We start from the raw sequence: 72,089 nt of genomic DNA on the forward strand, positions 1-72,089 counted from the left end.
ATGTACAACTCAAAGAATCCACGCACATGGGATGAGATCCTCCCCTATGTTTAGCACAGCTAAAACCGAGCTCTTCACAGCTCGACTAGCCATAGCCCTTTTCAGGTGGGCTTGGGATTCCAGCCACTATGCCCCATTGATGTGGCCATGCCACTTGCAGCTACTCACAGCTTGTCTGGATAGTAATTCTTTTACCGAGAATCTGCGAAATTTCCCCAGTTTAATCAAGTTGGAGAGATTGAAAGTTTCTTCTCAACATTTCAATTTTCAGTTTGTTTGTTTTTTCAACATTCAACTTTCAATTTGCCTATTTTTAGTGAGCATATACATTTTCGTAAAACCAAAATTACTTTGTTAATTATGTAGATATCTACAAAACAACAACTTGAGCGGTACTCTTCCTTACTGCTTATGCGATCTGAAAAACCTAAAAGAGTTGTATGTCTCCCTTTTTCTTCTGATTCTATTTAATTTTTGGCACATTTTATTAAAAAAAAATTCCACAATTTTATTCAGAATTAAACACGATCAAAGTAGTAAATATCGCAGTGTTTATTTTCACAATAAACAATAACAGTTTTAGTGGTGTAATTCCTATCCAACTTCTTAATGGTTCATTGAAATTCTGGTAACCATATCGTATTTTATATTCCTCATGTTTTGACATAAATCATTTGAGATTTCAATTTTTCTTTCCTACTTTCTATAAAAGAAATGTCATCAACAAATTAAGACAATAATCAATCCAGCTGAGATTCTCATTAATCTTATTGGAGGACGTTCATGGATAATCTTTGGTCTACTGCAATTACTGTGGAAACTCCTACTTACCTATGCATAAGGGGAAATACATTCTGCATACTACAAATAAGAACAAAGGTAAGGTTTTGTTCGGAATGACAGTAGGTGGTATTCTAATAATCGCTTCAGCGATGATAGAGTCAATTGTTGTGTATTACAACAAATTATGGAGAAAAGAACAAGGTGTTGCTGACAAAAGAAGTGAGCAGGAAATGGAACCAAGATCTTTCTTGTACCAAGGTTAATAAATACTAATAATATATATTATAATACAATAATAATGGTAGTCATCCCTGTAAATGAAATTAGCTTATATTAGCTTAGATTGATTAATTGATTGGTGGTGTTGTGATTCTCAGTAACTCTATTTTCCCTTCATTGATTACAGATTATTCGATGGTCATAGTGCCAAGTTCAACGAAATCCCAAGCCTTCACTCTGGATGAGATGATAGCAGGCACATAGATCTTTAATCAAGAGATCGGGGGAGGGGGATTTGGATCGGTGTTTTTGGGTAAATTGCCCCAAGGAAAATACATAGCCGTCAAAGTGCTCTCACGGTCCTCCCAACAAGGAGTTAAATAGTTCTTAAATGAGGTGATTTTCAGATATATCTTCAATCATGTAATATGGTTCAATTTGGATTTAAAGAAAAAATTGTTGAAGATAATGGAGAATATCCTAGAATAGGTAGAGTTGGTTCACGTAACCTCAGGATAAGAATTAGTTTCTATTTCTTACGATGTTGTTCTAACTTCCCTAAAACCATGTTTTCTATTTAATTTGTAATGTGCATGAACAATGTAGAGCGTTCTGTAGAGCCAGACTCTCTTGGTTTAGACTCTCTTTGGTTTTAGTTTATTAATACAAACATTGCCATTTTTATCATGGTATCGGAGTGTCAAGGCTAAGGAACCTGTATGTTGTCTGGTGGGTGTGACTAAACCGAAATCATCGTAGGTTAAACAGTGGATAAGCGTGATGATAGCACTACTACACTCCTCGCACATTTTATTTTTCAACTATCGTAGGTTTTCAGTGTAATCTGCGACAATCTCAGATATTAGGTGCGTTATCACTCAGATTTTCCTTAGAAGTTATCCAAAAGAAATAAAGGATCCAAGGTAACTACAAACCAATCTTTTAGACTCGGGTTCTAGCCAACCCAAGTCCAGAGAGGGCTCTCTCTTTATGATTTAGCATTTTTTGTTGGGATATTAGACTAGTTGCGTGTGTGTGTATCAATACTTGAAAAAATTAAATTATTAATAAATATTATCTATTTACAATATGTTTCATTAATTAAGTATTATTTTTATTTATTGTTCTCTCTAACTTCTTGTCACCTTACAATTTCTCCTTAAATTTTGATGTAATATTATTTTTAATAGTGTGGGTGGTTATTCTCCCAACTTAGTTTCATTTATAATATGACATCAAAACTCATAATGACTTTTGTTTTGTAATGACTAAGTAGTCTATAATGCCTACATATCTTATGTAGATTATACTTATGATATAGATGTGTGCAATTTTTTTTATCAATACTTTATAAAATTTAATTATTAATAAACATTATCTATTTACAATATATTTCATTAATTAGGTATTATGATTGGCTTTATTCGTAAAGTTAGATATTTTAATATAATATTGCAATGATCATGATGTACTAATTCTTATCCAAAATAAAATATCTTCTAAATATTATAATACTTCCTCCATTTACTAATTTTTGATACAGAAATCAGATTCTTCTTAATACCAAGAACATACCACACATTAGTTTTATTCCTGATCTTTCCATTAGGCAGAGTAACAAGGACATCTCCATGTCCCTTTATCTTGTATCCTCTATTATCTCCAAGGTATACTTTTACTCCAGTGTTGGATTCTCTAAAATTTCTGAACCATTGTTTTTTACCTGTCATATGTGAGGAGGCTCTAGAATCTACGAACCAAATATCTGATTCATCCTCCTCAGTGGCTAAAGAAGTCTAAGCTTCAACCATAAACAATCTGACATCCTGATTCTGATCTACATCTACATCAGCCAAATGACCTGCATGTCTTCTCTACTTGTACCTCTCCCCATCTGCCTTTTTCTTATGGAAAAATTCAGCAATATGGCCTATCTTACCACAATAAAAGCATTTAGGAGCAGATTCATGTTTATGCGAGGTCATACCTTGTGGTATCATTTTTCTTGATCGCTTCATCTCCTGTGATCAGCCACTGCTTTCCCTTTTGGCTTGAACTTTGTCATCAATGCAAGATCTAGATTTTGAGGTTTGAGAGACAACCTCCTTTCCTCTTCTTGTAGCAAAATCCCAGTGAGCTCTTCAAAGCTTGGAGGCATTTCCCTTGCATTCAATCTAGTTATAAACATATGATAATCATTCGTCATGCCGTTCATAGTAATCATCACCCGATCATCATTTGCCACGGTCTGACCGATATCAGTTAGTTTATCTTTAACTTCCTTTATCTGGGATATGAATGAAGAAATAGACTCACTCTCCATCTTGATTGAGAGAATCTTCTTCGTGAGGTACAAGGTTCGACTGGTGTTCTTGATCTCGTACATCTCTTTGAGAATCGTCCAGATGTCATTCGTTGTCTTGCAATCCTGAATGTGAGGGATGATGCAATATATGACTGATAACTTAAGTAGCACCTTTGCTTTCATCTCCCTTTTCTCCCAGTCTTGAATTGTTGTATTCGATCCACCAGTTGTAGTAGTCGGCTTGACTTCATCACCGGTGCCAATGTTATAAGCATTTTATCCCTCAAGCAGAGTCTAGAGCTTAAATTTCCAATTTGTGTAATTGGAACCATCAACCTTATTACTCTCATTGAGATAAGCTTCAGCGATTTTATTATTCATCTTGAATGATTAAAATCTTCAAACAATTTAACATCCCTTGAATGTTAAAAAAAATACCCTCATCACTGAGAATTTCCTTCACAAAAAAATAGCCCTGAATAATACTAATTCCTCAAATTGCAATTCTAGATCCTTCTTTTTTAAAGATCACTCCAAATTATCATAAGAAATACACACCCCCTTTCTTTTTAAAATAAAATAAGGAGCCCTCCAAAAAATCCACAGAATTTTCCTTTTTAAATTAAAGCTTTGGAAAACTTCAATTAAAAAAATTTAATTGTCTAAGGGATGATTATTTCTTCACCACCGTGGGAAGGAGGAAAAACAGGCCTCTCACTCAATACTGCCAAAATCACTGAGTTTCCCTCAATCAATAAACTTCCTCTGCGCAAACGGCAGAGCACCCACAGTCTGCACGCGCAGCCCCTTCAACGTAGCAACTATCTGAACGATAGGTCTAGCGCATGCATCAATGCTGGGAAAAATCCTCTCTGTCTCACGACCTTCCAATTAAACTCAGGTCCAGCTACTCCACTGCTTCCACACAGGATCCAATGCCTTCCACGACGCAGACTCCTTCTTGACACAGACCTCCTACAAGCTAGTGCGAGGTCCTTTCACCCTGGCAGACTACACAACAAGCAATTTTTTTTGTTTAATCACACTTCTCTTAAGCGATCAACCATAAGTCGTCTCGGCTAGCTTCTTCACGTGGAAAAGCTGGGGTGATCTCCCCCTTCTACAGGCAGCCTCCTCAAAAGAAAACGTAGTCCTAAAAAAACGCAGCACAATCGTCACACCTATTTACCTCGCATCCGCGACTAGTCACCAAGGTACACCAAAATCTTGCGATGATCCGTCGCCAAGGTACACCAAAATGCTATGACGATGCAACAAAATAAAAATGGGTGAAGTCCTCAAGAGTATCATCGCTGATTACTCTTCAGCTCCCTGCGACGACGTCATGTTCCTCAACTCAGCTTACAGGCCTCTCCTTCCTGCAGCTCTGATACCATGTCCACAGTTGCATATGGAAGACATGAATTGGCAAACAACACTAGAGGAGCTCACAGGTGTGGATCACCAAGAGCTCCTACAAGAAAATACGCCGCATAGGCTTCACATTAAACTCCCATAATAAATAGATACACTTAGTTAGGGATAGTAAATCAAATCCTTGAATGATAGGAACTGAATGTCCAAGAAAATCACAATCCCAACTATGTAACAATAATTACCTATTCTCCATTAATTCTAACAAAGTCTAGTGGATGTTCTCAAGGAGGTGATGCAAAAGGGATGGATTTTGTTAAATCTGAAGGAAGTTAGAACATTCGCGTTAAAATAAATAGATAAACCCCCATGGCAAGAGACAAGATGATGTTTGGGCCATAATAAAAGGATGCGCATCCATAGCATACATGGATTCCATGGGAGCTAGTTTGATGGGCATGCAAGGACGTGATAGTAGATGTTATCTACTTGAAATGGTTATCAGAAGGAGGACCAAGTGGATATGTAAGTATAATAGCATTGATCACACTTCCATGAATGTCGGCCCTATTGTGGCAAGGACCATATGTGACTGGGTGATGACCTGCCAAAGTAGCGTAGTGAGGAATGAAAGATTGACACTTTTCTACTTTAGGAAATAGTGACCTTGTGCATTTGATTATCTATATGATTTTTGACATCAATATGAAATGAAAATTGTTGCAAATCAATGTATAAATTACACAGGATCAAGGGTTGAACATCACGGTAGGAACAACAAATTCATTGCTCAGGTACAATAAAGGGGTATGGTTGAATACATAAACGGTGAGTAATGTGGTAATGTCTGATAGAGTGGAAATGAGAAGACTAGGCAAAGGCAATGTTAATGTCAAGGATGTTCACGCAGTTTTGGATGAAGTGCTTTAATGAGATGATGGTTTTATTGGTCATATGTAATCATGGGTCATGTTCAGGAGAGAGGGCAGATGGGATGGACTAAGCGAAATTGTGTTGGAAAAGGTAGATTCATGTATGGATTGTGCAAGATAAAGAAGCAGAGTGTTGTCATATGGATCACCCAAAGAAAATAATGGTGGAGATGGGGTGAATGGTGCTAATGTTTAGTCAAGGAGGCCGTGTGTGATGTATCAATGTTTTAAAGGTTTTGGTTCAAGTTGTGAAATATTGTTATAAACAGGTGTATTATCATAGGAAGTCGTAAGGCCTAATGTAGGCACACATGTTATGTGGGAGCACATATTATTCTAAGGCATGAACGATTTTCTCAAGCATATATATAGTGCAGTGGCACATGGAGTCATCAAACTATGGAATTGCCCACTTGAAGAGGTACTGGGTGACAAGTGTATTTGTAATCTAGCTTGATGGGGGGAATGTGAGAACTAAGATAAGATGGGTAATGAATGGGACCAGGTCAATCTTTGGGAGTCAAGATTAAGGGGGATTGTTAGGGTGGTTTAGTTAAACTTGACTTAGTCAAGTTACTGGTGGTATTCCAACTCCAAGTACATGTCACCCATTATTTTTCCCATGGTATTCTTGTTTAATGTAGCCTATTTAAAGGCTCAAAGCTCCATGGTAAGTCATCCTGCTAGCTAGTGCGTTTAAGCAACCATGTCTTTAGATACCACCACTTCCCTCTATGCTTTATAATCCATAACACACCACAAATCTATCCCTCACCATAAATTCTCACGAGGAAACTTGACGCTGAACTATACTATTACAATCTAGAAAAATGCCAGCAAATTTCATCGATTTTGTTCATACTTACAAACCAAAGAACACAAAAATTATCAATGAAGATGTTGTACCGGCCTAAGGATTCTGAAAAATGTTGGACAAGTTTTTTTGAGAATGGGGACTTTGTAAAGCTTGAGATAGTAGGTAGGTGGTCAACAAGTTTTTTGAGAATGGGGACTTTATAAAGCTTGAGGTAGTAGGTAGGTGGTTGGAAAAATAGTGGAGTGGAACTGAATGAGAAAATTGAGGGCATCGTCTAAGAATTCTGTGAGGATTTTATTCTGTGAGGATTTTATTCCGGGTGTGTCATGGGCTCAGAGGTCGATGCGAAAAGAGGAGGTTTGAACCTGGGATGCCCTAATCAAGATGCTTCTTCACAATCTCATAATCTGAATTGACATATGTTTAGTAGGTGTAGAAAAGGGGCTTGAGCTTATAAGGCCTTTTCTCCTTAAATATGTACTGAATAGGTATAATAATATTGAATCTTCTTGCACACCCCCTTTGACAAGGAGTCATATAAATTATTCTTTCTCAAGAATGCAAATAGTCTCGCAGTTGTTCACGATGAATGTGATCACTACATTGTTGACATAGATTGTCATTTATGTCAATATGGAAATATTCGAGGAGCCAAAGGGAACAAACAGAGCCATCGAAAGAAGCAAACAGAGAAAACGAAGCAAACAGAGCTATCAGAGCATAGATAAGAGTGGAAAGGCAGAGTTTATATATATGTTCGCAATATACACTATCGGAGGCAAAGTGTACATGTACATCAGAATACACTATCGGAGGTTGAATTCACATATATGCCACAAAATGCACTGTCAGGAGCCATCGGGAGCAAGATAGTGTTTATGCAAGAAAATTCACTATCGTAGGAAAAAGACTTAGATATATAGGCAAATACACTATCATAGGCCAAAACTCACATATATATATATGTATTTACACTATCGAGGGCGGAAATTATAGTTGCATTGGAATACACTATCAGAGCGGGCATATATATCTATATCTATATCTATATCTATATCTATATCTATATCTATATCTATATATATATATATATATCTATATATATATATATATATATATATATATATATATATATATATATATATATATCGGCGATAGTGAAATCGGCGGTTCGGCTATGTGCCATCACCCCAAACCCCCGACAGCGACATACATATATATATATATATATATATATATATATATATATATATATATATATATATATATATATATATATATATATATATATATATATATATATATTGGCGATATGATAATCGGCGGATCGGCTATGTGCCATCACCCCAAAACCCCGATTGACGTTGCGGACCCGATGACAACATTATGGAAGGATTAATGTTATATCGCATCCGCAGGAGGATCAGTAGTCGGCCATCGATGATGCCATGGGCTCAATGTATAAAGGATCCTCGGAAGCCACGATTGTCGATTGCGACTACACATCCGGACTCGATGGGTTTTATATACCCAATTGTATAAGGTTTGAGTTCCACGCATAAGGGATTTTTAGTGTATTGGCGGGTTTCGGTGTAAAGACCGAAATACAAATGAAAAGCCCGAGGCGATAAAGATCGGACCCGAAGTAGTTATAGATGCGGGTAAAATGTTTTTGAAGTCTGCCCTTTAGAGTTTTAAGTCTGTTTTTTTCATATTCCTGTATATTCGAATTTATGCATTACGCGGGGTTTTATGGCCAAAGATGCATATAAAACACACTCGATAGTTCAGAAGGCCTGAACGATAGTTCAGTGAGCTGAATCATGGCGATTGAGACTGCGATTGGGATGTGACATCTCCGTTGAATTGTAAAATCATTTCTATGTCCATTATGATTAAAAAAATGATGAGCACTGTTACAGTGTAACATGAAACATGATTTCTCTATGCATTGTTGGACCTCTCTTATGAATCTACATGTCCCCAAAGAGTTTGTGAACTCGCATAGTGCAGAGGAAGCCACAGCGACCAAGGAGGGAAGTCGAAGGATAAAGCGAGGCAGAGGAAACTACAGCAACTGAGGAGGAAGCCAAAGAGGCGGTGGTAAGCGGAAACGGATTGTCAGAGGCATCAGGGATACAAAAAGCACAAGAAACAAGGAAATGGTATTGGATAATCAGAGAGACTGGAAGCCGAAGGACAGGCAAGAGGCAGGAGAGGCCAGAGAAGCAAGAGAACAGGAGAAAAGCAGAAGCTTAGCAGGCTTGGGAGCAGATAACTGCAGCAAAACAGTTTATACCAGGTTTGAGTTGGAGCCTCAGAACTCAACAGAATTGAAATCCTTGGGAGTTGGTGCTCCTAAGTACAGAACTATTGCAAAACAGAGTTGGTTCTCTCGAGGTTGGAGCCTCACTGAAGTCCAAGTTGGAGGTTGGAAATTAATTGTAACCAGTTATATATATATATATATATATATATATATATTGTGTTTATTTTATTGCACTGTTTGTGTTAATAGAAGCATTAATTGCAGCTATATATTTATGTGTTCCATATATATGTGTGTGTGTGTGTGTGTGTGTGTTTTGGTAATAACAAGAACAATTAAAAAGAAACACTGATTCACCCCCCCTAGTATTTCCAACAGTTGGTATCAGAGCGGGCTTCTTCATATTAGCCTAACAGCTTGAAGAAGGATTCATAGCCATGATGATAAATCACGAAGCATCAGGAAGACCTCCTCTATTCAATGGCGCTAATTTTGGTTTTGGAAAAAGAGAATGACCTACTACTTAATGTCCCTTGGACCTAAAGTCTAGCATTTCGTTCAAAATGAGTACCAAATTCCTCCCACTTTTCGAACAGGTCAAGACAAGAGGAAAGCCTATATTGCAAATGCAAAAGCCTTGAATTCCATCACTAGTGGAATCACTGATTCCAAGTTCACAAAATTCATGAATTGTAACTCTGCGAAAGAAATGTGGGATAAGCTAGTTGGCTTATGCGATGGAGACTCTAAAGTCAAGAAGGCAAAGCTTCAAACTCATAGAAGGAAATTTAAAAGTCTGAAGATGGAAGATGAAGAAGATATTTCATCATACTTCCTCTGAGTAGCTGAAGTGGTCAACTCCCTTAAAGGATTGGACGAAAAGAATGAAGAAAGTACCATTGTTCAAAAGGTATTAATATCTCTTCCAGACCGATTTGACTCAAAAATAAGCGCCATAGAAGAAGCAAAGGATCTAGATACTCTCAAGATGGATGAACTCCATGGAATTCTCACTGCCTATGAGATGAGGAAAGGTGGCCCAAGCTCCAAAGATGCAGCATTCAAGGCTTCAAAATCAAAGAAGGGGAAAGAAAGGAATGACTGTAGTGATGACTCCGATGTGGAATCTGAATTGGCTCAATTTGTACGAAAGATGAAGAGAGGATCTAAGCTAAATGGTAAGTACCCTCTTATCTATTTCAAATGTGGAAAAATAGGTCATTATGCTGCAAAATGTCCTCATAAACATGATAGTGATGATGAAGGAAATTCTAAAAGAATAGCACACAAAAATAAAGGGTTCAATAAGAAGAACTTCTTCTCTGAGCAAGATGAGTCTGATGAGGATGAATTTGTAGTCATCAAAAGGAAATCAGATGAGGAAAGTGACCATGATGAAAGCCAATTTCATGGAATTCACAAATGAAGATGACTTAGGGCTAGAAGGAAATGTAGATGAACTGTTAATAAGTGCCATTGAAGAAAACAAGAAATTACAGAATAAAATAATTTCTCTCAAGGTAGAAAATGAGGAAACAAGAATAGAAGATCTCTTGGAAACAAAGCTAAAAGAAAAAGAAGAGACTTGAAAAGAACGTGAAGCAAAAATAATATCTCTGAGGAAGGAATTGGAGCAAGTAAAAAAGGGTTGGAAAAGCTCTCAAATACTTGAGACTATCCTAAAAAGTCAAAAACCTCAACGTGACAAGTCTAGAATAGGCTTTAAAGGAGAATCATCAAGCACTAAGAACAATGTGAAAAGCTATGCCGTTGCACTTTCCAACAACACAAAAGAAGAAAAAATATGTCATCAAAGGCGCATCCCAGATCCAAATAATGAAGAAAGAATAACACCAAAGAATAATGTGGATTTGAATCATGGATACTACAGCAAATACAAACCAGTATTCCATCAAAGGCCTATCTCAAATCCAAAGAATGAAGCGGGAGTAATTCCAAGGAAGGAAATTGACTCAAACAGTGGCTACTACAACAGGTACAAAACTATCTTTCTTGGACGTTGTTTTCACTCTAAAAACTTTGGTCATCAAGCCAGACATTGCATGGCTCGCAGAAGTGAAACACCAAAGCTAATGGATCAAATAATCAAACCATATACCCCCAAAAGGCAAGGACAAATCAAAACCTTCAATTCGTTTGATCCCTTGACCAAATTTGATCTGATTTGCTCATAATGCTACAATAATGGACACTTTGAAAAAAACTGCCCACTCAAAGGAAGAAAAGCGGGTAGTGAGAAACCCAACATGGATAAATGCAGACTGGCTCTATATGCTCAAAATAATGAAAATCATTGGTTTGTGGATAATGGGTGCTCCAGACACATGATAGGGGACAAAAGGAAGTTTGTCTCATTGAGAAAAAATGAAGGAAATGTGTCCTTTGGAAGTGGATCTGGTAGAATTGCAGGAAAAGGAACTGTTACTCTTATCAATGGAGAAGGAAAAGCTCAAGATGGTCTGCTAGTAGACGGGCTCAAACACAACCTCCTAAGTGTTAGCTAAATCTGTGATCAAGGACATAAGGTTGTCTTCAGCACCAAAGATTGTGAAATAAGGAACTCTTCTTCAGGGGAACTTGTGGAAAAAGGGGTTAGAACACCAGACAACATTTACATTCTGAACAAGATTCAAGAAAATAAATGCTACCCGAGTGAGAGAGATGAAAGTTGGCTGTAGCACAAGCGACTTGGACATACAAGCTTCAAAAATCTAATCAATAGCAGCAAGATTAGAGTTGTATGAGACATCCCAAGGCTATTCAAACTAAATCAAGGAGTATGTGGTCCAAGTCAACTTGAAAAGCAAACCAGAACCAGCCACAAGACAAAGGAGCTCTCTACATCAAAGCCCTTGGAGATCATCCATGTTGATTTGTGTGGACCAACTAGAAATCAGGCACTCCAACGAGAAAGGAACTTTGTTTTATTTGTTGATGACTATACTAGAATGATGTGGATATATTTTATAAAATATAAATCTGAAACTTTTGAGTGTTTTAAAAATCTAAAAGCTCTTGTAGAAAATGAAAAAGACTCAAAAATTAAGTGTCTCAAAACAAACAGAGGGGGAGAATTCACATCAAAATAGTTTAATGAGTTCTGTAATATTCATGGAATTAAAAGGGAATTCTCAGCTGCCAGAACACACTAGAAAAATGGGGTAGTTGAAAGAAGAAACCGAACAGTTCTAGAAATGGCAAGAACAATGTTATTAGCAGCAAACTTGCAGCCAAAATTTTGGAGAGAAGCAGTTAGGACAGCTGTCTATACCTTGAATCGAACTCAATTAAGACCAAATTGTGCAAAAACTCCTTATGAATTATGGAAAGGAAGACCTGCTTTAGTAAAGTACTTCAAGATATTTGGAAGCAAGTGCTTCATAAAAATCAATGATGGCTCACTAGGAAAGTTTGATTCTCGGGTTGATGAAGGGATATTTCTTGGATACTCTACACGAAGCAAAGCCTACAAGTGCTACAATTTTCGACAAAAGAAAAAAGTGGAAAGCATTGATGTAAAGATTGATGAAGACCTTCCAGAAAAAGAAATTGAAGAACATGAAGATGATATTCTCATTGAAGAAGAAGAACCTAAAGAAGAAGAAATAGATCTGGAAGAAGAAGAAGAGGAAAAAGAACCACCTCATACCCCTTCAAAGATGAAGTTTCTCTAGAAATATAATCCAGAAGAGCAGATTATTGGCAATAGAGATGAAGGGATGCAAACCCGAAGAAGGATGATAATTACACCAAATAGAAACGTTATTGCTCTTCTATCCATGACAGAACCAGAAACATTTGCACAAGCAAGGATCCTCATTGGGTAAAGGCCATGGAAGAAGAAATGTCCCAAATTGAGAAGAACAAGACATGGGAACTGGTACCTCGTCCAAAGGACAAAAACATAATAGGAACCAAGTGGGTATTCCAAAATAAAATGAATGAAGATGGACAAGTTATCAGAAACAAGGAAAGGCTTGTTTGCAAAGGCTATTCACAAATTGAAGGAATTGAGTTTGAAGAAAGATTTGCACCTATAGCTCATATGGAAGCTATCAGGATGTTCTTGGCATTTTCTTGCTTAAAAGGATTCAAAATCTATCAAATGGACGTAAAATCAGCATTTCCTCAAAGAAGAATTCTACATGGAGCAACCAGAAGGGTTTGGTCTAACAGAAGAAAGGGACTTAGTCTGTAACTTGAAGAAGGATTTATATGGGTTGAAAAAGGGAGTTGTTGGAAGTAATCTATACAAAGATAGATGAAGGTAAGTTACTAGTTACCCTCATTTATATTAATGATCTGATTTTTGCGAGCAATAATGATGAAAAGAGCCATGGATTTTCTCAAAACATGTCAAAAGAGTTCGAGATGTCAATGATAGGAGAGCTATCTCACTTCATTGGACTTCATGTATCTCAAACCAGAGTAAGATTGTGTATATCTCAAGCCAAATATCTAAAAGACATGCTTAAAAGATATGGAATGGAAGACTGTGCACGCATGAGCACACCTATGACAACAAACTGCAAATTGAGCAAAGATGATGACTCCCCTTTAGTAGATGCAACTCATCACAGGTCAATAATTGGAGCCCTTCTGTACTTAACTACTACAAGACCTGACATAATGCAGGCAGTAGGAATGGTGGGAAGGTTTCAAAATGCCCCTAAACAATCCCATTTGTTAGCTTTAAAAAGAATTCTCAGATATCTGAAAGGAACTTTTGATTTCGGTCTTTGGTACCCTAAGAGCTCAACACTGATTGTAACTGCATACACCGATGCTGATTGGGCCAGAAGTGTAGATGATCGGAAAAGTACTAGTGGAAACGCATTCTTCCTCGGAGACTGTTTAGTATCCTGGCTCAACAAAAGACAATCATCCATATCATTATCCACAACCGAAGTTGAGTATATAGCTGCAGCAGACTGTTGTACTCAAATACTATGGATGAAGGAAGCTCTAAAATATGTCAACATAGGTACAGATCAACTAATTACCATCTATTGTGACAACACAAGTGCTATCAGTCTCATCAAAAGTCCAGTGATGCACTCAAAGACCAAACACATACCAATCAAATATCTTTTCCTTCGTGAACAAGTAGCTGAACAAAACATCGTCTTGGAATATATCAGTACTAAGGTGCAGATGGCTGATATTTTCACAAAACCTCTTCCTTGAGAGGCATTTGAACATCTGCGTCAAAAGATGGGGGTTATCTCTTTAGCATCACTCAAGTTCATTCATAAAGAGGTTGTAGGACAGGGGGAGCAGTTTGACCGCTGGAGTCTATGTGCATTCCTTTGCCATTGATGTCAAAGGGGGAGAGCATAAGAATATTGCCATCAATAACAAAGGGAGAGATTGTTGACATAGATTGTCATTGACGTCAATATGGCAATATTTGAGGAGCCAGAGGGAGCAAATAGAGCCATCAGAGGAAGCAAACAAAGCCAAAGGAAGCAAACAGAGCAAATAGAGGAGCAAACAGAGCTATCAGAGCATAGAGAAGAGTGGAAAGGCAAAGTTTAAATATATGTGCGCAATATACACTATCGGAGGCAGAGTGTACATATACATCATAATACACTATCAGAGGCTGAATTCACATATATATGTATTTACACTATCGGGGGCGGAAATTATAGTTGCATTGAAATACACTATCAGAGCGGGCATATATATATATATATATATATATATATATATATATATATATATATATATATATATATATATATATATATCGACGACAGTGAAATCGGCGGTTCGGCTATGTGCCATCACCCGAAACCCCCGATTGATGTTGCGGACTTGACGACAACATTATGGAAAGATTAATGTTATTGCGAGTACACAGCAGGACCCGATGGGTTTTATATGCCCAACTTTATAAGGTTTGAGTTCCGCGCATAAGGGATTTTCAGTGTATTGGCGGGTTTCAGTGTAAAGACCAAAATACAAAGGAAAAGCCCGAGGCGATAAAGACCAGACCCGAAGCAGTTATAGATGTGGGTAGAATGTTTTTTAAGTCCGCCCTTTAGAGTTTTAAGCCTTTTTTTTTCATATTCATGTATATTTGAATTTATGCTTTACGCAGGGTTTTACGGCCAAAGATGCATATAAAACGCACCCGATAGTTCAGAAGGCCTAAACGATAGTTTAGTGCGCTGAATCATGGAAATTAAGACTGCGATTGGGATGTGACTTCTCCGTTAAAATTGTAAAATCCTGTGTATGTCCATTATGATTAAAAAAATTATGAGTGATGTTACAGTGTAACGTGAAACATGATTTCTCTGTTCATTGTTGGACCTCTCTTATGAATCTACGTGTCCCCAGAGAGTTGGTGAATTCGCACAGCACAGAAGAAGCCATAGCAACCGAGGAGGAAAGCTGAAGGATCAAGCAAGGCAGAGGAAACTAAAGCAACCGAGGAGGAAGCCAAAGAGGTGGTGGTAAGCGGAAACGAACTGTTAGAGGCATATGGATACAAAAGCAGAAGAAACAAGGAAACGGTATTGGATAATCAGAAAGAGTGGAAGCCGAAGGACAGGAAAGAGGCAGGAGAGACCGGAGAAGCAAGAGAACAAAAGAAAAGCAGAAGCTCAGCAGGGTTGGGAGCAGAGAACTGCAACAAAACAGTTTATACCAGGTTTGGGTTGGAGCCCAAGAGGTTGGAGGTTAGAACTGAATATGATTGAAATCCTTGGGAGTTGGTGCTCCTAAATGCAGAACTATTGCAAGATAGAGTTGGCGTTCTCGAAGTTGGAGCCTCACTGAAGTCCAAGTTGGAGCTTGGCAACTAATTGTATATATATATATATATATATATATATATATATATATATATATATATATATTATTTATTTTATTTCACTATTTGTGTTAATAAAAGCATTAATTCCAGCTATATATTTCCATGTTCCATATATATATATATATATATTTGTAATAACAAGAACAATTAAAAAAAATATTGATTCACCGGGTATTAAAAGCATATTGTAATCCTTTATTTCTTGATATCAATTAGTTCTCCAAATGAATTAAAGGCATACTGCAATCCTTTATTTCAAATGCACGTCATGTTCGACTGTTTTTTTGTAAAATTAGTGATGGAAGAACAAAGCATGATTACTAACATGCCAAACATATTGTAAACTACCAAGGATAAGGATGGTGATCACAAATACTTGAAAGGATGGTGATCACAAATACTTGAAGAACATCCGCAAGTGTAAAATAATAGAAGTCATGTGTTTAAATATAACCTAGTCACTGCTTGAATATGGTGTGTAACAAAATTACAATGGTGCAGTTTAATTAATATAGTGTGTAACAAAAATTCAACTGTGGAATTTAATTAAGGGATGGAATGACATTTTTCATAAGATTTAGATAATTATCTTATCTTCCCACATTAGAAATGTTGCAGCTGTCATCACTCCACTCCATTCCTTCGCCTCCACTGGAATCCACCTGACCGGCCAACAAGTTCTCAAGTTTTATGGCCTCTTTCAGCTCTGCCACTACTTCACTCATGCTAGGTCTACAGGAGCGTCCAGCCTGAACACATCTCATCGCTACTTTGGCAACACAAGTCATGGATTTCATGTAGTAACTTTCGCCCAACATCTTGTCTATGATTTCTGTTAATGTGCCACCATTTTCATCTATTTCTACTAGATACGGTGTTGCCTGTAAGTATGCCAATAATTATTGTTAGTGTCTATCCGGACATGCACTACTAAACATTCTCTTGTCAATGCCGCCAAATATTCTTATTTTGGAATGATTGATGATACGAATCCTTACCCAGTGAATGATGTTTACTTCATCTTCAGCTAGTTTTGGATCTATGGGCGGTCTACCCGATATGATTTCCAGCAGAACCACTCCGAAACTATAAACATCACTCTTTTCCGTCAACATTTGAGTGTTGTAGTACCTGTGAAAGTAACCCCTGCTAAATTGATATTTACTTTATTTTATATATATATATATATATATATATAAAATAAATTAAATAAATAAATAAATTCTGTCCTCTTAATATTTAATTGAAAGCTGGGCGCAACCAAAAATTTAAAGAAAGCTTCTCAAGCATCATTGAAAATTTGGCAGTATTCGAACTTAATTTGTTAAACATAAATAATAAAATTGGGCAGTACTCGAATTGAATTTGTTGAACATAAAGAATATTGCAAAAAACGTTAAGTACTCGAGATCGAGGTATCCGAATGTTCCTTTCACTACAGTGCTAACATGAGTAGCCTCCCCATCATTTGTTATCCTGGAAAGACCGAAATCAGCTACTTTTCCATTAAAATTTGAGGGGAATTTCTGGTTATTCCAAACAGAATACAGTGGAAAAATCCTCTGTTTCCACTGTTCAGAATTTTCTGATAAATTCCGAAACAACAAAAATATGAACAGAGAGTAATACTCTGTTTTCTGATAATTCAAAAACACAAAACCGAGCATAAAATAATGCTCTACTTTGCCTCAGGATCACAAACTGATCAAAATAACATTCTAGTTTTGACACAGGAAAATACTCTGTTTTTAACTCAAAAAAAACAGAAAAATTCGTTTGCTGGAAACGGTGTTTCAGCAACACTGTTTTTTTTTTCAGTTGCTGAAACAGGTGTTTCAGCAACACAGTTTTTTTCAGTTGTTGAAACAGGTGTTTCAGCAACGGTGTTTCAGCAACAAGAAATTTTGACGTAAAGAATTTTTTGAGTTACGAGCTGTTTCAACAACTAAAAATTTTGACGAAATAACTTTTGGTGAAACAGAAACGCACAGAAAGGAATTTCAATTTATGAAAATAAACCAACACATAAAACTAAGTCTTCCTCACGTAGAGGGATCTTCCTAACAGATTACAACAGGAACACTTCAGCTCCAGAAAACATTTATCTCAGAAAATTTCAGCACTGCTGTGCAATACAAAAAAAACTTACAAATCTGCACTTCTGTGCATTTCACTGTTCTTGAAAATATTTTTCTTCACGCTGCTGCGTGCTCTCATCCGCTCTCAATCTTTCTCATATATATTTTAATTCTGTTTTTGTTTCTATTTATAGTGCGGAAAGGGTTCTTCACCGCCTTAACTTGCTGATGAAATATCTGCTGTTCATAATTAACAGATTTGATTTCTTGCTGTATTTCTTGAGTCGGTTGTGCTGAAACCCAAGACTGATAAATGCTGTTACGGCTCGAGGCTGGTTCTTATCTCTTTCAGCCGTCTGCTCATTAATACGCTTGCTGAAAAGTAACGGTGTGGCGCTGGATCTGATCTTCTTCATTCAGGCAACACAAAATTAATTAAAGAGTGAAAAGATGGTAATAGCGGTGATTTAATAGATCGAAAAAAAAGGTGGGGCGCCGGATAAAGACAAATGAATAAAGTAAAACAGCTGTTGCTGCACAGCAGTTGGAATTAATATTCCAACACTCCCCTTTTAATTTCAACTGCTGGGTTATCAGTCATACCCAGAAGTTTCCTTAAAAACTCAAAACTTTTCTGATCCAATGGCTTTGTTAGAATATCTGCAACCTGTTCCTGAGTCCTGCAATGTTGTAAAATGATTTCTCCATTGTTCACCAATTCTCTGATGTAGTGAAACTTTGTGTCTATTTGTTTTGTTCTCTTGTGAAATACAGAGTTCTTGGATAATGCAATAGCTGAGCTATTGTCACAAAAAATAACTGTTGCTGTTGCCTGCTCCTGGCATAGACTTCTCAACATTCTCCTCATCCAAACCGCTTGACATGCTGCTGCTGTAGCTGCCACATACTCTGCTTCTGCTGTAGATAATGCCACAATTGGCTGTTTCTTCGAAGCCCATGAAATGGCTCCTGAACCTATGTGAAAAATGTAACCAGATGTGCTTTTCCGGTCATCTACACTTCCAGCCCAATCACTATCTGTATATCCAACTAAATCTGAACATTCTGAAACAGTATAAAATATGCCATACCTTTTTGTACCTTTAACATACCTCAGAATTCTCTTTGCTGCCTGCCAATGTGTTTCTTTTGGCTTCTCCATGAATCTGGAAATTAAACTAACAGCATACATTATGTCTGGCCTAGTTGCAGTCAAATACATGAGGCTGCCAACTATGCTCTTGTACACACTAGGGTCAAAATCTTTGCTGTTGTCCTCTTTGCTGAGTTTTAATCCCATCACTGTGGGAGTGATTGCTGCCTTGCTGTCCTGCATGTTAAATCTGCTCAAAACTTCATTTACATATTTTGCCTGTGAAATAAAAATTCCATTTTTATTTTGATCTACTTCTATTCCTAAGAAGTATCTCAGCAAACCCATGTCAGTCATCTCAAATTCTTCTTTCATAACTGATTTGAAATTTTCAATGAGGTAGTCATCATTTCCTGTAAAAATCACATCATCAACATATAACACAACAATTAAAATTTTACAATCTTTTTCTTTGATGTAAACAGTGGGTTCTCCCTCACACTTCTCAAATCCATTCTCCAGTAGATAGGAATCTATCCTACTGTACCACGCTCTTGGTGCTTGCTTCAGCCCATAAAGAGCTTTCTTCAATCTGCAGACTTTGTGCTCTTGGCCTTTCTTCTCATAGCCTAGAGGTTGCTCAATGTAGACCTCTTCCTTTAATACTCCATTCAAGAACGCTGACTTCACGTCCATTTGGTAAACTTTCCATTTGTTTTGTGCTGCTATGGACAGCACTGTTCTTACTGTTTCCATTCTTGCAACTGGTGCAAAAGTCTCCTCATAATCTCTCCCATATTGCTGCTTGTATCCCTTGACAACAAGTCTTGCCTTATGCCTTTCTATCTTGCCTTCAGCATTACTCTTGGTCTTGTAGACCCATTTAACTCCAATGACTTCTTTACCTTTTGGTAGCTCAACTAAATCCCATGTCTTATTTCTTTCTATGGCATTCATCTCCTCATTCATAGCTTCTATCCATTTCTTATCTTTAATTGCATCTTCGAAATGAACAGGGTCATCAATATGACAATACAAAGCAAACAAAGAATTCATTCCTTCTTCATAAATATCACTTAAACTTCTGAATTTCTTACCTCTTTCATTCGGTGTGCAAGTGCTTGTAGATGCACTTGAATTTCCTCCTTGTGGTGTGCTTGGAGAAGCACTCTCATTTCTCCTCAAGGGTGTCTCTTGCTGTTCTGTTGTTGGCGCTGCTGTTTGGGGATGTGTTTCAGCCAACTCTTCATCATCATCATCATGAGACAAACAGTTTTTAACATTAACTGTTTTCTCTATGCTTCCATCCCAAGCTTCCTCTTCAATAAATTGAACATCTCTGCTCACAAAAAACTTCTTGGTGGATGGGATATACAACCTGTAAGCTTTGGATTCTTCACTGTATCCAATGAAAATACATTTATCCCCTTTGCTGTCCAATTTCTTCTTTAGCTGATCTGGAATGTGTGCATAAGCCACACAACCAAAAACTTTCATGTGGGTGACTCCTTGCTTTCTCCCACTCCATGCTTCTTCTGGCACTTTGTTCATCACTGCTTTTGTAGGACATCTATTTAAAATATATACTGCACAGTGTACAGCTTCAGCCTAATAATCATTTGGCAAATGCTTTGCCTTCAACATGCTCCTCGCCATATCCATGATTGTTTTGTTTTTCCTTTCAGCAACTCCATTTTGCTGCGGGGTGTACCTTGCTGTAAATTGCTTATGAATTCCATTTTCCCTGCAAAAATGTAAAAATTCTTTGGAAATATACTCACCTCCTCTGTCAGTTCTCAAAACCTTGATACGCAGCCCACTTTGATTTTCTACAAGTGCTTTGAAATTTTGAAATTTTTCAAACACTTCACTCTTATTCTTCAGAAAATAAACCCAAGTCTTTCTGGTAAAGTCATCAATAAATGTTAGAAAATATTGGCTGCCTGCAAGTGATGGAGCTTGCATCGGTCCACGTAAATCTGAGTGGACAATTTCTAAAGGTGCTTTTGTTCTTATGCTTTTTCCTGTTGGAAAACTTTTTCTGTGTTGTTTTCCCAATATACAACCTTCACAAAGGCTATCTGGCTTTTCTATCAGTGGTAATCCTCTTACCATTCCTTTTCTACTCAACAAATTAAGACCTCCAAAGTTAAGATGTCCAAACCTCAAATGCCACAACCAATTTTCATCCTTTGGTACGCTTTGGAGAGCCTCTTGTGTCACTGCTGCAACTACTTCTTTATTTTTTAGATCTGCCCTTATTCTGAGAGGGAACATCCTGTTCCTTGTCATCTTCACTTCAGCAATACAACGTTTGCTGGGTAATCTGTCCATGATAGTGCATACATCATTCTCAAAGAAAACATTGTAACCCTTCTGAATAAGCTGTCCAATACTCAAGAGATTACACTTCATTCCAGGAACATAATAAACATCTGCTATGGTTTTCTTTTCACCTTTCTTTGTAAATATTTTAACTTCACCTTTTCCCATAACAGAAATTTTACTATCAGTCCCAAGTGTGACTTGTGACTGCACATTCTCATCTAAAGCAGAAAACAAGGCTATGTTTCTTGTCATATGGTTGCTGCAACCAGAATCTAGAAACCATATATCCTCACTGTTTGTTTCAGCCATATTACAAATTAACAACACATTATCTTGACTGATATTTTCTCTAGTGATATTTGCACTAGATCTATTACTCATATCATGCTGCTTTTTCCTACATTCATTTGCATAGTGCCCATATTTTTTACAATAATAACATTGGACATTGGATTTTTCATACCTTTGTCCTTGAGCATGATGTTGTCCACTTTGATGGCTGCTGCCATGGCCTTGGTTCTGATTTGGGTTGCTGCCTCTTCCTTGAACGTTTGCTGGACTGTTTCTTCCGCCTCTGTATTGGCTTCTGCCTCTTCCTCTCTTGTTTCCTCTGCCTTGACCTCTTCCTCTTCCAAATGACATCTGGGTTTTGAAGGCTTGCTCTAGAGATGAGTTTTCATTTCTACTCAACCTCTGCTCATGAGTTATCAGTGATGCATGAAGTTCATCAACTGAAAATTTTGAAAGATCCTTTGTCTCTTCTATGGTGGTGACAATCACATCAAACTTTGAGGGTAGACACCTCAATAGTTTCTCTACAATCCTCCTCTCTTCAAGAGTTTCTCCATGAGACCTTATCTGTGTGACCAAACCAATTGCTTGTGTGAAGAATGAGTCAATATTGTCTGACTCCTTCATACGCAGGTTCCCAAAATCTTTTCTCAGCAACTGTAGTTTTGTTGTCTTCACTTTCTCCATGCCTTGATAGGCTGTCTTGAGAGTTTGCCATGCTTCTCTGGATGTCTTGGCTGCTGCTATCCTCGGAAACACACTCTCATGCACTGCTTGATATAAGAATACAAGGGCTTTTGAGTCCTTCTTCTTATTGCTCTTCAACAACTCTTTCTCTGCCTGAGTTAATCCAATAAACTCTTCTTCATTTGCTGGTTCTTCAAATCCATATTCAACAAGTTCCCATAAATCATGTGAAACAAACACGGCTTTCATGGTTATTGCCCAGTAGTCATAATTTTTCCCATTGAACTGTGGGAGCTGGGTATTAAACATACCCACGCTGGTACTGGCCATTCTTGCAATACTTGACTGTAAAAAAAATCACTTAATTGTCTTCAGCAGCTACTCAAAAAAAAATAATCTGAAAAATACCTTGACAGCGTTTTCACTCTGCTGGATAATTTGTTGCAGCAACAAATTTTCTTTCAGCTTCTTTTATGTCTTCAAAGAGCCTGAACAAGCTCTGATACCATGACGGGAATTTCTGGTTATTCCAAACAGAATACAGTGGAAAAATCCTCTGTTTCCACTGTTCAGAATTTTCTGATAAATTCCGAAACAACAAAAATATGAACAGAGAGTAATACTCTGTTTTCTGATAATTCAAAAACACAAAACCGAGCATAAAATAATGCTCTACTTTGCCTCAGGATCACAAACTGATCAAAATAACATTCTAGTTTTGACACAGGAAAATACTCTGTTTTTAACTCAAAAAAAACAGAAAAATTCGTTTGCTGGAAACGGTGTTTCAGCAACACTGTTTTTTTTTTCAGTTGCTGAAACAGGTGTTTCAGCAACGGTGTTTCAGCAACACAGTTTTTTTCAGTTGCTGAAACAGGTGTTTCAGCAATGGTGTTTCAGCAACAAGAAATTTTGACGTAAAGTATTTTTTGAGTTACGAGCTGTTTCAACAACTAAAAATTTTGACGAAATAACTTTTGGTGAAACAGAAACGCACAGAAAGGAATTTCAATTTATGAAAATAAACCAACACATAAAACTAAGTCTTCCTCACGTAGAGGGATCTTCCTAACATATTACAACAGGAACACTTCAGCTCCAGAAAACATTTATCTCAGAAAATTTCAGCACTGCTGTGCAATACAAAAAAAACTTACAAATCTGCACTTCTGTGCATTTCACTGTTCTGGAAAATATTTTTCTTCACGCTGCTGCGTGCTCTCATCCGCTCTCAATCTTTCTCATATATATTTTAATTCTGTTTCTATTTCTATTTGTAGTGCGGAAAAGGTTCTTCACCGCCTTAACTTGCTGATGAAATATCTGCTGTTCATAATTAACAGATTTGATTTCTTGCTGTATTTCTTGAGTCGGTTGTGCTGAAACCCAAGACTGATAAATGATGTTAAGGCTCGAGGCTGGTTCTTATCTCTTTCAGCCGTCTGCTCATTAATACGCTTGCTGAAAAATAACGGTGTGGCGTTGGATCTGATCTTCTTCATTCAGGCAACACAAAATTAATTAAAGAGTGAAAAGATGGTAATAGCGGTGATTTAATAGATCGAAAAAAAAGGTGGGGCGCCGGATAAAGACAAATGAATAAACTAAAACAGCTGTTGCTGCACAGCAATTGGAATTAATATTCCAACAAAATTGTTGTCTAAAAGGATGTTGGCGGTCTTTATATCCCTGTGAATCACTTTTTGGGCACAACCTACGTGCAGGTATTCCAATCCTTTGAATAGAGACCCACATGTGGATAGCGTCAGATATGTGGTTAAGTATTATTTGTCCACTAAGCAATACTTAATAACTGGCGTTCAGATCATAAAAATGTCCTGAGCATTAAAGTAATTAAGAGAAATAGCTACCTTGCGCTGCATCTAAAGCTATTTTGAGCCTGGTTCTCCAATTTAGATTGGAATGTCGTGTGCTGGGACCTGGTAAAGAAAATAACATAACTAAATGCGTGTTGGTTACCTCGTCTATTCTAACGACTCAAGCAAGCATATCTGTCAGTTGAAGTATTTACCGTAAAGGTGATCCCTTAGGGAACCTCCCGGCATGTACTCGTAGACAAGCATAACTTCTTTGGATTTGTTACAATAACCCAGTAGAGATACCAAGTTCCTATGATGAATTCTGGAAAGAAGATCAACCTGCATTCATAGAGTAAAATAAATGCATGAATTATAAATACATATACTACCAAAACTGTGTGGTTAGACATTGTTACATAATCCAAATTACACCGTATTATATAATTAAAGAAATAAAGAAATATACGAGAATCACCTCATTCATGAACTCCTGAAATCCCTGTTGGGAGAACTGCGAGAGCACCTTTACTGCTATGTTTCTTCCTCGGGGTAATTCGCCTAAGAACACCGGTCCAAATCCCCCTAAAGCTTTGTGTGGCCGCTATCATCTCTTCCAGAGTGAAGACACTGAGCTTTGTTGAATTTGGCACCATACCCATTGAGTAATCTGCACTACATTCAAAGCACAAAAATCCTTCTAAACTACAGGTACGTTTCATATTATTTTAAAATTATATCTAATATTGCTAGCATTTCCTAACCTCCGGCCGCTAAAGATCTTCCTTCCTCTTCCAGCACAGTTCCCTGTTCTTTTCTCCCCAATTTATTGTGGTACATAATAATAGATACTATCAACGCTAAAGCGATGATGGGAATTCCGGTGAGGGTTGTTCCGAGGACAACCTTCAATTTATTCTCCTTTGTATTATGTAGAATGCATCCCCACTTAGGGATCTGTAAGTAGGCGTTTCCACAGTAACTGTAACATACCAAAAATAGAGATATTTTACGAAAGTCTTCCATTTAGATTAATTACAATCTAAGCTGGATTGGTTATCAATGTCTATGCCATTTTACTTCATAGAAAACAAGAAACAGAATTGAGAATTTCGAGTGCGGTTTGTGTCAAAACATAAAAGAACATAAAATAGGATATTGTTACCTGAATTTCACCGAACTATGGAAAAGTTGGGCAGGAATTACACCACTGAAATTATTATTCTCTATATTCCTGTGGAAAAAATATTGCTATATAAAAAAATTTCATTAATTTCATTTAACTTGGGGAAAATATTAATTATGAATAAAATTTAGTGATTATCTTAATTTAATTTTGAATAAGAGTTGCCAAATGATAAATAGAAAATGAAGAAAGAGGTTGACGTACAACTCTTTTAGGTTTTTCAGTTTAGATAGCCAGAATGGAAAAGTACCGCTCAACGAGTTGTTTTGTAGATATCTACACGATATAGCAATGTAAATTTGGTTTAATGAAGATACAGAGGCTCAATAATAAAACCAGATAAGCAGAAAATTAATTGTTGAAATGAAACTCACAGCTTTTCCAGCATGGTTAGACTGGAAAAATTTGGGAACGGCCCCATGAAATAATTATTGCAAAGTGACCTGCAAAATTAAATTTCATCACGAAACGGTAAGTACTGCACATCTGATATAACAATCAAACACAAACTATGACCCGAGCCTCATCAGGATTTCTTCGAAATCAAATTCTGCTTACAATTTCACTAATGCTGTCAACTGTCCAATTTCGTTTGGCACCAATCCTGTAAGATTCTTTCCTGACAAATCGCTGGCAACAATACGCTTTTCGTCAACATACAATTTCACCTATGAATCTCCTCAATTTTATAATTTCAACCCTAAACACATGAAATAATCAAACTTACATTTCCGAAATTCTTTTTGACGAAGAATTGCTTTCACAGACAATTCCTTTCCATGGGATCAAAAAGCAAGGATCGGAAATCCAATCTTTTATGCCAAACCTGCTTTTGATGGCCTCTAGAGCTTTAACTGCATTATAAAAACTACTTTGGTTAGAAATTGAATCATAATATCAACCATTCCAATCTCTAAACGTCAGTGAGGTAACTTACGATCTTGTGCATATGTTGCCGGTTCGGTGTCAACTATTGTGTAAATCTCATAAGCGTTGAGTATGGGACCAATAGTAGCATCACTCGTGTTCTCAAAGGCAAAGTAGAAGTAATCTGTTCGATTGGATATGAATGTTAGCTCCAAGGTAGAATAATTGCGCGGAATTGTAATGGCGTGAGATAGAAAATCATCATTTATGTTCACGTAAAATGATCTCAATTGAGACATATTTAGCTTCTCGATCTCTGCAAAATATAATAGCAGTAATACTTTGTGACCAGAGATCGGATCAGGGAGTGGAAACGCAGACGTTGTACTTATAACCGCTGCCGTTTGCATCACAGCAGGTGGAGGAAGTTCCTTGGTATCATTTGTTGAAATGGGCTCCTCAGTACTCACAAACTGTAGATCAATAGAATTAGTCGTAGACAGAAATTGGTCCCAGATCCGGTCGAACTCGTCCCGAGGATAGCTGTTTTATAAACCATGCAAAGCCATTCAACTCAGTCATTAGAAAAAAAATATAACTAGTGCTCACATATCATATTTCATTTAGTCATGTGGTACTGCCATGGAAAGATCTAAATTTATTAACTGGCCGTAGGAAAATGGCTTACAATGAATATCAACGAGACCAGCTGGTTAATTGTGACTCTTAGATTTCCATAATTAAACAACAACAAAACAAATAAATTAATAGAGAAAATAAAAAAAAAACACAAAGATATACAAATTAAAGAGGGTCAAAAAAATTATTGCCACTGAATGGTTGATTATTACGCTTAGATTTCCATAAGTAAATGCATACAGCCCAAAATATTTACCTAATCTGATCAAGCTGATTGCCACCAACATTGTCTCTGTATGGTGACATTAACATTGTCCCTGGCTTAGCCTGTCCGTACATGCCTGGTTTGAGCTTCCTCAGTTGGATACCAGAGATAAAAGGATCATCAAGCTCCGAGGTTCTAATCAAGCAAATGTACAGCACTCGGCCAGAACTAACAAATATTGTTTCATTGTAAATTGAAATGTCTCGATCTGAGATCGATACATTTCCCCTAGCTAACATGCCTGGTGTCTCAATAGAGAAAGCGAAGCTTGGTAATCGTTTGAATCCACTGTAATTTCCAACGACAAACACTAATCTTAAGAGGTAAGGCACATCGGGGACCACAGGCAATTGATAACAAGACTTTTCAAGAGGCTTTGGGAACACCCGTAGACTGTGCACGCCATAACCGTAGGCCAAATCTTAGCGGAGCTCTGCTGTCTGACCCACGTCTATGTAGTTAGCATCACTGACCCATGTCATATTGTCTTCAACAGTTCGAACCGCTTTCCCTCCGCAACGGATACTCAAAAATCCTTCCACGAGACCAGATATCAGTTAATAAAACAGTATCTTCTCAACTAAATATAAAAGAATGATGGATGAGCCTTATAAAACAACAAGATATCAAATGACAATCCTAAAAGTTAGACAAAACAGAAACCCTGCGACTTTCTCCGTAGCAAGCAAACTTATTATTAGCCATTTCTTCCGGTTAGAGGGTAACTCAGTATATACCTGGTTGAGCATATATAAGAGACAATAAACTCAAGAGCACTCCGACTGGCGTTATGCAACTGCCCCATTTGCCATACTGAATTTTGTCCATGATTTCACCCCTATTTTAAAAAAAATTGCTCTAGAGATCTAACGATAGATTGAAAAGAAGATTTGGAACAAATGGCTCCCTATTTCTGGAGAAATGAAAAGTGTTCTTTACCAGTGCTTCCCTGGTCTTTCCCTATGTTCGACCTCTGTGTAATATATTTCTTCTCCACTGTGTGACACTCTCTTGGATAAGGGTCTCTCCAAGGGTTATAGTTGTCCACTTATCCCGATTGCAGATTCTTACCAACCGCTTACGTGGCATGTTCAGGCCAACCTCTCCGTCTCCGTTTACATAGACGGACGCTGGCGACGGGCAGGGATTACCAGAGCTATTTGTGGTCACAAAGCTTTCGCAGCCGGAAACCTAGGGAAAGCCATATTTCCTATGCTATAGGGTACTGAATGCTTTGACAGTGACCGTGACAGTGGAGGATTAAGAATGTAAATACATGAGCATGGCTTACCATAAAGGAAAGGTCATCCATCCCGCCCACTGTGCATCAGGAAGGGTCATCCATCCCGCCGCCATGTACTACAGAAGAAAGACCGCGACAGGTCATCCATCCCGCCCCCTGTGCATCAGGAAGGGTCATCCATCCCGCCGCCATGTACTACAGAAAAGGACCGCGACAGTGGAGGATTAAGAATGTAAATACATGAGCATGGCTTACCATAAAGGAAAGGTCATCCATCCCGCCCACTGTGCATCAGGAAGGGTCATCCATCCCGCCGCCATGTACTACAGAAGAAAGACCGCGACAGGTCATCCATCCCGCCCCCTGTGCATCAGGAAGGGTCATCCATCCCGCCGCCATGTACTACAGAAAAGGACCGCGACAGGTAAGGACGATTTAAACGACTCATCATTTTAAGGTAAGGACGATTTAAGTTTAGGAAGTGGGTAAACCAGTGAAACCTCTTAATCCGAACAGATAACGGACCGCTGCCACTTGCAGCACGCTTTCCAAGATTCCTGTCCACGTGCAACATTGTGGTTTGAATTGCGTGTCCAACTTGTGGAATGGAGCATACAATGTTGTTTCGTTTCAAACGCACGATAGTGACAATGACACTCTACAATAACTGTAATGTTAGGCAAACGTTATTTCCAATCCTATAGATCCATAAATAATATAGATCCATAAATAATATAAATAGCAGTTGTCTATAAAGAGACTTTTTGAAAGTCTTTTTGGCTGGTTTTTCTGGTCGAAATCCTGCAGGAATTTATTGGAATTGCAAATTTGATGGCGAGTTTCTGCACATTGAAAGCCTCCAAGGAGTTTTTCAGGGTGCTGAATCCAAATATGCAATTAAAAACTCATTTTAACTGCAACAAATCAACATTTAACCTCAATTTCTTCCGCCGGATTCCGTCACCAGAATCTCCAAAAAATCGCATTATAGACAACTCCATATAAATATAAGTCGCCCAAAATCTAAATCAAATCACATCATAGAGCTTGATATTTAATGTGCACGCCCAATCTCCATCATACATAGTAATAAGGTCTACAATACAATACTGGCAGGTCCCGAGCTGTCTACAATTAGTAATCGACAAGGATTTGGTGATGGTGGATACAGATATAGTTCCGCAAAATCCAAATCAAATCACATCATAGACGTGTATTAGTAAACAGAGATTGAAGCAACCATGTAAAACATTTGCAAAAAACAATGTAACAATGTCAATGAAATTTTGTCTCATGACTCGCTTTGCTGTGAACAATTCAGCACCCACCATGGGCTGAAACTAACCAGCGTGACAGTGGGCCACAAATGGAACATGTTCACGTTCATATGTGGCAGTATGAAATGGTAGCTGTTGTAAAATTTGAAATAAGTTGTAAAGCTATTCCATATTTCGCTCTTTTACAAATTTAGAATTTTATATGAAATGAGATGATATTTTAAAGTTTACTTAATTAAAAATAGTTTATGGGATTATTAGTTTCTTGTTTTTAGTTTTTTGCAATTCAATTTTTTTCATTTGAAACCTTAAAACAATCTCCTCACTCTAAAAACAATGCCAAGAAATCGATGCTGACATATCACATAATTTTATATTTTGAAATAAATTCTAATTTCATTAAAGTGGATGTGAATATATTAAATATAATTTTGGTATTATATGATTTCAATTAACTTATATTCAATTCGATAGTTCACCCATATGATGTTTCTTGACGACCTATTTTTCAGGTAGTGTCACACATCCACAAGTTAAAATATACATAAATAAAAAAATGTAAACTAGCACAGCCATATTTACCAAGGTAAATATGGTTGATATCGACTTATATCAAGCATATATATATCAACCACATTTTCCAATGTGGTTGATCATAGGCTTATATCAAGCACACTCATAATTATTATGGGTATTTAGGATTATTAATAACTATATAGAATTATTAATAACTACTCCAATATATTAACAACTAGATTATTTATATATATTACTGTATAAATATTATATTTTAATATTATAATAATTATATAAACTCCTAACATATATTAACTAATAATAAGAATAGCTCATAATAATACTAGATTATCATTATATTATCTAAATAATCTAATAATATAAAATTATAAATAAAAATAATAATAACAATTATATTGTATTATTATAATAATAAAATATAATAATAATATTATATTATTATAATAATATACAAATATAATTACCATATTATCATAATAATATAATCAAAATTATTATAATATATTATTATAATAAGAGCAATAAAGCCCAATTATTTATTATTTATGATAATTAATAACTATACATATAATAGTAACTATATTTTTATATAATTAAATATTTATCATTACTATATTAATATTATTATAATAATACAAACTCATATTATTATTATTATTATTAGGCTTTAGTATTTTTAATAATTATCTTAGGGTTTGTATACATAGAGTTGATTATTATTAGTATTTAGGATTATTAATAACTATATAAATATTAACAACCAGATTATTTATAGATATTTAAATATTATATTAATATTATAATAATTATATAAACTCCTAATATATATTAATTAATAATAAGAATAGCTCATAATAATATTAGATTATCATTATATTATTTTAAAATTCTAAAAATATAGAATTATAAAAAAATAATAACAATTATATTGTAATATTATTATAATAAAAAAATATAATAATATTAATATTTGATTATAATATTATAATAATATACAAATATAATTATTATTATAATAATAATATATTCATTGTTTCATTCAAAATCATTCGAAAAATATTTTGAAAAAAAGATAAGGCAAGTATATCGGAAATGAAAATATAAAAGAAATGGAGAAATATATCGGATTTTACAAAGGAAAACAAAGGAACAAGTCTTAAAACATTAACACCAGACCCGATAATATATATGCCATATTTTATAATGACGGCGGGTCTGAAACAATGTAAACTGCTTATATTACATGTATACGACTCCGCTGATTGCGATATGGGTGGGCCGGACCCGAAATAATATATACAACGTGTTTAAAAGTTTGGCGGGTCCGCTGTATTGAAAGCCCTTTATATGCATGCATATGGGTTCCGCCGATCGCGATTTGCGATGATGGACCCGAAACGATATGTATTATTGTTTTATAATTGCGGTGGGTCTGTAAGACAACATATATATATGTATATGAAATCTCCGATTGCGATGAGTGATTAAGTTCCGAACCCGATAGTTCATATACTATATTTTATATGACTCAGTGCGTTTGACTTATCGCGGGTTCAAAAGACTTTTATTGATATTCATATATATTGTGGTTTACGCTCTTTTATATGAATTTATGTTATAAAATATTATAATAAAAAGGCCAAACTTAATTCATATATGTATTATATTTTAAAGCCCCGGCCGGTCTGCAATCATCGTATAACACTTTATATATATATATATATATATATATGACATGCCGATTGCGGGCCGAATCCGATAGAGATATATATTATGTTATATAAGTCTGTCGGGTCTGCAAGGCATGCAAAAAGACAATTTTTAAGTTATAAGGCAGTTTTCGGGTGGAGCAAAAGCGATGGATGGTTTTTAACGGAATCAACCCGATTCCACTCAGTATTTAACACGTAGTAGTCACCTGGAGAGAGCAAACCGCCCATTTCGGGCAGGTATTCTTCGGGCTTATGTCCCACCCGAAAACCTTTGTAGATCGTCCGATTTGAAAGGCGTAGATCAACTATAGGGATGAATAAGCGAGAAGTATACCTTGGGACTTCTGCTGAGCCCGTATTGGAAGCAGAAAATCATGCTTTATTATATATTTTCTTTATAAAAGATATATGCATAATTCCAAATATTTTCATAGTTATTGCGGCCTTGTGCATAAGTTAAGCTTTACAGGGGTTTTAAGGCTTAAAGGCCTATATGTAATGCTTCTGATAGTATAAAAGCCCTGATAAAGTTATATGGCTCTGATTTAATGTAAGTCCACAGTTGAAAGGCTCAAGGCTGAAAGAAATGCTTCCAATAGGCTTAGTGGGCCATAACCCCCAGGCCTCAAGATCGATATTTTTTTAAGGAAAGGGATTTTGGTTAACCCCCAAGATCTCTTTTCATCAAAAACCTAAGATAAACAAAAGGGACTAATATTATAAACCTGAGGAACTAATAAACCCAATGCTTTAATATTATAAACCCAAGGAATTATTGAACCCAATGTATAAATATTAAAAACCTAAGGGATCAAGAAGTGCAAGGGATTGATATTACAAATACAAGAGATTAACAAAGATGACCATGATTGATATTATAGACCCAAGTTAATAATAAACTCAAAGGATTAATACTAAAACCCCAAGGGATTATGAACCCAATAAAATAATATTAAACCCATGGGACTAATATTATAAACCCAACATTGTTAAACCCAAATATAAACACTACAAACACTAAAATAAACATGGTTTATCTTCATGGTGACTCAATATTTGTCAAAATGTGACATTCAACCAAGAGACTAATATTTTAAAACAAACAGTGGTAAACCCAACAAATATAAATACTACAAACACTAAAATAAACATGGTTTATTTTGATGGTGAGACAATCCTTGTCACAATGCAACATTCAACCATGATTTACCATGTTTGGCTATGATTGACAATGGTTCACAATGATTGATATTATAAACCAAACACAATAATGAACCCAAGGGACTAATATTATAAACCCAAATGAAAAATAAACCTAAGGGATTAATACTAAAACCCCAATGAACAATAAACCCAAGGGATTAATACTAAAAGCCCAAGGGATTATGAACCCAATGGAATAATATTAAACCGAAGGGCCTAATACTATAGACGCAACAACATTGAAGCATGAGACTAATATTATAAACCCAACATTAGTAAACGCAAATATAAATACTAAAAACACTATAATAAACATGGTTTATTTTGATGGTGAGACAATTCTTGTCACAATGCGACATTCAACCATGATTGAGCATGTTTGGCTATGATTGGAAATGGTTTACAATGATTGATATTATAAACCAAACAGAATAATGAACCCAAGGGATTGATTCATAAACCCAAATGAATAATAAACCCAAGGGATTAATACTAAAACCCCATTGAACAATAAACCCAAGGTATTAATACTAAAAGCCCAAGGTATTATAAACCCAAGGGAATAGTAAACCCAAGGGATTGACATAATAAACACAAAGGAATAATAAACCCAAGGGATTATCATTTATTTTCATGGTGAGACAATCATTGTCACAATGTCACATTGAACCATGGTTGGCTATGATTGACAATGGTTTACCATGATCGATATTATAAACCTAAGTGAATAATAACAAGGGATTGATATTATAAACCTAAAGGAATAATAAACAAAGGGATCAATACTAAAACCCCAAGGGTTTATCAACCCAAGGAAAAATATTAAACCCATGGGACTAATATTATAAACCCAACATTGTTAAACCCAAATATAAACACTACAAACACTAAAATAAACATGGTTTATTTTCATGGTGATTCAATCTTTGTCAAAATTCGATATTCAACCAAGGGACTAATATTATAAAACCAACATTGGTAAACCCAAATATAAATACTACAAACACTAAATAAACATGGTTTATTTTGATGGTGAGACAATTCTTGTCACAATACGACATTCAACCATGGTTGACCATGTTTGGCTATGATTGACAATGGTTTACAATGACTGATATTATAAACCAAACACAATAATGAACCCAAGGGATTGATATTATAAACCCAAATGAACAATAAACCCAAGGGATTAATACTAAAACCCCAATGAACAATAAACCCAAGGGATTAATACTAAAAGCCCAAGGGATTATGAACCCAATGGAATAATATTAAACTGAAGGGCCTAATACTATAAACCCAACAACATTGAAGCATGGGACTAATATTATAAACCCAACATTGGTAAACCCAAATATAAATACTACAACCACTAAAATAAACATGTTTTATTTTGATGGTGAGACAATTCTTGTCACAATGCGACATTCAACCATGATTGACCATGTTTTGCTATGATTGGCAATGGTTTACAATGATTGATACTATAAACCAAACGTAATAATGAACCCAAGAGATTGATATTATAAACCCAAGGGATTGATACTAAAACCCCAATGAAAATTAAACCCAAGGCATTAATACTAAAATCCCAAGGGATTATAAACCCAAGCGAATAATAAACCCCAGGGATTGATATAATAAACCCAAAGGAATAATAAACCCAAGGGATTATTATTTATTTCCATGGTGAGAGAAGCATTGTCACAATGTGACATTGAACCATGGTTGGCTATGATTGACAATGGTTTACCATGATCGATATTATAAGCCTAGGGGAATAATAAACCCAAGGGGTTGATATTATAAACCTAAAGGAATAATAAACAACGGGATCAATATTAAAACCCCAAGGGTTTATGAGCCCAAGGAAATAATATTAAACCCATGGAACTAATATTATAAACCCAACATTGTTAAACCCAAATCTAAACACTACAAACACTAAAATAAACATGGTTTATTTTCATGGTGACTCAATCTTTCTAAAAATGCGACATTCAACCAAGGGACTAATATTATAAAACCAACATTGGTAAACCCAAATATAAATACTACAAACACTAAAATAAACATGGTTTATTTTGATGGTGAGACAATTCTTGTCACAATGCGACATTCAACCATGATTGACCATGTTTGGCTATGATTGACAATGGTTTACAATGATTGATATTATAAACGAAATGCAATAATGAACCCAAGGGATTGATATTATAAACCCAAATGAACAATAAACCCAAGGGATTAATACTAAAACCCCAATGAAGAATAAACCTAAGGGATTAATACTAAAAGCCCAAGGGATTATGAACCCAATGGAATAATAGTAAACCAAAGGGCCTAATACTATAGACCCAACAACATTAATGAATGGGACTAATATTATAAACCCAACATTGGTAAACCCAAATATAAATACTACAAGCAGTAAAATAAGCATGATTTATTTTGATGGTGAGACAATTCTTATCACAATATGACATTCAACCATGATTGAGCATGTTTGGCTATGATTGGAAATGGTTTACAATGATTGATATTATAAACCAAACGGAATAGTGAACCCAAGGGATTGATATTATAAACCCAAGGGATTAATACTAAAACCCCAATGAACAATAAACCCAAGGGATTAATACTAAAAGCCTAAGGGATTATGAACCCAATGGAATAGTATTAAACCGAAGGGCTTAATACTATAAACCCAACAATGGTAAACCCAAATGTAAATACTACAAACATCAAATAAACATGATTTAGTTTGATGGCAAGACAATCATTGTCAGAATGCGAGAATCAACCGTGGTTTACCAAGATCGATATTATAAACCTAAGGGAATAATAAACCCTTGGGATTAATATGAGAAACCCAAAGGAATAATAAAACGAAGTGATTAATACTAAGACCCCAAGCGATTATGAACCCAAGGGAATAATATTAAATCCAAGGGACTAATATTATAAACATTAAAATAAACATGATCGACCATCATTGATTTACATATTCAGACAATTCCTATCACAATTCCATGTTGGGCCATGGTCGACATTATAATAAACCATGTTTGACTCGGGAATAATAAACCCAAGCGATTGATATTATAAACCCAAGGGATTAATACTAAAACCCCAAGCGATTATGAACCTAAGGCAATATTATTAAACAAAAGGGACTAATAATATAAACCCAAGTGAATAATGAACCCAAGGGATTGATATAATAAACCCAAATGAATAATAAACCCAAGGGATTAACAGTAAAACCTCAAGGGATTATAAACCCAAGGAATTATTAATATTAAAAAGTTGAAGAATGAAGAAAACCAATAATTTGATATTATAAACCATTGGGAATTAATAAACCCAAGGGAAACATATTAGAAACCTGTTGTGCTATACAACAACCCTACCCATTTCAAAATTTTTATATAAAATTTTTAACAAGAAATGGGTCCCTTTTTTAATAAACTTAGCTAAAATCAATAATTCTAAATAATAAGTCTTTTTGCTTTTAGGATAGCTTCAATATCAATCGCATTTTGCAAAAAATCCATATGATGCATGAAAATCCTTATGATGAGGTCCGATCCAATGTAAACGCGAAACAAAACCTTATCATAAGATAAACTATAAATGAAACATATCACGTTGCGCACATCCTTTGGTTAAAATATGGACTTAACATTTCCTTTGGCATTCCTAGACGTGATAACACAATCAGAAAGCGCATATCGCAAATTTCATAAGGAAACATTCCATGGAGTCATATGACTTTGTCGATGTGACAAGCCGATCGCAATCATGCATCGGTAAGGTCGTGAAACATGTAACGAATGCCCAGTTGAGATCCGCTGATGTGATTTCATCATCATAAATAAAGGCACGCTTTTCAATAAAGTGGAAATAGTACGGTTAAATGAATGATTGCAGGTTTTAAGAGCATAAATAATTAGTAAATCAGAAATAAACGATTTATTGATTTCTTAAATATTATCCTGCCTCCCTATGACAACTCACTCTTTATCGCAATCAGAGCTATATGAAGGAAATGGCTAAAGCGTAAATTTGGGCCTATCAATCTGTGATATGCGATTATTGCTAATCATTGATCGGGGAAGTCACGATATTTACTTTAAAGAACCATTATTAATAAGTGCAATGTGACATATCATTATTGCATTTAATGATCACGATTGGTAGTTGCCGAAATCATTAATAAAGCAGTTATGGTTGAATCCTTCAAGGATTTCATCCGTGGTAACATAATATATCAAATTCATATCACTTATTGTGCTTAATTGTTGTTAATCTTGTGTATTGTGCATTATCTTGGAACGAATTTTCTCGTCTGTTACAGTCATTTGTTTCTTTTGTAGAGTAAGTTTGAATTCATCAATGCAGTAGAAATGTCAAAGAAATCAAAGAAAGTAAAGGTTCTAGTCTTAACCAAAGAGGAACCGGTGAAGAAGGTCTTGATAGGTGATACTACCTGCGCCGGCCTGGGCAAAGCTTCATGGGAAAGCATATACAATTTATTGGAAGCTGAAGATCCAGAAGAAATTGAAGAAGAAAAGGGAACAATTGATTCCACTAACAAATCAGAGAATACTCTTAAGCATTTGGCCAACTCTTTTCTCCACAAAATATCTGCCTGCGCCAGGATATTACCCTACAATGACTTAGTTAGATGGGTAATCGAGAGTATCAGCATAATAAACATTTATGGCTGATGAAAAGATGTTCGGGTTGTTCAGAGCAGAAGAAATGAAAAAGATGTACCATTTGCCAGAATAGTAGAAGCGTTACAACAAGGCATTTGTTGAAGCCTTTGCCAAAGAAAATGACATGGAATCGGATCCTATCACGTAGTGGAGGCATTACCCAAACAAACACAAGCATGAATCATCAGGTATGTATTCCGTTGACTCCTTAGCATCTCCTTACTGCTATGCTGGTGCTATGATATGTAGACTCTTTGGAGTCTCTGATTCCGCTAGGTTTTCAATTGAAATGGTTCCTTTAATGGAGGTAGCGGTTAACTCGTATATCATGGATTGGGCAACCATTTTGTCTGATAAAATGGCCAACCATATCCTCGATTATAGAAGAAACAGGTTCGTGACTACCCGGGTAATACCCCCATTTTATATGAGTGCCTACATTATGGACACTATCTGTTTCAATTCTAATTACCCCATTCTAGGTTGGAAATGGACTCCACAAGACCCAACCCCCATTCACATCTATCATAAGGAAATGTGGAAAAACCATTATAAATACCATCTTTATAGAATCTGTCATGCTTTTGTCTTTCCTATTCATTATGCTATATTCAATAAATCCGCTCCTCGGTTATCCGATGAAGCCAGTGTCGACTTAACATCAATTGGTAATTGGTTTGGTGAAGAAAAGTTCACCTACATTAGACTTTTTGGAAGCACTGCTACTCCACATGTTCTCCCCTTATACATTCCCGATAAACTATTTGCCAGGGAAATAGCTTATCAAATCACAGAAGCAGGGATGTCCAGAAACCTAAAGGACTCCAAAAAGCAAATGTGGCCTTCATTCCCCCTCCCATGTGGTACTTTCACACTGCATGACTTCAAACATGCAGAGAAAGAGGTAGAAAAAATAAAAGCACTGAAGTTAGAAATCATCTAAAGAGGCAATATGATCCAAAAGCAATAGCCTATAACTTCACCTCTCATGTCAAAATTGCCAAGTTTGACAATGGGAAAGATGATTTTGATGATTTCTTCACCTCAACTAAGTTATTTTATCAATTAAAATATCTTGCAAAAATCAAATTGGGAGGAGAGGGAGTAGAATCATTTCTAAAGTTCAGAACAAAGAGGTTGCAAACTCTACCGATGGACTTATTAAATACCACCCCTATCCTGCAACATGAAGGCCAAAGCGAAGGAAAAAGAAGATTCCACAAAAGCAGAAGAGTCCTAAAAGGCAAAGGACAAAGAAAGGAACTAGTGAACTCCTTGATACTAATATAAATATTGGTCCAACTTTAATCAAGGAATGGGAGCAATTCGATCCACTCCTAAAAAACCCAAAGTACTCCCAAAACCTCACTACAACAAAACTGCCCACATCACAATAGTTTGAGGTTATTAATGTTCCGATTGAAGGGAAAAACAGCCTACCCAAAATGCAGCAGGATATAAAAATCATTCCCGAAAATCCCACACAAGGGATTGTACTAAAAATAGAAGAAATACCACCCCTTGATGTATTCTACAGTCCAAAGCATAGGGCTGTAGTTAAAAGATAGAGGAAAAAGAGGAAAATTGATCAAGGACCTCTTTTAACTCCTTAGGACGAAATGATGAATGTGGTATGGAAATCAGAAGTCAATCCTTCTGAGGATTTAACTAAATTATCTCAGTATGCAGGGGCTTATACAGTAGCAACAATGGACAAAGCCTCAGAGGTCAGTTAACTAATCAGGGATAAAGATCAAAGGATCAGTCAGCTTGAGATGCAATTGGCAGAAGAACATCAAACGTTTAATCAACTAGAACAGCAGCTAGCAGAACAAAGGCAACAAAACGAGCAAATTAAAGAATAGTTGAATCTGGAGAAATAGAAAATTAATAAGTAGGCTCTCCAGAAACAACAAAAGTTGTCTCAAGAACTAAGCAACCTTCAGATAGTGATTGAGCAAGAAAAGAAGGTCAAGTATGATCAAATTGCACAATTACAATTATATATAGAAAAATACAAGGGTTATCCATAGGTTACTGAATTCAAGAAAGAAGCCTTGGAGATAACCAAAGCCTTGTCCCGACAATTGAACATCCTTTCCCATAATATATCATTAGCCGACCCATTGTGCGACATCTCTGCATCATTGATTGACAAGGCAGTTGACAGAAGATTGGAATTGGAGAAAGCAGATGAAAAAATAACAAAATTTCTCTCTTGGAAAAATTCAAAGGAAGGAATGGTTGCAAATCTGCCAAAAATACAAGAATCGCACAAGGAAATCCTATTTTTGGAATGGGAATCTCAGCTAATGAAAGCCGAAAGAGCAACTTCTAGAGCCAGAGCTACAATGAATGGTGTAATTGAATTAGTAAATAACAGTTTACATATGTCTAATTTGATTTCCGATTGCTCTCCAGGTAAACTCCCAAAAGCAAAGGCACTAGAACATCATTGGAGACAGGACCTAGCAAGCAGAGAAAAAAAGATAAGAGAAGTTCAAAACTTGACATGGGATGCATTCTTGTTTCTTCTAGTCAAGCCTCATAGCCAGTAGATGGCCATGAAATGCCTATCTGACGCGGTCAACTGCATGGTTCCCGAACTCTCTGATGCCACCTATACAGCCTAGCTACATTCTATGATGAGTCAGCCTCTATAAATCCAGCCAATGCTAGCAATCTGTTAGCTGCAAGCACAAGAGAGGAAGCTAATTCAATGAATTAGTTTAATCGCCATCACACTGCTATTTTTATACCAAATCTTAAATTTTCATGTTACAGTTTGAACAACTTATAGCGATTTTTGTTGATAGTAGTTTTTATTTTTATTATTTATGACCCTTTCATGTATTTAGAAAGGGTCCTCAATTTGTATAAAATTTTGACTTGGTAAGTTGCACTACTATACTTCTAAATATTTTTTTTATCAAAAGGTGCATCAAGGTTTCACATTTTTATCAAGAAGCTTTTTCAATACTTCCACTTTTTCATCTTCTGGAGGTTTTCTCAAATATTAAAGTGGAATCGAAGTGTTGTTCACATCGGAAGGATTCAAATGCATGCAATACTTCTATCACTATTTTTGTATTATTTCCTTATGTGAATGAGCACTTCTTTAAAAATTTCTATTGTTGATATATGTATTTCTTCTCAAATAATACTTTATCATATCATTTCTGAAGATTGAGAATTGTTATATTTCAAAGGATATATGTCAGCGATATATATATTTTGATGAATGCGATAATGTTTTTATAATTACGTTGTTTAATTTCTTAAACAAAGTAACCATTATATGAATGCACCTTTCTATTTGATAAGTAAGCCATCACTATGATTATTTTTCTTTTAGGAATAATCAAAGATCACATTGTTTATAAATTACCCGGCTTAGATAAGAATATTTATATATTTTTGAGTTGTAGGATAAAGATATTCTCATAGATCCATTCCACATGCTTCAAATTTGTGAAGTGAATCTCATGTTCTTGAAGATGAAGTAAATGTTACTCTGTCGTTTAAGATGCTTCTGGCAATATAAATATTTCCTATAGAAGAGTCAGAATAGATTAGTTCAATTGTGATCTAAACCAAAACCAATATAAGAACCACATTGCAAACCATAAAACACTAAAACATGATAAATCATGACTACATTAATAATAACACATTTATATCACTACATTGTAAACAGTAAATAGAATTCAGGTCATAAATACATTCATATCAATACATGAATGTATTCATACTATAAATCTCAAGAATATTGATATAAACACCTAGAAAATGAAATCCCAACAATAATATTATAAATGTAAACAATATTTTCATTTATGGATCCTGGTGAACGAAGCAAAGGGATCCACACAAAAGACCACAACAGTCAGAAATGCAAGAGAAATATATAAAATAGTAACACTCCCATTGGAGCAAAGCAACATAAATGAAAAAAACACATTTAAATTGCACACATTGGATTTAAAGAAGAACATCATAGTAGGACACTTTAAGACTAGAGATATACAATTTTGTACATAAAAACAACATTAGTGTTTAAGATATTCATAATTTAACCAACATTGCAACCATAGAAAGAACATTGAGTCCTAACATATATTTTTTGTTTTGTCTACATCAAATATTCCACTACAAAATTGAAGTTCAAAACTATAAAGAAGGCCACAATGTTATTAGTTGTATTTCATATTGATATGGACTTCAATCGCTCCTCTTCCTTCTTCCTAATTATAACATATACGATGTCTTTCATCTTGGCATAACGTTGGAAAGAAAAAGGCAGTGCAATGCGTAAACCATCTATTGATTTCACTCTTGATATGGCTATGAAGGTAAGGCCTTGCTGCTATTTATTCCCAATATCAACTAACGCTCGTTCTAAAGTCAATCCCTGTGACTTGTGGACTATAAGAGCCCATGTCATCTTCAAAGGAATTTTTTTTCGATTTCCTCTTATCACTGCGGTGATAGGGACAATGTTTGGATTGATTGCATCAAATGGAACACCAACATACTTATCAAAAACAATAGTTTTGAACATTGGAATTCGAGGTGGCTTAGAGGTAGGCGGATAGAATATATCCTTAACAAAACCAAGTGCACCATTCACCAAGACAGCTTCAACCCATAAATTACATGTCAACATAACACGCTGACCACGACACAACAAAACTTCACGGTCCAATTGATCATCATCAACACCACCGATTTCTGAACGCCTTCAATATTCAACAACTGTTGGCCGGATAAATTGTTCTTGCGAACAAGGCCAATCTCCCTAGTATATAAAGATATCTAGCAACAAGCAGAACAAGAAAATCTACTTTTCTCTAAACATATTGCAATTCATAATAAAAACTATAGAGGTGTCAGACCCTACCTTAAGTCCAACGCTAGTTTGTAGCAGCCAACCTTCAACCGTCCGAAAGAGTTTCCTTTTGAGAACCTGCAAACACAAAGAAGCACACATCAAATAACACCTGCATAGCTAATATCATAAAACATGTTCATTATCGTGATCAAGGAGTCCATCAAATAAACCATAAAACATAGCTTATTGAGAAAAATAAACTTGATTGTATTAACTTTGAAATAGAAGAACTTTACAACCTTTGGTGCCTTGATGCTATACAAGCTCTTCGTAGGGTCCAAATAGGAATCTCCTCTACTTTGAAAAGCCTCACACTCTTCCCAATGAGATAAAAATGTATGTAATCTCTCCCCTCAAAAGCTCAATTAGGAAGACTAAGTTCCAGCAGCATTTCACCTCGAAAATATTCAGCTTTCAACCTCCCCAGTAACCAGCCCAATGCCTCATTTTATAGTGTAGAGGAAGGAAGTTATAGGTCCACCTATGAAGTGATAGAGTCCTCCTTCAAAGGGATAAGCTCCTCACACCAAGGGGTTAGCTCCTTAAGGTATGGGATGCATGAACCTTAAAGGAGCGAACTTGCCACCTCAAGATTCCTTCTAGAAGCTTCCAGAAATGACTCAAAGTGAGTTTTTAAGAATATACTTGCACCTTTTTTACTTTTACAGGGGTCTGCATCCATTACACAGAGACAGAGCTGTTAGGTGTGCAGGGGACATGACCATTAGGTAAGGGACCGCAGGTAATGCTAAGAGAAAGTGTGGAACCAGAGTTTTAGAGAATTTTAAGGGCTTTCTCTTATTTTCAAGGCTTGACATGAAGAACTGAGGCTTAAGACTTGCAAAAGGAGGAAAGTATGAGTGGTGATAGACTCACAATGTCATGGTGACAATTTTTAGTGTAACAGATTGCCCCCTAAAGTGCGAATTCTGTAATAGATGAAGATGAAGTCTTTCATGTAAGAAAAGTGAAGTAATTTATAATTTCAAGGATCATCTTGTGGACACCCCAGTCGGAACTTGTAAAAACATTCAATGCAAAATATATATATGTGAACATATCATCACTGAGGTAGGAATTCCCATACTCAGATCAAAACTGACTAGAAAACTAACTAAACTGGTCTGATACAGGAATGATTTTGTAGTAAATCACGAGTATAAACATATGTAGACATGATATGGGTGCAGCCATCGGTTTATGAATAGTCCACTGTATAATGAATAACAAAATTCCTCGCAGCCTGGATGGTGGAAACTAGATTCAGGGTCTTGATTTCTGCTTCCCGAACTAGTACGATTCTATCCATGTGAATGAATGTGTCGAAGTCGAACATGGTAGAAACCACTTGATTACCAGTCAATGATGTGAACTGTTAACAAGTGTGAGAGAAACCACCAGTAATGTCAATGGCTCTCAAAGTACTCAGTACAATCCATGAAATGTGAATAAATGAGTTGATGTCGAACATGTCATAGAATCCTTTGATTGAAGGTCAATGATCCAACCTGTCATTGAAGGGGAGAAACCTGCCATTAGGGCATGCAGATTCCAAGGTACCGATGATTTCTAGATCATCTTTCTAGATAATGAGCCGAAGTCGATAGAAAGCGATCTGTTGTAGGCAAGCCCACAACACGAAATCATAGATCAAGTTTTGAAGAAATATATTTGCAAAGGACTAACTCAGGGATGGTCAAAATGGATGACAAATATTTTGCAGATGAATGGTTTATTTGAATTGACCTCTTGAACACATAACGACACTACAGATGGTTTGGTGACAATTGACCCAAAGCTAATACCCAGAAACTGGCTAAAGACTTTCAATATGGTTTGATTCACTGTTAGGCAAAGGATTTCCCAACCAAGGTGAACAAAAAGCGTCATGTTCAAGAGTGGTTAACTACTTTTCTAAAACACAAATTGTAACAAAAAAGTTCATTTTTCTCTCTTTTTCCCCATCATTTTTGGCAAGTAGCTCTTTATTTTTGACAAGATTGAGGAGGATAACATTTGCTTGGTTATAAGCTCATCCTTCGAATGAGTCCAACTTAGTTTAAAATTTGAGCCCTAAGAAGGAGTGGTTCATTCCTGTTTAAAATTGAATAGGTCCTTTACTGTTAAATTTTCACGAGTCCAGTATAGGAGAAACTCGATGTTTTTCAATTTTAGGGAGTCAGAAGAAAAACTTAAGGAAACTCCATGGGTGTCCTTTTCGTATATTTGTGTCTCCCAAGCCCAAAAAAGTATAAAATAATACTTGAGAGAACTGCTTGACCATTACGATCAAGGAGTACTTTTCATAATTAGTGGCTTCGATCTGAAAAAAGAAAAAATGTGATAAAAAATAGGTCGTTTTATAACCAATATCGAACTTGAAACGACAAAATTCCGGCGAACTTTTCATGTTTATACGGTCAGAAAAGAGCTATAAGTGGACCGCCTTTTTAATTCCGTTTAACGAGTTAAAAAGGAAAAACTTGATAATCTTTTCATATTTTACGAGTCAGAAAAGAGCTTGAAGAGGACTCCAATGTTTTTTGTTTAAAATGATCAATTTTCCCTGAAAAATCCAATATTATACACAAAAGCTCAAAACATTACTCATACCTGTTTAAGATAAATAAAAATCCATCAAAAAGTTACCTTTTTAAAGTGAAAAATTAAATAAATTAAAAATTCATTTATTCAAAAAAGCTTATAAAAAGGGCTTTTGTAAATTCATTTTTACCATTTGATTTCAGAGTGAGAAGTGAGAGCTTTTTGGTAATAAAATTCCTGTGAATATTGCAGAAAATCTGTTTGTTGGAATCGAAAACTGTTAGCTCCAGGTAATCCACATCATCCTTATCTTGCATTTCAACTGTTTACATTTTGTTTTTAGGCTTCCGTTTTGATTTTTGAGGGAAAAATTAGTTTAGAAATCCGCTCACGAGGGTCCGCAAGTGCAACATGCGGACCCTTGCGGACCTCGACTTTTTCTACAAAGGAAAAAGTCGTGGGTCCGAACCTTTTTCTTGCGAAGAGTGTGGACCTACGCACTATCCGTAACCAGTGGGTGCGAACCCCGCGAAATAGGTTTTGAAACTTCAAATTTCTCTATTTCTGCCCAAAAATTTTGAACTAAATTGTTCTAATACGGTTTTTGTTGCAATTTAGGACATACAAAATGCTTATTTGGCAGGAACGTGAGCATGAGGATGTGGACGTTGCCACAATAAATCATCAACCCTCATTGGATGCATTGAGAGCATGCAGACTGTTCAAATTCTGGGCCATACCAGGCATGAGGGCCCAAGTAGACTTTTTGCAATGGCTGGTAGATAGGTGGAACATATAGGACCAATGTTTCATGATTGGTGGCCTCCAAATCGAAATTGAGCTAGAGGGCATATATTTTTTGATTGGTTTTCCCAAAAGAGGCGAACGATTATTTCTTTTCGGGACTAGGCCAAGTGGCCACTCTGTCGATAGTCTCTGATTAGAGTTTTGCAATGACCAAACAAAGGACAAATAGATCGATATTAAAACTATCGCCCATCCTGAAGTTAAGGTTATTACGTTCACTGTCACTAGACTATGCAAGAGTGTAGCATTGCATGTAGCTACCGGATCCCACATGCGAATGGAAGTAGACTATTATCGAGGTATCATCTTCAACTGGTGCGAGACTGTGTTGGCAAATGTAAGAGGCCAACTAACTAGAGCAAAGAATAGACAACTAAAAAACTTTGGATATGGTTTCCTGATTGTGAGCTTTGGTCTAGAGAGGGTCCCTATGTTGGTCCCACAGTAGCTTTCTGTTGAGGATGGACTTCCTTGAGAGCCTAGGATTATGCGCTAGGTTAGAGTGATGGCCCATCATCTTGAGGAGGGTTTAGAGGTTGTTCGATTTCCGCCTGAGTATTTTCGTTGGTTGAGAAACCAACTTTTTGTGATTTAGGATTTTCCATATACTGGGATGGATTATCGTGGTGATCCAGACATGATTCTTCCACTTGGAGAGCAGTGGGATGATTCAAGTAAAATTATTTTCAACACTTTCTAAGTTTTTAACTAATTTTTTTTTGTTTTGTTTTTAAATCATCCAAAACTGATAATAAAATGTTCTAAATGCAGATGCGGGTCCACGATGACCAGCCGCTCTCCAGCCTTTTGAGAAGAGACACCCAGCTGCAGCAGCACCAGCCCGACAGGACCAAATAGCAGAGATCCTGACCGATTTGAAGAATCATCTAGAGTGCTTGACAAAAGATATTACATAGACTGGCATAGATGATATTCCACTTAGGTTACAACGATATGTGATTGGGGTCCCAGGACCTTTTAGGAGGTTCCTTTGTAGGGTGGCTCGAGTAGTGGTTTCTTATCGTGATCATCACTAGGGATAGGATGATCTCTTTGTAAACTCACATGACATTTTTTGCCTTTTTGTATTATCATTTTTGCCAATCATAAGGTGTTTTTCAACCTATGGTTGAAGACGATGTATATTTGACACACTTCTATGCTATGATATATCAATATTACTGGCTATCTTGTGTAACATGTTATGGAATGTTTTTAAACTTACTATTTTGGTTATTGCAAATGTCTATTTATTATACGAGAAGCAACTGCATCTGCTAATGCATTTAAATATCTTGGAATATGCTGATACTCAATGTAATCAAATTCACGTTCCAAGAGATGAACTCTCAAGAATAATCTTAATAACACTAGATTTCTAATGGCATAAACCCTGTTAAGCTGTAATACAACGAGTTCAGAATCTAACCTAACAATCAAACTCCAAATCCAAAATGAGATGGATTTAGATAATAACTCAATCACTGCACTATACTCTGCAACGTTATTTGTTGTTTGACCGAGGCTTACCCCATGCATAGATACTAACTCATCAAAGGGTGAATAGATAACCCAAGTTGCGGAAGAAATGTTCCGTGTACTACGACAAGCACCATCAGCAAAACCAATATATGTTTGAGGAGACGTCAACATCTGCAATATCAAGAATAAAATCAAGATAAGTAGGAATAATGATAAAAGAACTCTCTAAACTAGGCACACTTTTCTAATCTAAAACACACCAGCTAGAAAGAAACTAATCTAACAAAAATCTCCACACCGAAATTTAAGCATAATATCTCTTTAGATAAAGCCAATTTCTGGGTTTACCCAAAGAGACACCGTAAAAATCTAGCAATTCATAGGCCCCTTTTGCCAGCTTTTGCTTAACAATATAAGGACCATGCCACATACGTACAAATTTTCCAACCCCTAGATTATCATTTGCTTGATCGTATAGTAAGACTATATCTCCTTTCGAAAAGTTACGGGGTGTAACATTTCAACTGTACTGAGGTTTTATTTGTTTCACATGAGTTTTGATTGCTAATGCAGCATCACGTCGATTCTCATCTAGCTGAGCTAAGTACAACAAACGTTTCTCCTCTTTAGAAGTCACTGGGAGTAATCCTATGGCTATTTGCAATGATGGAATTTTGCATTCAATGGGTAACACTGCTTCCAAACCGTAAACCAGTTGATGTTTTTACTGAGGTTCCATATGCTCAAAGTGCTGAAAATAACATGTTATGCCAATTCGACTTATGACTACCAATGATTCGTCGGATCATAGTGACTAGAACCTTATTGATAGCTTCAACCAGACCATTAGCCTGTGGGTAATATGGAGTAGAACTATCATGACACAAGCCAAGTTGATCTATCAGTTCAGTCATCATGATGTTTCGAAAATGACTCCCATGATCAATAATAATCGCTTGAAGAACACCGAATCTAGCAATTATATGATTGAAAATGAAAGTTGTAGCAGTTTTGCCATTTGCCAAAAATGTAGGCATCGCCTTGGTCCACTTAGTAAAATAATCTACCGCAAGGATGATATACGCATGCCCCCCAGCCGAGTGAGGGTTACATGTAATAAAGTCGACACCCCACTTTGCAAAATGACCGACAACAATTATAGGGTGGAGAGGAGTGGGTGGAGCACGCATCTTACGATAAAAAATTTGACAATTGTGGCATTTCCAGACTGCATAGATACAATCTTTAAATAAGGATGGCCAGAAATAACCAGCGCACAATATCTTTTGGGTTGTGGCATATGTAGACATATGACAACCACATGCTCTAGAGTGACAGTCATTCATAACCTTTTCAACTTCTTCATAAGTTAGACAATGTCGGAAAATAGAATCCGCCCCACGACGATAGAGTGTATCTCCAATAATATTGTATCGTTGGTATTGGAAACGTATTTTCCTTTGCTAAGATCGTGAGATTTCAGGCCGAAAATATTGGGTTTGGAGATAAATAATTATATCTCCATACCATGGATCAAGAGTACTGATAAGAAACAAGGATTCATCCGCAATGGGTTCTTCCACCACAGTTTCAGTATCAGTACGCGGGAAATCACACATCAGTTCCGCAAAAACCAAAGATTTCTTTGCCTTGGATTTTTCAAATTCCAAGTCAAATTCCTATATGATAACTATCCATTTGGAATACTTGCCACTCTAGCAATTGTTCAGTCAAAATATAGATCATAGGGTTACAATAAGAAATTACTATGGTTTTGCGTAATAAGATGTAGTGACGGAATATTTGGACAGCTTGAACAGTTGCCAAGGCCAATTTCTCCACATGCGAATATTTAAGCTCAGTCAGATTCAAAGTTCGACTAAGATAGTAAATCACATGTTCACTGTTGAATTCATCTTCCTGAACTAAAACCATTCTAATGGTGGAATGAGAAGCGGCGAGGTACAAGAAGTAATCCTGGTTTTAGTTGGGAGGATGCAATAATGGTGCATGGGTCAACGTGTGTTTAAGTGCATCAAAAGATTTGTCAGCTATCTCATCCCAAAAGAATGGAGTATTCTGTTCCAACAACATGGTAAAACCTTTTGTTATCTCGGCGTAGTTGGGAATGAAACGATGTAAAAAGTTTGCTTTCCCTTGCAAACTTTGGAGTTGGCGAAGAGTCGAAGGAGGAGGCAATTTGACAATAGCTTCAACTTTCGAGGGATCGACATGAATGCCAGTTTTTGAAACAACAAATCCCAGTAAAGGACCAGTTTCTATACAGAAAACACATTTGTGTGGATTCAGCCTAATTCGATAATGCCTACATCTCATAAAGATTTCTCATAAAAGAGTGAGATGATCGGCTCTACGTAATGAATGGGAAGGTAAATCATCAAGATAAGGCTGCACAATGTGCTTGATGTCATGAAATGTGTAAGACATATCCCTTTGAAAATTTGCTCTGTAGTTCTTCAATCCAAATGGTAATTTGCAATAAGCAAATGTCCCCCATGGACAAATGAAAGCCGTTTTTGGTTGATCAGCAGGGAGTATGTTGATTTGATTGTAACCAGAAAAACCATCCATAAAGGAGAATATTTCACTGCCGGCACAATCATCAATAATTTGATCGATATAGGGGGTTGGATAATTATCTTTAGGACAAGCTCGATTAATATCCCTATAATCGATACATGTTCTTATCGTTCCTTATAGGAACAATATTCGATACCCAATCCGTTAAGGGAATTGGATAAATGAAACATGCATGAAGTAATTTTTCAACTTCAGCTTTAATGGCAGCATCTTTTCTCGGATGTATCTAACGCAAACGTTGCTGGACAGGTTTAGCATCTAGTTAAGTTTTAATTTCATGGACAACAATTGATGGACCGATTCCTGGTAATTCTTCATATGACCAGGGAAACACGTCACAGAATTCTTGAAATAGGGCTTTATAATTTTGGAGTTCATCATCCATACAAGAAGCACTTATATGAATGTTTTCATAATTCCAGGTTTAACTGAGATGTCAATAGGAACTGTTCGAGAGACATTTCCCAAATTTAACTCATAATCAAGATGTTGCAATGGATTCTGTGGTTCTTTGACATAATCAGTGGTAAAAATAGATGAAAAATCATTTTCAAAATGAGCAAGCTCAGGTAAAAATGAAGATCGATGATGAACATATTCCCATAGTAAATCATCAACAGACAAGAGTTCACGAATTTGATCATCAGTATGAACAGGATCAGAAAATGTTGTTGAAACTGAGGTTGATATTGAAAGTGATTCCCCATGGACCACATTCATTAGATCAGTTTAGGTTGAACAAGAGTTAGAAAATGACTGTACAGCCTGATACACAATTTCAAAGGGACTCAAAGGCATTGCGCTACCAAATGAATCCACCTCAGAATCGGAAGGTACAATCGAAGGATCATCAAAAGGAATAGTGTTCGATGAAATCATATGAATAGTTGCAATAAAAGGTGATACGTTAAGGGGAGGGAAGGAAAAAGTTCCTAGTAAACCAAAATCTTTAATCAAACGTGCCCCAACATTCTTGTAAGGGATAGTTGCTTTACCAAAATGCTAAATACTTTCTGAAGAGGCTAGGTCGGATGAAAAATATGTCAGCTGGTCTATTGTAACAATCTTTCCATTATGAGGAAACTTGATAAGCCGAAATACCGATGAAATAACAACAGTCATAGCGTAAGACCAACTGCGACCCAAGAGAAGGTTGTAATCTAGAGGGGCATCAACCACTTCCACATCTAGATTTACAGTTTTGCCTACGACCCCTATAGGTAAATGCTGCAAAATGCCATAAGGATGGAGCCCTCGGCCATCAAAATCCTTTAGAATCATCGGGGATTGATTGAGTGTAGGAGAACCAAGTGATCTCCAACACTAGATCGACATAATACACGTAGAAGTTCCCTCATCAATCACAGTCCGAAAGCAAGGTCTGTTTTTGAATAACACTGGAATCTGGAAAGCCATTTGATGACGTAGGCGAGGTGTACTATTCTCTAAATCAAAGATTATAAGATTTGAATCCTGAATGTCAATAGCTCCTATAGCTGACAATAGTAATTTACGTTGTGCTCGGCATGATTGCAGCACCTCCAAAGTCGACATTGCTGAAGGGGAAATAGCTAAATCTTCAACAATGTTATAATTATGAGTAGCTCTCACATGTGGATTGAATGTTGACTTCCGAAGTATACCTTTAGCAAGTGGTTTTATTACTAAGTCAGGGTTAGGTTTCTCGATCTATAGTGGATCAGAACCAGAAGGAGTTGAAGTTGATGGGTTTGCATTAGAAGATTCTGCTTCTTTACCACCAACAAGATTTTTACTACCATAATCTTGCGATCGTGTCGCAATCCTGACATGAGACATTATCATAATGGGTTATTCTGAGGCATTTGAGGAAGAACCGATCATATTACTATCTTTATTAGGAAAAGGATCCTTCAAGACAACCGTGATTTGAGAACCCTTGACGATTTTCGAAACCTCTGCTCAATGTGGGCAATCTCTTATAAAATGTTCCACATTACAAATGAGATAAGGATAACAAGGTTTATGTTTCTTGTCAATAGATTCATTTTATCTGTTTTCTCTTTCGAGTTTTGTTTATTTTTCCTCTTCCCCTTCTTTTTACCTCCAGATTTTTATTTGGCCGTAGATGATTCTATGACATGGATATCGGCAAGAATTTCAGTGGAAGAGTCTCCTGTCGGGGAATCTGGTAAAGTTATAATAGGAGAAGAATTCTTTGAAGATTTCTTCTTGCTTTTGGTACTAACTGAACCAATCATACCATCAGCAGCATGAGACGTTGAAGGAGCTGTAGTTATTTGACTGTGTTTCGGAAGGTTGGGGATTTTTTCATGTAAAGTACTTGACTGCGTATAGACGAGGTCAAGGTACTGAGCCTGAGCAATGACTTGCTCTTTAGTAACAAATCCTGCCTTAGCTACATATTCAGTGACTTTAGGTAACAATGATTTAACAAACCATTCCGCTAAAATCTAATCCGGAATAAAAACTTTCACTAAATGCCTTCTACATCGCCATTCATGGATATGATCAGAATTATATGTTGACGTAGATTGTTTTAATGAAGTTAACAATTGTGTGCCATTTTCATATCTGACAGGCAACTGAAAATGAGTTAAGAAAGAAGTAGCTAACTGACTAAAATTATAAAAGGAGGCTCGTGGTAACTCAATGTACCATTTGGCTACAAGACCAATCAGAGTTCGTTGAAAAAGACGTACGCGAATTGAATCATCAATAATTAAATGCACACCAGAGGTGATAAGTCATCACATGATTTTACAGATCGTCTCCTGACTTACCCTCAAACTTTGGAATATCACTGGGCAACTTATTAGGCATCGGTGGCCAATACAGAAGATAGTAAATCGGATCGTTCGTAAGGCACGACAAATAAGGTAAATCCAAAGTTGCAATAAAAGACAACTGATGGTTAGGATCTTGAAAACCTTGGGAAACAATACCAGCCCCAAGAGGAGGATATCCAGGATAACCTGGAATTGGATTTGCATTAGGAATATTATAACCTCCTGGAAAACCAGGATTAACTGGACCAAACTAGGGTTGTTGAGGTTGCTGATAAGTATAGCCAGGGTATGGTTGACACTGATCAACTAGGTTTTGCACAGTAGGACCGAATTGGTACTGTCCCTGGTACGGTTGATAAGTAAATTGCGGTTGACTTGTGACAACCGTACTTGGACCAACTTGTCCTGCAGGCATCTGGACCGAAGTCTGAACTGTGGGTCTTGACTGTGGTAAATAGGTCTGAGGAGTTTGCACTGACACAGGAACAGTTAAAACCGGAGCTACTGATACTCCAGAAATAGGTGTGGTAGGTTGAACAGAAGATGCAGCAGTTGCAGTAGAAGTTTGAGGCGGAGTTCGAGGCGGACTAGGCCCAGGCTACTGAACTAAACCAGGTACAGAGCTTTGAACAATATGCTGGATAGGTTGCTGGGTTGGACCAGAAACCAAAGGTTGTCTAGGTTAACTTGATAACTGCACATTAGGCTGCATAGTCTGTTGAGTTTGAGATGGATCCCACACCATGTTCATTCCGGGGTATGGACCCATAATAGGTTAAGCATATGGAGGACCATAACCGGGTTGAGCATAGGGCTGATAATTGAGTGGTACATTTCTAGCTCCTTGTACAAATGGTTGACTAGAAGGTGGTTGGAAACCTTGAGTCGGGTACTGACCTTGAGGTTGATAACCTTGAGGCACGTACTGAAAATTGGGTTGACCGTGAGGTACATATTGATACTGGGGTTGACCTTGAGGAAAGTACTGAGTCTGAGGTTGACCTTGAGGTATGTACTATCCTGATGGTATGTACTATCCTTGAGGTTGCCCTCGAGGCGATAACTGACTTCCTTGAGGTTGCCCCCCAGGCGACAATTGACTACCTTGAGGTTGTCCCCCAGGCGTAACTGACTACCTTGAGGTTGTGGGTTTGGAATAGTACCAGACATCATAAGAATTTGTTCTACACTCAAAGCTTGAGTTTGGTTATTACCAATTGATATCTCATCTTCAATTGCTTGAGGGGATGCTCCTGAAAAAGTACCAGTGAGTGATTGATACCCAGAAGGAACAGAAGGACCGCCATATAAAAATGTTTCCGGTGATTGGGAAAACATAGATGATTGTCTCGACATATTCAAAGGAGGATAATAACCTCTGGGTGTAGGATGAAAAGGAATTCGAGGTGGTGAAAAACTAAGACCCGGGTTTTCTAAAAAGTTTGTCAATGATACGTACCAAGCGTCACTCCTAAAAGGACTGTAGAAAATTGATTCACGCTCCCTAAGTTCTAAAGTTGGTTGATTTTCAGGGAGAGTTATATCTTCGTCTGGACTAACAAGTTCTTCAATGGAAATGAGTCCAGAAGGAAGATTTTGGGTAATGATACTTCCTACCCTAGGTGAACTAGGACCACTAGAAGTTGGAGAAGCAAATCCTAAAGATGGAGTAGCAGTAGGTTCAGTTTCAGGCTCAGAAATTTCAAGTTCTTCAACTAATTCACTAGTAGAAGAAATACTACCAGTAACTTCGGAAAATGAAATTGGTTCAAAAATATGCTCTGTTGCTTGAACTTGATAATTAGGATGAACAATTAAAGATGATTCTCTGGCTTCCAGTGGCCCAACTCTATTACCACTAGGTGAAACAAGAGCTCGTAGCCCTTCAAGTTGGCTTGGTGTATACTTGGGAGGTTGCCCCCGAAGTCTACAGGATTGTCTCGGTAATTCAGCCACGATTAGATATTTAATACTCACACACAAACAAATAAAATCTCAATAAAACCACCTAAAGTCTCTAAAGAACCAAACAATTGAATCACACACCTAAAAAATCTAAGAGTTCAAACCACACACAAATAGTAACTTTCCATACCAAAAACACTAGTTGGTGATGAAATCCAACGTCGTAGAATTCAATACAGAAAGGGCGGTTGGAACAGTTACCCCAACAACCTGCTTAATGAAACAGACTGGCACAAGTTTCTTCACAAAACCGTCTCGAGTGAAGAGAACCCCCCAGAGAGTCCAAGTGAGTCTAGTCGACGTCTGCTCCAGGTACAGTGAGACCCGTCCTTCACCGTCACCTTAGGAAATAATCTTAAGATTATGGTCACTAAGGTTACCAACAGTAACAAATACAACTGGGGAACAGTCTACGATCCGATCTACGCGCAAGGGCAGAGTAACAAAGCTCAATCCCCTTGAAGTCTCCTCGACATGATCAATCTGAGGTTTACCAACAAGTAACCCCAGGCTCCTCGACAATGGTTAATCCGAGGTTTACCATTTTTAATACGCGTAAATCTTTTATCTTTCCCAATGAGACAGACTTGATTGTCTCAAAGGTTTGGACATGATCTCGTGACTGACTCCTTTAAGAGAAGTTTCCCAGATTATATCAATTACAATTGGATTTATTTGCTACAGCAAGATATAGCTACTTGTTTGTTTTAGCTACCTTGGAGAGTTAATTACTCCCTACTCCAAGATACTAGCTTAAGCTATATTGGTGATAAGATCCCTAGAAATAAAAATATTGCTAGATTAATTTGAATTAAGTGTTACTTTTATGGGTTGCTTCTTAATTCAATAGCTATGGAGATGAAACTTTGATGGTGTGAAGACTCGACTCCAAAAACACTAAAAATGCACCTAAAATGATAAAAGATGCATTTTTCCTTCAATGAATTTCTAGCTAAAAGAAAGAGTCGAGAATGCAATTCTTTGAAAAGCAAATCTTTCCTTCAACATGTAAATGAAAAGAAAAACTTTTTTGTCTTTTTCAATAAACTCAAAACGAGACTACTAATTATGCTCACAAAAAATCTCTTTTCTTTTTCAACACTCAAAACTACAAAAACAATTTCTTTCAAAAGAGATTCTACAATTTCTAGAAAGCAATCAAAACTACTAAAACAACTAATCTTGAGATCTAAAATTTCTAAAAACCTAATGGAAATAAAAGCTTCAAATCTTTTTGAGGACATTTTACTTAGTTATTCAGTAAACAAAGGATTAATTTTTTCAGAATAACAAATCAATCAAAAACTTCCAAATGTGTTTTCTTTTATAAAAATGAATTTCAAAACTTATAACCAAGTTCTTTCAAAGACTTGCAAAGAGAAAATGAAATCTATTTCTCACAAAGGACAGAGTTCACAAACCAGTCAGCCTCATCAAGAAGACAAAAAGACACCAGTGATCTAAGGTTTCTTAGGCTTCTAATATTTGATTCACTATAGAGACCAGGTGAAGATCAATCGAGGCATGCAAAACTTCTAGAAAATCACCTAAAACAAAAATACCAATGGAACTTACTTACAAGATATTTTTGACGGGACACATGCAGATCTGGGCAGAGACTAAAAGCCGTAAATAAAACCTAAACTTAACTAGACGAAAACATTTTAGGTTTTTCAAAAATTTGGACAGGGTCCACAGGCTTCCAGTGGAACCAGATGTGGTACCGCTCTATGTACTAAAGGAAAAATGCAGAGAGGTCCGCACTGTCTATAAAAATAAAGTGCAGTTCCCTGTAAAATTCACAAAAAACAAAAAGAATCCAAATCCTAAAAACTACCCAATCCCACACACATCAAGCAAAAGCACAAAACAAGAACAAGTTTCTCAAGTCAAAGGTAAAGGAAAACCAAAAACCAAATTCATTCCCCAGCGGAGTCGCCAATTTCTTGGTCGGATAAATCATTCTTGCAGACAAGGCCGATCTCCCTAGTATCTAAAGGTATCTAGCAACAAGCAGAACAAGAAAATCTACTTTTCTCTAAACATACTGTGATTCATAATAAAAACAATAGAGGTGTTAGACCCTATCTTAAGTCCAACGCTAGTTTGTAGCAGCCAACCTTCAACTATCGGAAAGAGTTTCCTTTTGAGAACCTGCAAACATAAACAAGCACACATCAAATAACACCTGCATAGCTAGTATCGTAAAACATGTTCATATGGTGATCAAGGGTTCCATAAAATAAACGATAAAACATATCTTATTGAGAAAAACAAACTTGATTGTATTAACTTTGAAATAGAAGAACTTTACAACCTTTGGTGCCTTGATGTTGTACAAGCTCTTCCCACGGTCCAAACAGGAATCTCCTCTACTTTGACAAGCCTCACACTCTTCCCAATGAGATCAAAAGATATGTAATTTCTCCTATCAAAAGCTCAATTAGAAAGACTAAGTTCCAGTAGCATTTCACCTCAAAAATATTCAGCTTTCAACCTCCCTAGTAACCAGCCCAATGCCTCATTTTATAGTGCAGAGGAAGGAAGTTACAAGTCCACCTATGAAGGGATAGAGTCCTCCTTTAAAGGGATAAGCTCCTCACATCAAAGGGTTAGCTCCTTAAGGTATGGGATGCATGAAGCTTAAAGGAGCGAACTTGCCATCTCAAGATTCCTTCTAGAAGCTTCTGGAAATGACTCAAAGTGGGTTTTTAAGAATATACTTGCGCCTTTTTTACTTTTACAGGGTTCCGCACCCATTACAAAGAGACAGAGTAGTCAGGTGCATAGGGGACATGACCATTAGGTGTGGGACCGTAGGTAATGCTAAGAGAAAGTGCGGAACCAGAGTTTTAGAGACTTTTAAGGGCTTTCTCTCATTTTCAAGGCTTGACATGAAGAACTGAGGATTAAGACTTGAAAAGGAGGAAAGTATGAGTGGTGATAGACTCACATGGATTGCAGAATGTCATGGTGACAATTTTTAGTGTAACAGCAACACATCGTGCAATTGGAGAATTTAATGATTTTAACATATGCCTATTATGCAAGGACACCAAAATTATTTGTTGGAAACATGTGAACTGCTGCATTAAATAAATCTCTTTCTATAGGATGCAACCTCATATCAGCCCGAGACATAAGAGAGTCCCAATCTTCAAGAACAGGTTCTAAGTTTCTTATGTTATTGAGGACTCTACGAAAACAAGATTGTTTCCATTATTCCCTTGTTGACGAAAGATTGTGTCAAGAGTGACAACAATGTTGAATTTGTTCCACAAGTCTTTCCCTCCTTTATTACCTGCATACAAAGGCTTATATCTGACAGGAGGAAGTTGGCCAAGGTCACCAACAAGGATGATGGATCTCCCACCAAAAGGACAATTCTTTTTCTCTTGAAATGCTTCTCGTAATCGAGCATCTATTTGCATAAACAACCTTGATCCCAGAGAGCTGATTTCATCAATCAATATATATCTAACATGTCACATTTCTTCTTGGAATACTACAAGTCCCTGCCCCTATAGTGGCTACATATCTTTAATTGCGATTTTTAGAGCCGAGTGTATTATTTTTGCATGTATATTAAAAGCAACTATTCATGTTGGCGGAAGAAGAAGAAAAGGGCTTCTTCCATCACTTGAAGAATTAGAAAGAGCTTCAAAAATACAATGGATAAGGAAAGACTTCCCAGTGCCCGCAGTGCCCTAAATAATCATAAGAAGAGCTTCACAAATTTCATAATCAGTAAAGTGCCTTAACACAATCTCGAAAGCAAGTCATTGTTTTTTCGATAAAGAATCTGGAGATGCAAATGTTTTGTTTGAAAGGTCAACAATATCACCCATTGAATTTTCATTCCTTAAAAAATTAGTAGCTTCCTCTGCAACATCATCAGAAATAGTTGTACTTTCCCAGTCAAAGGATATATCAAAGTCCCTTCGACCAAGGGTGTGAAGATCAGAAACATTCACATAGTTTGGCAGAACCAAATGAGAGAAAATCTGCCATTCTTGAAAATCATCTTCAACATTCATTTCAAGGTTAGAAAAATCACCATGTTCTTCATCTTCAATATTGTCTATAGTTGATGGGTGTTGATCAACATGCCATGCTCAATATCGAAAATTCCTCCAACTTTCAATAATAACTTCAGCTGAAAGGCCAATTTATGCAGAAATGTCACGAAATCGCTTGTACAATAGCAATTCTGACCAGTAAAAGGTTTCAAATTCCTCTGAAGCCTCACTGGGAATAGAATAAAACCATGGCTGAACCCAAACAATAGCATGAACATCTCTAGGCTTCCATGGACCTTGTTTACGCTTACTATCAAATGTCCAAGATCTTGTTGCTTCTATCAAAGATAGATTTTCAAGGAAAAAAGGTCTCTTCTGATAATGTTGAACGAAATTATTCTCAGATGAACATTTCAAGCCATCCCTCGATATTTTCCTAAAAACCTTTCTTCCAACATTTAAGGAAACAAATTTTCGACTACAAACAACAAGAGGGAGCTTAAGCAACATATGGCATGTTTCTTGTGCTCCAATGTCATGGTCAATAATCGTTTCTGCAAGAAACTTTCTATATGAACATAAAGCACGATCCTCAGAGCCAATAGAATTTGAAATTCTAGTTAACATATGATGATAAATTTCAGACCTTTTTATGCTTTTGATGCATACTTATCAATGTATTTCAACACAACATAACGAGAAAGCACTGGCTGGAAATCAACATTTGCACGCGACATTGTTGGAAGGTCAATGTTATGTACATTAATCTTGTCATAATTTCTTGCTGCCTCATATTTTTTTCTTCCTTGATCATCCATGAACAATCTTGATTCACCACAAAGATCCCATGGAGCATTGTATCGACATGTTAGAATAGCGCCCATTTTGCACAAACAAGAATCCATAGTACACTTTGTGTGCCTTTGGAAATGGTTTAACAATTCGTCGTAATCATTATGAGGATTACAAGAGAAAATCTGACCAGTATTCAACAAGCAAGGGTCGTCATTGAGGCTTCGTGGAACCATTATGTTGCAATGATGTATGTCACGCAAATTCCATGCAATTAAATATTTGTCGAAGAACATCCTTGCAAGTTGTACATCAGAACTATTTGACCAATCAAGTATTTCCATGTCAGGAGCACCTTTTAACCATAGGAAACCAAGGATATGCGCTGAACCTCTATGTTGCCACTCATATATAAAATAAATGAACATATTGTTAGTACAAACAATATAAATAGAATCACAATAAAAGTTGAAAAAGTATAGAGAAAAATTCAACACAAACCTGTACCAAAAGTGTTTAGCATTAAGATATTTTTGGATAACTTCCTCTCAAAAAATATTGAATCTGTGGTGCATAAATGCCACAAGAATATGACGGTACTGGATAACATTTTCAATTTTCATATGATGTTCATCTGAAGAACGAGAATGTGAATGTATGGGCATGATATAATGCAACTCTTGCCACTTTGTGTCAGCTGCACTCAAAGTAAAAAATAAAGATGGACATCCTAACTGAGTAATCATGTTAGTTAATTCAGATCAACATTTAGTCCAGTATGCCCTTGTACCTCTCAGAGAAGAACCAAACTGGATAAGATGAACGACCAACTTATTATCTGGTAAATCAGATAGTTGGTGATGCAACTCCTCGACTGTTGTAGGTGAGTTATCATGTAAATGTTTCTTTGCAAAAACTGCAGCAATTGCTTGGATCCGATGCCGCATTATCATGTTTAATAGGTAATATCAAAATTGAGGATGGCTTTCAAATCTCTAATCATAGTACCTAAGAAGATGCAATGCATACTCATGAAAATCAACACTACAAATACATGGTTGCACCCAATCAACATCACCAGTGGGGAACAATGTTGGGAATTCCATATCGAACATCCCCTTTGTATTATATCCATTCACTGGAGAGGTTCCAATAGTGGGCCAATCCCTATCTTGAACATGTGAAGAATGAACATTATCAAGAAATGCTCTAATTTCTTCCGCTTCTTTGCATTCATTTGGTAGGTGAGCAACAAAGGAAGAAGGATGTGAGGGCAAATGCTCAGCATGAAACACTTCATTATTAATTTCATTGATCTCAGATTCTTCAATATGACAATCAACAAATTTAAGCCTGGAGGAGACATCTGTTGATCTTTTAGGCAGAGAATTCACTGAATCATAATCAATTACAACATCTTGATAGTATTGATCACGCTGGGTTTTGAAAAGCAATGCATCCATCACTCGAGATCTTTTGACATAACATTCATAATATTTAGACTCAGTGCCATGTCTCCTCACAATTCGAAAGTCAGTATCTTCAACATGTTGTGGAAGGCTTCATACAATTGTATAAATGTCTTGAGGAAAGCTAATTGTATGACCACTATACTTATATTTCCCACCTCCAGCATGTGTCACTTCCAAAATGGGATTCACACATGCTATTAGCATTTCTTCAACTTGAGTAAGAACTCTTAAACTATGAGGTTGCTCACCAGGATCCATGTTATTATACCTACAAAAATGATGGGCTCCTCTTTCACTCTTACATCATCTGAAAACAGGTCCTTCAGAATGTATCACAACAAGGATTCCAGGATATGATTCTTGGCAAATGTGGCACATCTAGACAACTGACAAGCTATCTATCTTTGCTCGAAACCTTTTATGCACTGCAATCATGTTTTCATCAAAATGAATATGATCTCTACTCGCCAAACCATGTTGAAAACCATTTCGATGAGTAAAATATCTTCTAACATTTACTTCATCTTCAAGAACATGAGATTCCCTTCGCAAATTTGAAGCACGTGGAATGGATCTATGAGAATGTGTTTCCAAATTCATGGTGTGCATTTAACGAATCTGAGAGGCTGTAAAGGTCTCTTTGTCATAAAAGGCTTTAAAATTTAATTTGCAACTAATTATAAATGAAGAAAATGAAAAAGAATCAAATGCATTGAAAATTTACATTTATGTCTTCACATGGATGAGGGTTATGAGATGGTTGCTCTTGGATTCTAAGAACAATGGACGAAGCATTTTTGCATGTAGTTTCTTTGCCTCTATTCAAATGAGTTGTTTCCTGTTTCAAAAAAATAAAATATTTTATAAAACTAAATGTCCAAAAAACAAAGATTCAAAAATTGAAAATAAATTAAATACATCTACAATAGTTTTACAATTTGATCTTTTGGATTCCAATCGGCCAACCTAACGAGATGACATCATGGTTTCTCCATGAAATGTTACAAAACACAATTTCAAGGCAACTATAAATGAGAAAATGAGAAAAATATCAAATCCACTCAACATTTACATTTGTTTGGCGATGTGGATGAACACTATGAGATAGTTCCTCTTAACTTCTAACATCAGTAGATGTAACATCTACGAAGTTAATTTATATGCCTCTATTGGAATGACTTCTGTCTTGTTCAAAGAAAATAAAAGACACCATAAAATTCATTGTCTAAGCAATTAGAAATTTAAAAAATGAAAAGTAAATCAAAAACACTGAAAATTTACATTAGTCTGGAATGTAGCTGAACAACCACTATTTCAACGAAAACCAAAATATAATTGTGTTACCTCCATTGTGCCACGCAAAATGCTATCACGGATGACTGATTCTCTTGGTGCGACCACATTACTTTGAGAAGTGGGATTTGAAGGTCTTTTGTTTCGAGCCCTGAATCCAAATCATCAAACAAATGGGCAAGTAAACTATCATTCAAATCATCACACAAAATGTCATTGTTACCTCAACCATGGCCTATTTGCAACCTTTGGCCATCAGAACATGCAATTGGACACACAGAATGGTTAGGGTGGAGATTTGCATGCACAATATCGATATGGCGTTCTTCTCAATTGCAAGATGTTTAACCAATGTTATGAACATTTTCACAAGAGCATCGAACAACAAGACTATGCTGAGGAGGAGCATATCTTGATAATGAACTATCAACACGAAATGTTCTTTCCATTATATCATCCATATTACGATACTTACAAGGAATTATAGAATCATTTTGAAGAGTGGATTCACTCATTTTTCTCTTATATGCAGCTCTCCTATGCTCATTTATCGCATCCTTATTTTGTTGATACCGCAAACGACGACTTTCATTAGACCTCTCACATGATTTTGATGACAAAGTTCTTTTTCTTGCTTGCATGCTTGTGCCTTCAGATGACATGTCTGCAATGAATAATAATTGTTCATTATCCAATCATAAACATGGAACATAGAAGGTGTATATCTTATTTTTTTTCCAACCATACAAACTTATGAAAATGTATAAGTCTTTTTCCAAATGCCTAAAAACAAAAACAAAAAATTTCAAAATGGCAAAAAAAACAAATGCATTATTCCAAATGGCTCAAACAAAAAAAGAAGTCTAAATTTCCATGTATCATATTATAATCAAAATGGAACCCATGCTATTGCGACATAAGAATCTAAAAATTTGGAACTTTATATACTATCAAAATGTAAATATAAATATTAAAATGAACATAAACATATAAAATTGTTTGAGAATCAATGACAAAAACCATTACAAATATAATGTATAACATAAATCATAGAAATTATAATTATACAAACAAAGGAAAAAGCATAACGTTGAGAAACATCTACATGTAAATAAGAAAACTTTAGTGGAAACAATATTAAATATTTTACATCACAAAGATCGATACAAACATAATTTTAAAGTATTACCATAAAGACACATAGTATGTATAGAGGAAAAAATGGAAATATTTTCCACAACCACAGAGAGTATATAAAATGGAAATATTTATAAGAACTCCTAAGAATACTAATATCCTAAGAATCCATCACCATATCCAATGGTGGAATCTCATCAATAGAATCCATACGGGCAACAATTGCAAAAACATCTCCATACTCAATCAGATCATTGCAGTCCTCTTGTGCTGGGTACCAAAACTGAGACATCTACTCATTAGTTGAATTATCAATATCTATTGGAAAATAGATGCAAGTTACCATGTCATATAATAGGAAAGGAACTTCACTGCAGTTGCACATAAGAACTAGACCATGGACTATTCGGAACGGAAGATAGCCAGGAAATTTGCTATTTATATCTACAAAAATTTCTTCCAACAACTTCCATCTGAAACCCCAATCATCTTCAAAGTAGTCAATTATTTGTTCAAAACACGGTTGACCAAATTGGAAATGATCCAGTTCTTCAATTGACCATACAGAAGTGGACCCATAATTGACAAGGCATATGAACTGATTCATGTATATTGCTAACAAGATACAACGTAAGTCATTGTTGGAACAAATGAAAAACCCCACTCATTTTTTATTACGTCAAACCAGTGTATTGTATACCAGTACCGAGGATAATCTTCATACTCCTTGTCGAGATACAACCAAAACAATTTACTTTTATAAAACACTACATTCTTGGGGGGTGAAGCGCCACCAAATGGAACAGCAGCCCTTTGCCATACCCTATCAAGACTACTACAAACATAAAATTCAGACTGCATTCCATCATAGATATGTTTTAGAACAACCCAGTCATATTTTTTGCTGCTTACATTTTCTAATAATGAAAAGAACCCCAAGTCTCCAATTCGTACCAGCCCTATGTTTTTAAATGCCTTTGTAAATGGAATCGTTAGAAAATAGTTGTGTTTGGGAGCATTCTGTTGGTAAGGATAAAACCACCATTGGTCCAACAACACACTCTACTCTGTATCTTGAATCTATGAATCCCGAATGAAACTGATATATGTGGCCATTCTGATTAAGGTATTAAGCAGCAAAAAAATTATCTTCAATATTGAGGAAATGAACGAGAAGTCCAAATTGGTTCGTGAAGACATTCTTGCAATGTAAAAAGAAAGAAGGGTTATGCAAAGCATTTTTCCATTTTTTACATATAGTGCCAAACTTTATCACAACCGATAAAGGGAGCCACAACAGACAAATTCAAGAACTTCGAATGGAAGAGAACTCCAAATAGCTAGATCCTTGATGAAATAGTGAAATCACCTAACAGCAAAAGAAAAAGGCGTTTGATATCAAAAAAACAATTTAATATTGAATAAAATTAAAAGTAACATAAATACATAATTTACCACGCAAAATTTTCCATTTTGTTGAGACTATGTTAACTGAAAACATAGTAAAGGATCATGAATCCACCATGATGATAGACACAGTGCAAATAGCCATGGAAGCTTTTGAGACAGTCACTAAGAAGGAAGAACATCTGCTGAAAGATGTTAAGAAGGAAGGAACCTATGCAGACGATTTAACCTTGGGAGAAGGAACACTAGCATAGGAGTGCTTTACAGAGGATGACCAATATTTTGAAGCTGCCAGAAGTATGGAGAAGTGTCTTTCAGAAGATTAAAAACTCTCAAGTAGAAGAGGATGGAGAATGTTTGTTAAATGGGAGAAGCAGTGATTTATTGCAGCAGAAAGAATTTGATAATACATTGATATTTTAAATTGTGACAACACAGGAACAAGTTGTTGGGCAAGAAGGAGATGAAGTTTAGTTTGAAGAGCTGATATGTGAAGCAATAGTTGAGACTGTTGAACCTTATGATTTCCAAACTAATAATTTGTGTATAAATGCAGGAAACATAAGTAATGATGAAATACTTTTAAAGTGTCACAGAGAAATTGCATTGCTTACACTTACTTTGTAATTATGTATTGATTTATATATATGTCTAGAGATTTAATCCCAAATTGAATAAGTGTAAGCATCGAATGGTGCAAGATGAGCGAACTATATCATTTTGTGTGTGTGTGTGTGTGTGTGTGTGTGTGTGTGTGTGTGTCTATATATATATATATATATATATATATATATATATATATATATATATATATATATATATATATATATATATATATATATCTGTGTGTGTGTGTGTGTGTGTGCAGGTGAAGTGTGGCAATCATACAGAGAATACATAAAGAGGAGGATCGAGATGGGGTGTTGAATCCATTAGAAGGACCAGTCAAAGCTCAGGAGGAAGAGTGCGCGGCAAAATAACAGCGGGATGAAACCTTCAAAGAAGAGCAAAAATGAAGACTTCACATAAATTCTAAGTAAAAGGAACGGGCAGAGGAGCGAAGATTGATGCTCAAGAACCATTAGATCTAGGAAGATCAACGACTGAGATCGAATCAGGAAAGCGAAATATCACATCGGCGGGGTCGTTATACAATTTAACTCCCCCAAGCAGAAAACCCAATTACACTAAGAAACAGTGAAAAACACAGTCGGAACCAAGTGCTGGACTTGAAATATTATAAGGAATGGTTTATATCCATATGGGGTCCATAAAGATATTTGATCGGCGCATGGAAGCAGAAGGAGTTTGGCATTGAGGTTGAGCGATATGTGATCGTGTGGGTTAATCTACACCGTCAGATCGCAAATTGAATTAGGAAGGCGAAATATCACATCGGCAGGATCATTACACAGTTTAACTCCCGCAAGTGGAAAACCTAATTACACAAACAAACAACGAAAAACATAGTAGGATTCAACTGTTGGACTTGAGATATTATAGGGAATGGTTTATATCCCTATCGGGTCCATAAAGATATCATATCGGTGTATAGGAGTATGGCATTGAGCTTGAGCGATATGCGATCACATGACTTAATCTCAAACGTCGGATCGTGGACCAGATTGACAGTGAAGATCTGATCGCAAATCGCAATTGGAGGAAGCACAGATCGAAGTGCGCAATGGAAAGGCTTGGAGACCCAGAACCGATGGGTGTATAGTGGCGAATCTATAAAATTTGAGATCCGCTACATATATGATTTGGAGCGGCTTTCCTGTGTAATCCATATATTTTTGTTAAAGTGGTTTAATGCTAAAACATGTGTTTCCGCTCCGATATCGCATATCAGAGTAGAAAGGGCGATGAAGACACATATATATACGTATAACCGTGGAAGGACCGATGGTCAATTGCGATGAAGTTAAACCTCAAGAAATGTGACAAGGCTATACGGAAGGGTAGAAAGTTATGTTTATGCGAGCATTTTCCTTTGTAAATGGCTTATAAGGAAATATGCACCGATAAGAGATTTATATGTTAAAAACATATGTAACCAAAGGTTTCATAAGGGGATATCCCTATCGGATCCGTAAAGATATCGAATCGGTGTACGAAAGCAGAAGGAGTATGGCATTGAGCTTGAGCGATATGCGATTGCGTGACTTAATCTCAAGCATTGGATCGCAGATTGGATCGATGGTCAAGATCTAATTTCAAATCACAATTAGAGTAAGCGCAAATTGGAGTGCGCAATGGAAAGGCTTGGAGACCCGGAACCGATGGGCGTATAGTGGCGAATCTATAAAATTTAAGATCCACTATATATATGATTCGGAGCGGGTTTCCTGTGTAATCCATATATTTCCATTAAAGTGGTTTAATGGTAAAACATATGCTAACGCTCTGATATCGCATATCGGAGCAGAAGGGGCAATGAAGATATATATATATATATATATATATATATATATATATATATATATATATATATATATATATATATATATATATATACGTATGACCGTGCAAGGACCAATGGCCGATTACGATGAGGTTAAACCTCGGGAAACGTGACATGGTTGTACGGAAGGGCGGAAAGGTATGTTTATGTGGGCATTTTCCTTTTAAATGGTTTAAAGAGGAAATATGCACGTCATCTCATTTGAATTAAAGTGGAAAAATATCGCAGAAAGAAAAATTGTACATACCTGTAAGATCGATTTCTGAACACATTTGAAACCTGAAAAATAGTAAGGAATAATTGAATCACACACGAACTACACCAAATTATCAGAGACAGCCGTGAGAGCATGGAAACAATTAAAAACGCAATCACTAAGAAAGTGTTTCTCCAATGCTGAAACCTAAAAAAATAGTAGGGAATAATTCAATCAGACATGAACTACACCAAATTATCAGAGACAGTCGCGAGAGCTTGGAAACAATTAAAAACACAATGAGATTTGCCACCTTTTTTACCAGATAGAAGCCGAGAGAAGCCAACATTCCAATTATCCTTCAACAATTCCAACAACCTTAAGTGCTAACAAAGAAATGCATGCATCCAAGGAGCACTTGACAATCACTGAGAAAGCGTTTATCCAATGTTGAAACCTGAAAAGATAGTAGAAAATAATTCAATCAAACATGAACTATGCTAAATTATCAGAGACAACCACGAGAGCTTGGAAACAATTAAAAACGCAATGAGATTTGCCACCTTTTTTACCAGATAGAAGCCGAGAGAAGCCAGCGTTCCAGTTATCCTTCATCAATTCCAAAAACCTTAAGTGCTAACGAAGAAATGCATACATCCACAAAGCGTTTGATTATAATATATCGAATGGGCCATACCATGAGGTTCAAACTTTTGTAATGTAACTAAAAATTCAAAATCTCTAGCGGAGGAGAATATGAATAGGCAAAACATTTCATATTTCGACTGTATTTAACTGAATTAAAGAAATGTTTCATCAATCGATGCCTACATACCTCATTGTCATGGTTATTGATGATTGACGGGCACAAATGCTTCAACTGTCATTGTAATGCATGAAACATGTTCATATTACTCGAATTTATGCCTACATACCTCATTGTCATGGTTATGGATGATTATCGGGCATAAATCCTTCAAGCGTCATTGTAATGGATCAAAACGTGTCCTTATGCGTCAACCATGCATACGTTTCAGAATGCAAAGAGACCACTTTCAAAGGCACTGTGAAAGACGGGTGTTTGACACTAATTTTTTTATTTCATTTTTTCTTAATCCTACATACGTGGTTATCAACAAGAGGCATGGTAAATTTTTAATTATGCTTTGTAAAAAATTAATTTAAGTATGGTCTAAACATGTGTTCTAGACATGCAAGAAAGTTACTGTAGTGAATTTCATTCATTGATTTAGTGATGACTACAAGAATATACTGGCATCTTTCAATTCAGACCATCCGATCAAAAAAAATTAATTAAGAAAATTATTAACTTGTTGATTTTGATAAGGGGGATGCCTATCGGCATAATTAAATAAAGTATTGTAAATTAAATACAAAATTATTACCATGTGAAAAAATACTATTTTCAATAGAACTGTGAAATGTTTTTCCAAAGTGATTTTGGATATTGTAAGATTTATACATTAAAAATGTGAACCCCTTTCAATATGACACACTGCGGCCCTTACATACCTTCGATGACTATATTTACAAGTTGAAAAAAGGGAGTGGGCTTTCTAACCGTGCCACTTGTCCCTCTAACAAATGAAAGACTTTTCCAGCTCTTTAACATTTAAAACTGAACTTAATAGTTGTCTAGCTTTCTGAGCGATATTAACTCTTACCACTTGCTCTCCCACACTGCATTAATGTTCTAGGTATCGTATTGGCCTAGGTGGAGGCTTCTCCTCTCTAGAGTCATCATGGTGGTACCGCTCCGTCGATGGTCTCAGGACTGGTTCAATATCAACGAACTCCGCTTGCTGTTTGGATCAGACGGTGGAGGGAACCTCGGGGGTTCTATGCCTCGGAAGAAATGATGTCGTTCATCATTGTTTTCCTTCCTGGAGATGGAAACTGCGTGCTCAAAAGGGTTTTCTCCATACCAAGGTGCTCACAGGTATATTGCTCATATAAGGTGCGGTTTGTATTGTAAAATTGGTTCATTGTTGTCATTCCATGATTCCTAACTGTTTCTAGCCTCCGTGGCAGGCGTATCGGCCTATGGCTTGACACTCTACAATGATGAGGGCTTGCACCAAAGTCACCGATCAGGTAATGTTTAAAAGTTCTTTTGTTTTGTAATCTGAACCTTTTTCTGTTGTTGTCATACCATGACCCCTAATTGTGTCTGGTCTTCTTAGAAGGCGTATTGGCCTCTAGTTCAACACTCTGCAACGACGAGGGTTTGCACAATTGTCTTCAAAATAGGTAATTGTCGATGTTCTTTTGTTTTCGTTGACTCAAGATGCAAACCCTTCTTTACAGTTCTAGTTTTTCATGATTCACTTTTTAATTCGGGTTACTCCTCCAGTTGGGATGGGGGTTTTGCATGTGTTAATGTCTTGCGCAAAATGTTGGTGGGAGCTCTTGCTCGGTCCTCTGAGCATGCTAAAGTCTCCTCCAAGTACTTGAGTTTTCTTAACATTTTGGTAAAAGGGTTCTTTCGTGTTTTGAGGTCTCAGCTCCAATAGGGGATCTATATGGGCACTATTGTGATGTTAGTGTACTTAATTATGTTTTGAATAATGCCGAACCTTAAGGGTGATAAGCAGATTGCATATTTTCGAGGGGGTTTTATTAAAGTTCCTTGTTAATCTATTAGTTTTAAACAGTTACAATTATCTTTCAAGTGAAATGTATTGTGTATGTTTGCAAGGGTCGGGGTTCAAATCCCAGCGTGACTTATTCAGCTTCCTTTCTAGTGTTAGGCTAGATAGCCTGTGAGGCTGCCAAAAAACATATTGTTCTTAAGTTATGGTTAACTTATTTGATTATTTAAATGCATTCTACGAATAATATGATTCAACATTTCTTCATCTCTATTCTTTAAATCATAGTTAGCAGTTTATTTAACGGTCTATGTTCCATCAAAATAATGTAAGATATTTCCCTAACCGTGAGGGTAGCACGAGGAAATTTCTTGATTTACCTGTTACATACTATATTTCTCATTGAATAAATCTATTGTTTTTTTTTGTTATTCAAAATGCGAATGTTGTTTCGTTATGTTTATATGTGTATGTTTGTTTGTTCTCTCCCTAATATCTAGGGTTTTGGTCTTCTTACAAAATATTATAGCATTCTAAATTCTTGCAAGAAAAAAGGTAAAATCTTGGTAGCAGTATGATCATTTTAGTTTCCTCAACATTTTCTTTCATTACTAATATATACTCATTTAAACTCTGTTGTTTATTCCTTGTTAATGACTACTAATATTGACAGTGCATTTACTAGTGCACTAACTAATCTACCTTTCGGTTAATTACATGAATGTTAACTTGTCAATCCTACTATCTATTAGCAATTGACATGCATAAATTTATGTAAAGATAAATAACTTCATCTCTATTCTATGACATGGATATCGGCAAGAATTTCAGTGGAAGAGTCTCCTGTTGGGGAATCTGGTAAAGTTATAATAGGAGAAGAATTCTTTGAAGATTTATTCTTGCTTTTGGTACTAACTGAACCAATCATACCATCAGCAGCATGAGACGCTGAAGGAGCTATAGTTATTTGACTGTGTTTCGGAAGGTTGGGGATTTTTTCATGTAAAGTACTTGACTGCGTATAGACGAGGTCAAGGTACTGAGCCTAAGAAATGAATTGCTCTTTAGTAACAAATCCTGCCTTAGCTACATATTCAGTGATTTTAGGTAACAATGATTTAACAAACCATTCCGCTAAAATCTGATCCGGAATAAAAACTTTCACTAAATGCCTTCTACATCGCCACTCATGGATATGATCAGAATTATATGTTGACATAGATTGTTTTAATGAAGTTAACAATTGTGTGCCATTGTCATATCTGACAGGCAACTGAAAATGAGTTAAGAAAGAAGTAGCTAACTGACTAAAATTATAAAAGGAGGCTCGTGGTAACTCAATGTACCATTTGGCTACAAGACCAATCAGAGTTCGTTGAAAAAGACGTACGCGAATTGAATCATCAATAATTAAATGCACACCAGAGGTGATAAGTCATCACATGATTTTACGGATCGTCTCCTGACTTACCCTCAAACTTTGGAATATCACTGGGCAACTTATTAGGCATCGGTGGCCAATACAGAAGATAGTAAATCGGATCGTTCGTAAGGCACGACAAATAAGGTAAATCCAAAGTTGCAATAAAAGACAACTGATGGTTAGGGTCTTGAAAACCTTGGGAAACAATACCAGCCCCAGGAGGAGGATATCCAGGATAACCTGGAATTGGATTTGCATTAGGAATATTATAACCTCCTGGAAAACCAGGATTAACTGGACCAAACTAGGGTTGTTGAGGTTGCTGATAAGTATAGCCAGGGTATGGTTGATACTGATCAACTAGGTTTTGCACAGTAGGACCGAATTGGTACTGTCCCTGGTACGGTTGATAAGTAAATTGCGGTTGACTTGTGACAACCGTACTTGGACCAACTTGTCCTGCAGGCATCTGGACCGAAGTTTGAACTGTGGGTCTTGACTGTGGTAAACAGGTCTGAGGAGTTTGCACTGACACAGGAATAGTTAAAACCGGAGCTACTGATACTCCAGAAATAGGTGTGGTAGGTTGAACAGAAGATGCAGCAGTTGCAGCAGAAGTTTGAGGCGGAGTTCGAGGCGAACTAGGCCCAGGCTACTGAACTGAACTAGGTATAGAGCTTTGAACAATATGCTGGATAGGTT

The 72,089-nt window shown here is 36.3% G+C and overlaps 1 protein-coding gene and 1 long non-coding RNA gene across 3 annotated transcripts; both read right to left on the minus strand.

The window, feature by feature from the left end:
* Nucleotides 1–23,896: 23,896 nt before the first annotated feature.
* On the minus strand, nt 23,897–26,786 carry LOC149188742 (putative LRR receptor-like serine/threonine-protein kinase At1g67720). Of its 2 annotated transcripts, none has more exons than XR_016256305.1 (10): nt 25,964–26,733; nt 25,754–25,880; nt 25,585–25,656; nt 25,401–25,469; nt 25,231–25,302; nt 25,006–25,074; nt 24,605–24,822; nt 24,319–24,510; nt 24,056–24,182; nt 23,897–23,963 (listed from the first exon to the last, which is right to left on the minus strand). XR_016256305.1 is itself a non-coding variant. In XM_089413092.1 (10 exons), exons 2-9 carry the CDS (start codon nt 26,301–26,303, stop codon nt 24,320–24,322), a joined length of 1,158 nt encoding a protein of 385 aa, XP_089269218.1. In that variant the 5' UTR covers nt 26,304–26,436; nt 26,745–26,786; the 3' UTR covers nt 23,909–24,182; nt 24,319. The 2 variants fall into 2 exon arrangements, 1 of the variants encoding a protein (XP_089269218.1); XM_089413092.1 differs by adding an exon at nt 26,745–26,786 and having other exon boundaries at nt 23,909–24,182; nt 25,964–26,436.
* A 12-nt stretch (nt 26,787–26,798) lies between these two features.
* LOC149188743 (uncharacterized) lies at nt 26,799–27,878 on the minus strand. Its single transcript, XR_016256306.1, has 2 exons — nt 27,535–27,878; nt 26,799–27,332 (listed from the first exon to the last, which is right to left on the minus strand). It is a non-coding gene; the product is annotated as an uncharacterized LOC149188743 (long non-coding RNA).
* Between the last annotated feature and the right edge of the window lie 44,211 nt (nt 27,879–72,089).

This window comes from Pinus tabuliformis, chromosome 3_1 (assembly GCF_031772625.1).
Source record: "Pinus tabuliformis cultivar Carrire ecotype Pingquan chromosome 3_1, CPIR1, whole genome shotgun sequence".
Classification (NCBI taxonomy): Eukaryota; Viridiplantae; Streptophyta; class Pinopsida; order Pinales; family Pinaceae; genus Pinus; species Pinus tabuliformis.

Excerpts from the sequence above, each read along its gene's own strand:
- LOC149188742 (XM_089413092.1), bottom strand. The coding sequence starts at position 26,303 with ATGCAAACGGCAGCGGTTATAAGTACAACGTCTGCGTTTCCACTCCCT. Across the intron at positions 25,075-25,230 it reads CTGAAAAACCTAAAAGAGTT|GAATATAGAGAATAATAATT; the intron begins GTACGTCAACCT and ends TTTTTTCCACAG. Across the intron at positions 24,511-24,604 it reads AAGATCTTTAGCGGCCGGAG|ATTACTCAATGGGTATGGTG; the intron begins GTTAGGAAATGC and ends AATGTAGTGCAG.